Consider the following 72089-nt stretch of genomic DNA (forward strand, 5'->3'; position numbering starts at 1 on the left):
ATCTGACTGATGTTGAACTACATGGTTTGGTTAAAAGCCCGGAACTTGTGGAAAAACTGTGTCCAAAGTATCCTTGCCATACTCAGTCAGTTGAACGCACAGTAAAGCTGGTGACTGAAGCATCTGCAAAAGTTTATGGTTACAGAAATTGAGATGGGCATATAAGAAACATATTCAAATCAAGAAAAATTATGCCAGCATTCGAATCAAAGAAGGATTTCAAAGCAGAGTAAGTTCTGGCCCAGATTAATGGAAGGGTGGATGGGATGGGTGAGGTGTGGAACTCCATTTGCAGCCACCTCCTCGTGGTGAGTTCTGGATAGTGCAAGGTCACAGTGTGCTAGCTAAGGGCTGCATAAAGTGTCCGGCCGCCATCTCTTACTGCCATGATACTGATATAATATTTTGCAGCTCTCTTGCCTTTATATAGGAGCAAGTTTTATCCTTTATTATAAAAAGAAAACTGGACTTTAACTTGTTTTTTGGATATTTTGACCCGGTCTATTATATACAGTATAAATAAGTAAGTAAATAAATATATATATATATATATATATATATATCTATCTATAGATAGATAGATAGATAGATAGGTAGATAGACAGATATAGATATAGATAGATAGATACTATATATATATATGTATGTATATCTATATCTGTCTATTTATACTGTGTATCTCTCTCTCTTTCTCTATTTCTAACTATCTATCTATCCATCTATATTCTCTCTCTCTCTATCTATCTATCTATCTATCTATATATATATATGGAGCCTCTGGTACAGTGGTAAACTGTGCGTTTTCGTACACTGAAGAACAAGGGTTCGCGCCCCGCCAGGGTAATAAACTTTAGGAGCATTCTTCTGGCCACGTACTGCTTGGCGACCATCAGGGGTGCTGTGGTTGAACAAGTGTTGCATACTATAAAGTATGCTTGCACCCAGTCGGCTTGAGCGGGCCGATTACACTTGGTTCACAGACTACACACACATCCAAAGCCGCTACAACACTACAATTACAATTACAAGCACTTCTCACCGTACATACAATCTCTACCAGACAGCCTAAGCCACATGGTAGAGATACATTGGCTGTATCGTCTCCATTTCGGTAGGGATAGCGATAGGCCGGTCCTGTAGTGGACACTCAAACGGTTGATGAGATGATATATATATATATATATATATATATATATATATATATATATATATATATATATATATATATATATATATATATATATATATGTGTGTGTGTGTGTGTGCAAAGAACACGGAACCAAATTGTTGCGTCCAAGAAAAAACAAAAACAAGACAATAGAGACCCAAGTTCAAGATCTGTTCATTTTGAGATGCCTGGACACTGCGTTTACAAGACTGCAGTTGGTTGTGCTTACCTATATGAAATACAGACAGAGGAAGACAGTTCCAGAGCTGACCTGTTGCTTAAATGGAGGACTAGGAGTAATGGTTAACTCTCGCACAACAGAGCTGGACAGAAAATCGACGAGAGTTTGCTGCTAAATGGGTGCCGTGTGACCCCCATTGTGGTGGAGGAACGCAAGCAGGCAGTTCAGAGGAGCAGTGACTATTGAAGTAGCGATAAAAAAGAGATAAAGATGCAACAGTGCGGCGAAGAGATAGAGGTTGTTGGGGGCCAGTAAGACGACCCTTTGACTTGACCTTGATGAGAAGAGCTGTACTGTATGTCGGGAGCCTCCTCACACATGAGAATTGTACTCTACACTGGGGCGAATAATACCAGTGTATAAAGTCAAAAATTGTGCGGAGGTAAAGAAGGCATGGAGTCGGCATAGCATACCTAATCTCTTGGAAGCAGATTTTACAAGAGAGGTAATATGATATTTCCAAGATACATTTCGAGTGAACGAAACCCCATGTATCTTCAAAGATGATGAAGGATTAAGTTGGGTATTGTTAAAAATTAGAAGATACTCATGTGGTTGATTTAAACACATTGAAATATGTCATAACTAAGTTTTTGATAAAGAAAACACTTGAAGATTACTTTTGCCTCAATCAGAGATATTAGCCAAGTCAGAAATTAAGTGTGCCATTGTCTCATCCCTTGTTTGTTGAAGTAAACTCAGAGACGGACAGTGTGGGATGTGGATGGAAAGGTAAAAGGTGAAGTAATCAGCGTACGAGTGGACAGAGTTAGATATTCAGCTTAGAAGGTCATTGATGAAAAGAAAGAAACGAGTTAGTGACAGAACAGAGCCCTGAGGAAGACCATTACTGATAGCCCTAAGAGAAGAGCGGTCACCGTCAACTACAGGAGCTACAGAATGACCAGAAAGGAAGCTAGAGATGATGGCATAGATAATAGGACAGAAACCTTAAGATGCCAGCTAGGAAAATAAAATGCCACACTCGAGCAAAGGCCTCTGAGATGTCAAGTGCAATGGGAAAATTTCGCCAAAGTTCCGAAAGGAGGATGACCAGGAGTCTGAAAAAAAGGTGAGAAGATTGCCAGTGGGGCATCCCTGGCGGAACCCATACTGACGATTGGAAAAAAAGATTATGAGAGGAAAAGTGCTTGATTTTTCTTTAGGAATAAATTCGAAAGCTTTTAAAATTCAAGATGTTAAAGCAACTGGGTGATGCTTAGCGGGCTGCGAATGGCCACCCTTGTTTGGGATTGGCTGAATGAGAGCAAACTTCCAGCAAGAAGGAAAGGTACAAGTTGACAGACAAAGACGAGAAAGTTTACCTAGGCAGGGCGTAAACACAGAAGCACAGGTCTTGAGGACAATAGGAGGGACCCCATCAGGCACATATGCCTTGTTAGTACTGAAGCCAGTGATGGGAGCAAATACAACAGTTGAAGAAATTTTAATGTCAGCCATGGGGAAGTCAGAGGGGGGAATTGATGGAGTAACAGCACCGGAACTGTCTACAGTGGAATTAGAGTAAGTCTGAGCGATGAGTTTTGCTACATCAGTAGAAGAAACAGCTACAGGGTCATCAGAGCAGAAATAAGGATAAAAGAATTATGAAATAAAGTTGTTAGAAAGGTTTTTGGCAAGGTGACAAAAGGAGCGGGAAGAAACTGAGTTGGAGAGTTGAGAGCTTTAGTATGAACGAATCTTTTTTTTTTTTAGCAGAGTGAAAGACAGACTTAGCATGAATCAGGACAGAATCATAAATGAGATGAGATTCAGTGGGGGGTTGACCCTGATACTTTTTGAAGGCCCTCTCCTTGTTGTGGACAGCATTAGAAGAAGGATGAGTAAACCAAAGTTTTCATTTGTTTGCAGTAATCAGAGGATAAAAGAAAGGAATGTATGCTTCCATCCCCAAGAATGTAATCTCCCTAATGCATGAGGCACACTCAGATGGCTTTTGGCCATGGAAGGAAAAGTCATTCTTGGAAAATCAAAGAAGTACTGGCCGAGGGCCTACCAATCAGCAACTCCAAAGTGCCAAGGCTGCCCCTTCTTGGAAAGGCCCACAGGCCTCACTGCAGTGACAGGACAGGTTAAGGTGAAAAAACTGTGATCAGAGGAGCCCAATGGAGAGCAAAGATTAAGAGCATAAGCAGAAGGAATAATTGTTAGGAAAAGGTCAAGTATGCTGGAACTCTCTCCAAGGCGGTCAGGAATAAGTGCAGGGTGCGGTACAAGCAGCTGTATGTCATTAAGGATGGAAAAGATATTGCCTTGTTAAAATGGTGGTTCAGTGAATGGAGAGGAGAGCCAAAGTTGTTGGTGAACATTGATATCACCTGGAATGGAGATCTCATGGAAAGGAGAATTTGATAGCATGTGTTCCATTATACAAGTATAACAATAAATGAATTTACTGTATCATAGTCAGCAGAATTAGGAGATAAGTAAACAATGTTCACAGATATATTTAGTCAGACAATGATTGAATAGCCGAAGCCAGAGAGTAGAGAATTCAGAAAACTCAAGTTCACGAACACAGGAACAACATACGTTATCACATACATGTACACAATAGCCAATTTTGGCTTTGAGGCGAGTATGGAGAAAGTAGGAGGATACAGAAAAGAGACTGCTGTCAGTTGCTTCAGACAGCTAAGTCTTAGTAAGGAGGAGAAGGTGAGGTTTAGAGGAAGAGAGGTGGAATTCAACAGATCGTAAGTTAGGGGAAATCCGCGAATGTTGCAGAAATTAAGAAGTGAGTCGGATAGACGTTCCATGCATCTCTTTTGGCTGGCACAGGGAGATGGGCGGATGGGATATATATATATATATATATATATATATATATATATATATATATATATATATGAGTCCAGTCATTCGAGCGTGACTTCAAACGACCTCCAACCCGTGACCTTGAATATCCTCGGAGGTCAACCTCATATTGCCTATGTCCGAACTGGAGGTCATGTGAGTCTTCGCGTAACAAAATTAGCTGCTAGGTCAAGTCATTCGTCCATTACCGATGACCTCAAATGACCTCAGAGGTCAACCTCAAATAGCCTATGTCCGAACTGGAGGTCACGTGAATATCTATGCCACAAATTGACCTGTAGGGGCACCCGTTGTTGCCCGGGCCAAAAAGGCGATCACGCTACAGTTGACCTCAAATGGCCTAGATCTGAATTTTGACCCCCCTAAAACCATCCTTGGGTTGTCCTGATTCAGAATGTATATGGGTCTGGGGGGGGTCTCTCACCACTGGTTTTTGGGTGATTGAAAGACAAAAAAACAAACAACGAGGCTCGTGTGTGTGTGTGTGTGTGTGTGTGTGTGTGTGTGTGTGTGTGTGTGTGTGTGTGTGTGTGTGTGTGTGTGTGTGTGTGTGTGTCATTCTCTCTGCCACACCCACAATACAGAACCAAAACACATGACACACCCAGTCATACCCACACTACCCCTCAGATATATCACTCCACAGTCATACAACGCAAAATTCACATCACGCCACACTACACGAAACATGGTGCCAACGAAACATCATGCTACACTGGACTCCCTGCTACACCACACCATACCTCCAGCCACACCCACAATACAGCACAGCATAGTATATTACACCTCACGATACCTCCTGCAGCACCACACCATACAAAATCTCATACCCCACCATACTTCATCCATACCACGCCATACACCAAACCATATCACATCACACCGCATAATACCACGTAACACCCTACCACAGCTAGAATAAACACTCACCACAACACATTCACGCCACACCACAACCCACCACACCACATTACAGTACACCACATAACACCTCCGACCACAGACACAATACACCCTCATCACAACATCCACACCACACTACACCACTATCCACAGCCATACCACATCCACACCATACTACATCCACACCATACCACACTCCTGTCAAACACAAACCACACCATAGCACACGACACCACACTCCTGTCAAACACAAACTACACTATACCACAAATGCACACGACACTACGCTTCCTACTACATGCACAAAAACACACCACAACCACCAAAGCAGCATAGTATCTTTACTACACTACACCAAAACATGCCATATCATTGCCACACCACACTAGACCACACTCTTTGTGACACTACACGACACCACATTTTCTACCACACCCGCACGCCATACCAAACCACACCACAGGATGCCACATCACTCTACATCCTCTGACATATCCACTCCCCACCACAATGCACCATATCACAAGACATCTCACGAGCCCCCAAGCCACGCTAAGCTACACCACACCTCACCACATCACACAACACTTCACCATTACTCCAATCACACCCACGGTACAACACACCACACTACAATATAACTACCACATCCCCTATAACACCACACAAAACCCGCATTACAACACACCACACCACACCACACCTCAAGCCACAACGTACCCCCTGCCACGGCTACACCACACCCTCACCACAGCCGTATCACATCCAATCCTTACGACCCATGTAACGCTACACCACACCACACTCCCATACAACACCACGCGACACCACATTAAACCACACCATACCCACAGCCGTTATCATTCGCACTACATCCCAGCGAACCACGCCCATACGGCACGGCACCACTCCCTCTGCTTCACCTTCACCACACCAAGCCACACCACATCACACACTTTGCCACACCAAGACTACATCGTATTTCACCATACCACACCCAGACCATAGCATACCACATCACAACACTGACAGCTACAGCCACAAAATACCCCCAGCTCAATACATGCACACCATACCACCCTCCCACATCCACACCACACAGTACCCACACCACACTACACCACACACACCCATCATACCACACCACCCAGCTACTGCCATTAAATAGCCCCAGTTCAATACATGCACACCAAACCAACCTTCCACATCCATATCACACAGTACTCACACCACATTGCGCACACACACACACACACACACACACACACACACACACACACACACACAAGATTTACATCACACAATACCCGCTACCGCGGCCGCACTACACTACTTCACGCCAAGACACACAACACCACCATACAACACGACACCCTCACATACTACACTCTGCTCCTTTGACACCCTCTCCACAGTGAACTCATAACATGCCAGAGATCAACACACCTCCTCCTTTATCACACCAGCACCACACACCACACCACACTACACAAAACCTAGCCACGGCACTGTCATACGACACACCACATCCACAACTTATCACGGCACACGTACACATTACATCCACACGACACCTTTGACACATCCTCATCACACCATACCAAACTATACCACTCCCCTTCCACACATCATACCACATAGTATCCCTTGCTACGTCCCCCACACCACACCTTTAACCAAGCCACACCAAACCATACCATACCATACCATACCACGCTTACTTCCCCATCCAAACAACACTCCGCAACATCACACCCACAACATGCTACACCAATACCATACGACACCACATAACACATTTTAACTCACTAATACCACACCACACCTTACTTAACCACCACACCAAGCGACACCACCTACCACAATCACACCACACCACACTATACCATACCACACCCCTGCCACAACCACATAGCACCATACGCACAGTCGCACACCACACACATTATGTCACATTCTTTCTTCCAGCCGCACCATACAACACCAAATCTCCAGCACACGAAGCCACACCATGCCACACCTCAGGCACACCAACACCACACCACTTCACACCCTTTATCATACATACATCATCCTCCGTCACACCACACAATACCACACCACGCCACACCACATCACACCACACCTTCTGCCACACACCACCACAAACTTTACAGCACTACACACCTTGGCACATCATACCACACCGTTCCCTTTGCCAATGCCAAACGACTTTACACTCACAACACCATACCCACCGACAACACACCCCACCTATCCAAAGCACACAACACACTATCAAATCACACAAGGCTAGACCACATCACACTGAAACAAGCTACAGACTATATCATTGCACATCCTACGGCAGCCACAACACATCACACATCACAGCGTCACCTCCACACGCACCCCACCTCACCACAGCAAAACTGTTCCACACCGCACCACACCAGTTGCATACCCCATCACACCACAACAAATCCCTTGCTACACCCACAGTACACCCGAGCAACACCTAAACCACACTACACCACACCACATCTTATAAAACCACATTCATATCACACCACATCACACCAACACCACACTTCCTGTCGAACGCTCCACATCCACACTATACCCAGAGCACAGCTGCACCCTCTGACATATTTCAGAGAGAGAGAGAGAGAGAGAGAGAGAGAGAGAGAGAGACAGAGAGAGACAGAGAGAGAGAAAGTGTATTCATTAAGTATAGTTAAATTATGTAATAAGTCAATATACCAGATAATTATCATCAGGAATTATAATATATATATATATATATATATATATATATATATATATATATATATATATATATATATATAAGCCTCTGTGGTACAGTGATAAAGTGTGCATTTTCACACACTGGAGAGCGAGGGTTCGCGCCCGGCCAGGGTAAAAACTTTGAGAGCGTTCTTCTGGCCACGTACTGCTTGGCGGACATCAGGGGTGCTGTGGTTGAACCAGTGTCGTTTACTGTAAAAGTATTCTTGCACCCAGTCAGCTTGCGCAGGCCGATAACACTTGGTTCACAGACTACACACACATCCAAAGCCACTCCAACACAACTATTACACTTACAAACACTTCACACTCGACATACAGTTTCTACCAGACAGCCTAAGCCACTTGGTAGAGATACATTGGCTGTATCGTCCCTACTTCGGTTGGGATAGGCCAGTCCTGCAGTGGATACTCAGACGGCTGACGATGATGATGATGATGATGATGATGCTATATATATATATATATATATATATATATATATATATATATATATATATATATATATATATATATATATATATATATATATATATATATATATATGAACCAAGAATGAACCAAAGGCCAGGAGCCCGCAAATAGTTCCCTCCAATTAAAAAAAAAAACAATAACAGACAGCCAAATTCAAGATCCGTTCATTATGAGATGCCTGGACACAATGCGTTTGCAAGACTGGAGATCACAGGCAGTGGGAAATACAGACAGAGGGAGACAGTTCCAGAGTTGACTTGTTGCATACATGGAAGACTGAGAATAACGGTTACTTCTTGCATTAGAGAGTTGGACAGAAAACGGATGAGAGTTTGTTGCCAGAAGGGTGCCAAGCTCCCGCCGTAGTGGTGGAGGAATGTTAGCAGACAGTTCAGAGGAACAGTGACCATTGAAGTAGCGATAGAAGAGATGAAGAGGCACAATGCGGCGAAGAGACAGAGGTTAGAGGGAGTCTGTAAGAACAGGAGAGTTAATGAGACGAAAAGCCTTTGACTCTACCTTGTTTTAGACGAGCCGTATGTGGGGACCTCCCCACACATGAGAGTTCTACTTTGTTCAGGGGCGAAGAAAGCCCGTGTATAGAGTCAACAACTGTGCAGGGGTAAAGAAACCATGGAGTCCACTTAGAACACCTAATCTTTTGGAAGCAGATTATACAAGTGAGGTAATATATTCTTTCCAAGATAAATCACGAGAGAATAAAACGTCAAGTAAGTTTATAGATGATGCAGGATTGAGTTGAATATTGTTAAACATTAGAAGGTACTCCCGTGGAAGATTTTTTCGGGCTTATAGAAGTATTAACTGAGTTTATGATGCATTATAAACAACAAGATTAATTTTACCCCAATATGAGATATCAGCCAAATCAGACAATAGGTGTGCCATAGCGTCATCCCCTGTTTGTTAAGGTAACTGCTGAGATGGAAGCTGCGGGAAGCAAATGGAAAGGTGAAGGGTGTAGTCATCAGCGTATAGCTGTGCAGCGTATAAGGTCACTGATGAATAAAAGGAAGAGTTGGTGATAGGACAGAGCCCTGGGGAACACCGCTATTGACAGATCTAGGAAAAAAACGGTGGCCATTTACAACTACAACAGCAGCTACAGAACGACCAGAGTGGAAGCTAGAGATGAAGGCACAAATAGAAGCACAGAAACAGGGCAATTTGGAAATTAAAGACTTATGGCAGACTCGATGGAAAACCTTTGAGATATCAAGTGCAATAGCAAAGCTTTCGCCAAAGTCCCGAAAAGAGGATGACCAGGAGTGTGAAAGGTAGGTGAGAAGATCGCCAGTAGAGTGTCCCTGGAGGAACCCTACTGACGATCAGAAAGCAGGCTGTGATAGGAAAGATGCTTTAAAAAGTTTTTGATACGAATAGGTTGGAAAACTTTTGAATGTTAAAGCAATTGGGCGATAGTTAGAGGACTTGGAATTGTCAGGCTCAATGAGAGCAAACTTTCAGGCTGAATGAGAGCAAACTTTCAGTAAGAAGGAAAGGTGCAAGTTGGCAGACAAAGGCGAAAGAGTTTATCTAGGTATGGTGTAAGCACAGAAGCACGGTTCATCAGGACAACTGGAGGGACCCCATCAGAATCATATGCCTTGTTAGTACTGAGGCCAGATATGGAAGAAAATACATCAGTTGAAGAAATTTTAATGTCAGCCATTTGTCTATCTATATCTATATCAATCTATTTATCTATCTATCTATCAATCTATCTATAGCGATCGATTTATCTATCTGTCTATATAAATATAGATATAGATAGTTATATACTTTATTGTTTCTTAAGTGTTCGGTTCATGTATTAACTGTGACGACTGTAGTTAGCAGCTACAACTCTAGACTTAACTGATCGTCAACGCTGTGGACTGCGAGATGAAAACGTCCTCCTCTTGCAGTCCACCATCCTCCTTTTGGTGGGCAGGAAGGTATATGCGGGATATTCATATTGTACAATCGTTCAGGGTACCACCTCGTTTATCTCCGCGCCACCACATGAAGACATCCCTTTCCACCCAAGCGGTGACGATAAAACGCACAAGCAAACTGCCCCACAGTATAGTTGATTACACTAACAAATGTTAAATGTTAGCCCTTTCAGTACTTTGGAGTGATTTTTTTAATATATCATTCTTGTTATCAAACAGTTCTTTTCAGTTTAGGAGCAACTTTTTTTTTTTTTCACTTTTGCTGTTTTCAAATTTCTTCAGCTTGTGAAGAATCTATAAAACCTAAGTATTCAAGGCTACATAGAATCCTTCTGGTTTGAAAAATCTCTCCAACACTAATCGAAGTCACCGGAAGGCCACCGTTCTGAGGCTGACATTAGTAACAGTGGAAGCTGCTGTTGTACGAGTAGACCCAGTTGGACCTGAACGTGAACCCGGTGGACAGCTGACTAAAGCTGTTATCCAGTGGTCCGCTATCCCCCTTTCGGTGAATAGGGAAGGAGCTGGAGGACGTTAGTATCATTAGCCAGTTACACTGGTGTCACCGTGTGAAGGCATCCTTTTACAGCATCAGGCTGGATTTAGCTGAGTGAAATGTTTGATATCAGCAAAAAAAAAAAAAAAAAAAAAAAGGGGGGAGGGGGCACTACTGAACGAGTAAGCTAACTTACCTCTAACTTAACCCTTGCGTTACGAATTATATAGTAGCTACCGGTATGTTTCTTTATATCTTTGCCGATACCAGACGGCTTTGTTCAACTTTAACAAGTACAGTATTTGTAGAAGTGAGAGGGTTTGTGAAGACTATGATCTAGTCCATACAGTTCGAAAAATTTATCGGGTTAAGTAAAATTACTGGCTGTGTCAAGAATATAACCATGTCCTTGTTTTGAACCGGTTAATCCCTTGAATGCAGTGACGTCCTATATTTTATTCCTATTCCCTTATACGACTTTATTCTGCCACTGGGAGGCTTCTCGAACTGGCGGGGTTAGGTGCAGGCTTCTTTAACCCCAGCACTTCTAGGATGCTCTTTTGATTTGAAGACAAACGCCTAGTAGCAGTCCGAATAAAAGTTATTGGAAACGCGCGGTGTCTGTGACTTATTAGCACTTTAGCTGCGGATAGTGCAATTTTGATTTCATTCTTGCTTCCACCAGACGAGTTTCCTTAGCTAAGAAGAGCGGCAGTGTCACCTAGAAATATGTATAGACAGGACGCACTGACGCCATTAAGCTCCACCTCCAACATGCGCAGCCTCATGACGGTCCTGTGTTCATCCGATACACTAAAGGAAAGCACACTAAAAGTACACCTCTTGGTTTCAGAGTTTTCATTCGGATGTACACACTGACGATGGTATAAAATCATCGATGTTCTATGCTCATTGCCTTGCTAGCAGGAAATATGGCTCTACACATGAAAAATACAAAAGTATGGTATGTGAGGTAAGCGAGACCCTAAGGCAAAATTTTCAGGGTAAAGTCACATTCCCTGCCTAAGACTTTCCCTCATGTACTGCACATGGCGTTATTTTTAACTGATCTATCAGTTTTAAGGCGTCGTGAAATAAACCATGATAAAGCCAGTTACCAGGGAGAGAAAATGAGTTTTAACAATCGTTATCCCGCACGGTCTGCTGCAGACAGTGATACTTGATATCCAGTCTACAACAAATGGTAACTACAAGAGTTTACAGTAGCTGTGTTTTGGGAGGCACATTTTTGTTACCTGATGAAAGCTTGACAAAATATATATAATATCAATATTGTTGCACCAGGTAATTTAATTCAGCTTAATACAGATCTTAACTACCGAAAGGATTAATAGTAGTAGTAGTAGTAGTAGCAGTAGTATGGTAGGACAAATCTTAACTCGCGGCTAGGGTGGGGCACGAAGCTCTGCACAGTGGTGCCACGTTTTCCATACACGCGATGCCTCCCCCTCTCTCTCTCTCTCTCTCTCTCTCTCCTGAGGGAGATGTGCGTCACCCTGGGGAATTTTGTTTCTTTTATGAGTGACTTATAAACTTATGCTTTCACTTCTTTATTTTTTTTTATTATATCTAATTATATATTCCTTTATATGTGGAAAGGAAGAGAGAGGTGAAAAGATTAGTAAGAGAGAGTAAGAAGAGAGTGGATGAGGAATTTGGAAGGAATTTGAGTGTAAAGTGGAGGGACTGTAAGAAAATGTTCTGGAGAGAAGTGAAAAGAGTAAGACAGGGTGGAAGTGAAGTTAGCAGGGGAGTGAAAGATAAAAATGGTAGATTACTAGTGGAGAAGGGAGAAAAAGTGAGCAGATGGAGAGAACACTTTAAGGAATTGTTGAACGTAGAGGATGGAAGTAATGCGAGTATAAGTGGCTGGGGAATGGCTGGGAGAACTAGGGAGGTGAGAAGACAGGAAGAAATCAGTAGGATAGAAGTTGTGGAAGCAATGAAGAAAGTTAAATCGGGGAAAGCCCCAGGAATTGATGGAGTGTGTGGTGAAATGCTGAAGCATGGGGGAGAGATAGTAGTAGAATGGATGTGGAAGATGTGCAGATTGGCCTGGGAGGAAGGTAGAGTCCCGGAGGATTGGAAGTCAGGTATAATTATTCCCTTGTACAAAGGAAAAGGGGAAAAAGAAGTGTGTGGTAATCATAGGGGCATTTGTCTTCTTAGTATAATAGGAAAAGTGTATGGTAGGATACTTATAGACAGAGTTAGAGAAGGAACAGAGAAATTAGTTGGAGAAGAACAGGGAGGCTTTAGGAAGGGAAGAGGTTGTGTAGATCAGATATTCATTCTTAGATCTTTAGTGGAAAAGTTTCTAGAGAAGGGAAAGAAGTTGTATGCGGCTTTCATGGATTTGGAGAAAGCATATGACAGGGTGGATAGACAAGGATTGTGGAAAGTGTTAAGAATATATGGAGTAGATGGGAAGTTGTTGAATGCTGTGAAGAGTATGTACGATGGTGCGAAGGCTGCAGTGCGTGTGGATGGTGAACTAAGTGAATTTTTCTCTTTGAAAGTTGGTTTGAAACAGGGATGTGTCATGTCTCCATGGTTGTTCAATCTGTACATGGATGGGGTAATAAAAGAGGTACAAGGTAGGGTAGTGGATGTTGGAGTGGCCCTGGTGAGAGAGGATAGTGTTTGGAAACTCCCTGTACTGTTGTTTGCAGATGATACTGTGTTGTTGAGTGAAGACGAAGGGGAGCTGCAAGGCTTGGTGGATGAGTTTGGGAGAGTGTGTAAGAAACGGAACCTAAAGGTGAATGTAGGGAAGAGTAAAGTGATGGTCTTTGAGAGAGGTGAAGTCAGTGAATGTACAGCGAGGTTGGATGGTGAGGAATTGGAAAATGTGAGTACGTTTAAGTATTTGGGTAGTGTGATGAGTAAGGATGGAGGTTTGGAGGGTGAAGTGCTTGAAAGGGTACAGCAGGGAAGAAAGGTTGCTGGTTCCTTGAAAGCAGTGATAAGAAACAGGGAAGTGAGCATGGAAGTAAAAGTTACTACATGACAGTATTGTGATACCAACTCTAACATACGGAAGTGAAGCTTGGACATTGTTGGAAGGACACAAGTCAAGAGTGAGAGCAGTGGAAATGAGTTATTTAAGAGGAGCCTGTGGAGTCACGTGGAGAGACAGGCTGACGAATGAGGATATAAAGGAGCGTTGTGGTGTGGATGTGGATGTGATAGGAAGCGTTGTGAGGAACACACTGAGGTGGTTTGGCCATGTGGAGAGGATGGAGGGTGAAAGACTGACAAAGAGAGTGTATATGAGTAAGGTGGAGGGTGGAAGAGGGAGGGGGAGACCGAGGATGAGATGGAGGGATGGGGTGGAGAGGTATATGAGAGAGGGGGGTGTGAGCTGGGAGCAGGGCAGTGAAATGGCGGGGGACAGGGCGACTTGGAGGCGATTTGTTTGTGGCCACCCCAAACGGGATTGAGGCGTCTGGCAATAGATAGATAGATAGATATTTAAAATTATTGTTTTACGTATGTCGCCAGATGACCTCGCTGGTGCGGCGCCATGATTTTTCATTCAATCACTCTCACCCTCCTTCCTTCCCTCCCTTCCTCCATCCCTCAACACCTCCTCTGGCCTGCCTTCCTCCCCCCCCCTTCTCTCTCTCTCTCTCTCTCTCTCTCTCTCTCTCTCTCTCTCTCTCTCTCTCTCTCTCTCTCTCTCTCTCTCTCATCTATGGTATTTTAGGATACATTTTGGTTATTTTCTTTAACATTATATTGTACATATTGTAAATTACCAGGAGGTAAGGACACAAAGGAAAGTGACACCAGGAGGCTCTCGGGTTAGTCTGGGTCTGTGTGAGTGTTGCCGCTAACTAGGGTTTAATGTATTATTTTTTCTTTTACTAAAAAATTGGCATATTTTTACTTATATTCCTGCACATTATCTTATAATCATAACTATGACATTATTACCCACTCCAGAATTACGGTAAAGCCAATAAAAGTGACTACATTTTTTTTTTTAGCACCACTGTAAAATACTGATGCCACGCTTCTGTATTGCCGCATAAATATTTCATGCATAATAAGTTTACTGTTCTTTCATATATTATAATACACACGTTAACAATGTCTACATATGTGTTTATCGTATTTGTGATGCCTTTTACATATATAACAGCCGTTTCACATCGCGGGTTTGGGAAACATAGCACCACTGTACAGTGGATCGCGCAACACCATAGCCGCAAGTTTAGATTCATAGTAGTAGTAGTAGTAGTACTAAGAGTAAAAGTAGTAGTAGTAGTAGTAGTGGTGGAAGTTGTTGTTGTGGCCCCAGGTTCATCTGAAGCGTGAACTCAGTAAACTGAAAGCGAAGTTACCTTTCTCCGACAATCCACCACCCTTTCTTTTTTTTTCTTTTTTTAATTGAGGAACGTTTATATAACCATACAGCGGAACCATCCACATATGAAGGCGTCCCTACCCAGGACCAGTGAAGCCTATATCTAACTCCTCCAACAACAAAAGTCTACCCTATAGCAGTACAGACTTGTGCAAAAGCTTGAAGAATAACAGGACATTATGTTACAGAACTAAAGGGGATAAGCAGAATAAATTCGTCTGCAGGTAGCAGAAGCATTTTTGGTAAAATCCAGGGTGGCCAATGAATAGCGCTCCGTTAGAAACTCACGTGACAGAATCGTGCTAGTCTGTTCTTCGCTCTTCTAAAAATAGTTTCATTCGTACTAAATGCCCTGAACTCTTCACCTCAAATTCTCGCAGCTCATTCTAGCACCTTGCTAAAAACCTTTCTAACAACTTTACCTCATCATCCTTCCCTCCTCTTTTCCTTTCTGATGGCTCTGTAGCTATTTATTCCACTTATAAAGCAAAACTATCTGCCCAGACTTTCTCTTCCATTTCAACGTTAGACGATTCATGTGCTGTTCCTCCAACACTTTTCCCTCTGACTTCCTCATGGCTCACATTAAAATTTCTTTAGCTGATGTATTTCCAGCCATCACTGGCCTCGGTACTAACAAGGCATATGGTCCTGATGGGGTCCCTTCTGTTGTCCTCAAGAACTGTGCTTCTGTGCATACACCATACCTAGATAAACTTTTTCACCTTTTGTCTGCCAAGTTGTACCTTTCCTTCCTGCTGGAAGTTTGCTCTCATTCAGCCTGTCCCAAGGAAAGGTGACCATCCCAAGCCCTCTAACTATCGCCCGATTGCTTTAACATCCTGTACTTCAAAAGTTTTTGAGTCTCTTAAAAAAAAAATAATAATAAATTTAAAAAAAATAAAATAAAGCATCTACCCTATTGCAACCTTCTTTCAGATCGTCAGTATGGGTTCCGCTAGGGACGGTCCAGTGGCGACCTTCTCACCTACCTTTCAGACTCTTGGTCATCCTCGTTTCGGGACTTTGATGAATGCTTTGCCATTGCACTTGACATCTCAAAGGCTTTCGATCGAGTTTGGCATAAATCTTTAATTTCCAAACTGCCCTCTTACGGTTTCTATTCTTCTATCTGCGCCTTCATCTCTAGCTTCCTTCCTGGTCGTTCAGTAGCTTCTGTCATCTATGATCACCTTTCTTCCCCGTAGAGCTATCATTAGTGGGGTTCCCAAGGGCTCTGTACCATCACCAAAATCCCTTTCTTTTATTCATCAATGACCTTCTAAGCCGTACATCTAACCCTATCCACTCATACACTGATGACGCCACCCATCATCTTTTCATTCGCTTCTCACAGCGTCCATCTCAGCAGTTACTCAAAAAACAAGAGATGAGGCTGTGGCACACCTAATGTCTGGCTTGGCTCATATCTCTGACTGGGGTAAAAGTATCTTGTTTTTAATGCATCAAAAACTCAGTTCTTACACCTGTCAACCCGACAAAATCTTCCACAGGAGTATCCTCTAATTTTTAACAATCTCCAACTCAGTCCTTCATTATCTTTAAACTTATTTGGAGTTTTATTCTCACGGGATTTATCTGGGAAAGATCATATTACCTCTCTCACAAAATCTGCATCCAAGAGATTAGATGTGCTAACCAACTTCGTGCCATCTTTACCCCTGCACAGTTGTTGACTTTATACACAGGTTTTATCGACCCGTGTAGAGTACAACTCCCATGTGTTGGGAGGCTCTCCACATCCAGGTCTTCTCAGCAAGGCAGAGTCAAAGGCTTTTCGTCTTATTAAACCTCCTCCTCTTACTGGCTCCCTTCAACCTCTCTCTCTACGCCGAACTCTTGCATCTTTATCTCTCTCTATCGCTGCTTCAGTGGCCACTGTTCCTCTGAACTGACTGCTAACATCCCTCCACCATTATGACGGGTGCTTAGCACCCGTCTAGTAACTAACTCTCATCCTTTTTCCGTACGACTCTCTAATGCAAGAGTTAACGGTTACTCCCAGTCCTCTATGTATGCAACAGATCAACCTGGAACTCTCTCTCTCTCTGTCTGTATTTCCTACTGCATATTATGACCTACAGTCTTTCAAATGCAGTGTGTCAAGGCATCTCGAAAATGAACGGACCTTAAATTTGGTTCTCTGTTATCTTCTTTTTATTATTTCTTGAAGGGAAAAATCTTGCGGGTTCCTGGCCTTTGTTTCCTTCTTTCTTACATAAAAAAAAAAAAAGACCTGTATGTTTCTGGGACGCTCAGTCGGACTATATGGGCGTGGCTGTGGCAGTGGGAGTAGGACACGAATAAATGATGCGGGGTAGACTATAATACTAACTGACCCGTCCCCATAACTCATGAGAATTCGCCCGGCGAAGAGGAAGTGGCGCGTTATATAAGGGCCATCCTGTATAACTGACCTTAATGAAATATATATAAACATGAATCCGAGCAAACTCATGTACTGTCGTGATGGGTACAACCTTGGTGGGCAATTTTCCAGTGATTTATAAAGATGTGTGTGTGTGTGTGTGTGTGATACAATCTCTCTCTCTCTCTCTCTCTCTCCTCTCTCTCTGGCAGGCCTATTATACTTTAATAATACTATTGACTTAGGACAAAAGATGAGGTGTGGTATAACAGGTGTGGGTGTGGTGTGGCGTGGTGTGGAAATAGGTGGTGTGGTGTTTGTTGTACGTTGGTGCGATGTAGTATTAGATGATGTGGTGTTTGGTGTAGTTTGATGTGGTGTGGTGTGGTTGTGGTGTGTTGTGGTTATGGAATGGTGTCTGGGGTAGTGTGGTTTCGTGAGGTTTAGGTGTAGCGTAGTGTGGTGGGTTCTGGTGCAGTGTACTGGGGTGTGGGTGGTGTGCTGTGTGAGCATGGTGATGTGTTGATGTGTGTGTGTGTGTGTGTGTGTGTGTGTGTGTGTGTGTGTGTGTGTGTGTGTGTGTGTGTGTGTGTGTGTGTGTGTGTGTGTGTGTGTGTGTGTGTGTTGATAATTTTTGATATGGTAAGTTTACTTGTACAATGTGTGTGGTGTGTGCAGTGTTATGGGTGTGTGATGCGTGGAGGTGTATGACTGAGTATGGTGTAGCTACTGGTAATTTGTTCTGGTGTGAGTGTGTGTGTGTGTGTGTGTGTGTGTGTGTGTGTGTGTGTGTGTGTGTGTGTGTGTGTGTGTGTGTGTGTGTGTGTGTTGCTCACCTGCTGCGGCTTGTGTGTGGTGTGTTGTATCGTCCACACTGGCACTCTCATAACAAACAAGCCTCGTTCACAGCTAGTCCCTCTACACTTCCTACACACGTCCGGCACCTGCGTCACCACTATTGTTTTTTCACCTGGTGTTCTCCTTTTAAAAGGTATCATATACTGTTTAACCTCAATTCAAGCTTTGCCATTTTTTTTAAAACTGCCAAATGAGAGTAGGGATGGCGTAACACATCGTCTCTTAATAACAGAGGTTCTATTTGTTTTTTTGTGTCCCTTATGGAAATAATGAAATACTGTGCCCAGATTCGGAAAAGATGTTTATTGGCGAGATGCAATTGTTTTGGTCTGAACTGGATTTTCTTTTGATTCTAACTTGGACCAAAGACAAGATGCGCAAAGGAATGCAGGGCAAGTACAAAAGAATGGGAGCATATTGATCCGTAACTATCTGTCTGTCTATTGGTAGACGTCTTAATCCCGTAAGGGGTGGCCACAAAGAAATCGCCTCCATGTCGCCGTTCCCCACCTTTCACTGCCCTTCCCCCAGCTCACACTCCCCCTCTCTCATATACCTCTCCACTCCATCCCTCCATCTCATCCTCGCCCCCCCCTCCCTCTCTCACCCTCCACTTCACTCACATACACTCTCCTCGTTAGTCTCTCCCTCTCCGTCCCCTCCACATGGCCAAACCATATTTATTTCTCCTAACGCTTTCTATCACATCCACATCCACACCATAACGTTCCTTCAATTCCTCATTCGCCAATCTCTATCCATGACCCATAATGCATTTATCAGGTATAATAAAAATATTCGCCCATAAAGAAGCTGTCTTAGGATAAAACAATTTTCACTAAAGATGTATTTAATGTGTGTGAGAACAGTATACAAAAGAGGAAGTCTCTCCCCACCCACCACTCCTTTTATCGAAGTATCGGCAGGAAAAAAAAAAAAAAATAGAAATGCACCATGACTGTTGGAGGGTAAACATTAAGAAGATAGCAGAAGAAAAATTATCCACTGTGTTATATCTGATCTACTGATCTAAAGATGTAGAATGTAGAGTCATGGAGAGTTCTCCTACGTAATCGAATATCTCATCGTCCTCTGCATGCAAGACAATCTGGGAACAAGAAGCAGTGCCAAGGCACAGCAAACCAATCCCCGGCAGTCATTTAGTGCTGACGTAAAACACAACAAGATATCTAGTCAAAGATGTCACTTATCAAATATGGAGTAAATCAGGTCAAAACTGATAAGTTTATGTCCATTTGAAATTCTAGGCCCAACCCACCTGATATTGACCCCCCTACCGCTAACCAGGGGGTGACACCCCGATGTAATAAGGTATGTTACAAGATGCAGATCTGAAAGATGGGTTTGGTTTCATGTCGATATGAAGAATCTGAAAGGAGTTATGGCGAAAAAACGATTTTTACCCGTCCCCGTTTTTATACATTTTGGAGGCCTACACCCTGGGCCTTGGCTCATTTTGGCCCCCAATTTAATTAGGTGATCAGAAGGTCATAGCCCATCATCCCTGTAATTTTAGTCAAACCGCACCAGTAGTTTTTGCGTAAAGTTGTTAACAGACACAGACGGACAGACAGGCAGCCAGCCAGCCAGCCAGCCAGCCAGCCAGACAGACAGACAAACAGACAGAAAAACAAACAAACAAGTAAAAAAACAAACTGAGTGAAAACAATACCCGTCCCCGAGCCCCTCCTGGGCGGGGACGGGTAATAAGCAACGTTGAATTGGTTGTGACCCAGAGTCAAAATATTTATATAGGCGGATTTGAATGGATCTCTAGTTTTGTACAAACGTCTGTGGCTGGTAGCTTATTCCAGTGTACAACTGCACAAATATTCTTGTAGTTTTGCCTGGTGTTAGTATTACATTTCCTGCCTTTGAGTTTTTTCTCATTATTTATAGTAGTGGTTTCATTCTGCATTTCTGTTTTTTTTCTTTTTTCGGAACTGACATCTTCAAATTTCTAAAGAATGCTAATTACATGAATTAGATGTCTTAGTCGCTTTTTTTTAGAGGACTCTTGTTATATTTCTTCAGTACTTCCTCGCAAGGCAAACTTAGCAGTGACTGAGTTATTTTAGCGGCGCTTCCCTGCACCCTCTCACGTTATCTTTGCCCTTAATAAGATTCGGGGACCAGTTCCGAACACTATCTTAAATGTCGTCTGACTATCGGCACGTAAGGTCTGGAGATTACTTCAGGTGTTTTGTGATCATCGTTCTTGCAATGAAACCGAGCATCTTGCTTGCCTTATTACTCGCTCCTATACAAATTTTTCAGTATAATAGTTACTCAGTTTATTTCGTCCTTTACTTTCGTGATGGGAGAAGTAAAAGCACGAGTAATGGAGAGAGGTATGGCGTTGATACTGAATGGTGATGGACGGAATATCTCAAATCTGTTGTATGCTGATGATGCAGTACTACTTGCAAACACCGAACAAGAACTTGGTAGACTAGTGCAGAGTTTTGCTGATGTCTGTGAGCGTCGTCCATTGAGAGTAAATGTAGAAAAGATTAAAGTGACTGAGAGAGAAGGTGACTCCCAGTGCGATGTTACGGTGAATGGAGAGAAACTGTAATTGGCGATAGAGAGTTCAAATACCTGGGTACTGTGATAGAAAATAGAGGAAAATGTGCAAAAGAAGTGGAAAGTAGAGTGGCACAACGAAGGAAAGTAGGTGGTGCAATGAGGGCCTTGATAAGAAACAGAGGCTTGAGTGTTGCAGCAGCACGAGGCTTACATGAAGGAGTGTCAGTGCCAGCTTAACATATGGATGTGAGACTATGATGTGGCATGAAAATGAAAAGTCAGGAGTGAGATCAGTGGAGATGGGACTGCTGAGGAATGTATGTGCGGTACAGAGAGTGGATAGGATACGAAATAATGTGATTCGTGAAAGATGTGGAGTGAGGAAGTCTGTGAACACCAGAATCGAAGAGAGTGTACTGAGATGGTATGGTCATGTGGAGAGAATGGATAACAATAGAGTGGTGAAAAGGGTATATCTGAGCAAATTTGAAGGAGGGAGGAGGCGAGGTAGGCCAAGGATTAAGGCGAAGGGATATGGTGGATGAGTGTGTGTGGAAGAGAGGTTTGGAAGTCGATGAAGCTAGGGGCCTGACAAGAGATCGAGCTGGCTGGATGAATATTCTGAGGAGAAGCGCATGATCAGGGATTTGGCACCCCTTTTAATGTGAAAACGCCCTGATTGACTATCGGATACGTTTATGTGAAGTTACAGAACGTGGAGAATGTTTTTGGTGTATCAGGTAAAGCCAGGATTCCGGGGGCTTGAATGGTGAGTGAATGGAAGCGTGGCTCATTGGATTGGGCAAATCTGGGCTGTCTGGACACTTGTACTCCTCACGCTGCCCTAGGGTGGGAAAGGAGGTCCGGATGATGGATTTTGTCTGAGGAGTATTTAACTTTTGGGCGCTAACCATTCGCTCACTTGTCGTGCTACCTTCAGATGACTGTGGACTGAGTTGCAAGCCAATTTATTTATCGATTTATTTTTTGCTATGGAAACCACTTAGTACATTGGGTGATAACCATATAACTACTGTATTTAGGCGCTTGTTTGGTTTGCCTGTCGAATAAAACGCTCCAGCTGGATGTGGTCAGTAATGGTTCAGATTCAAGGGTTAGCTTTTTCTTGATCACATAATGCCGCCCAGGGTTAGGACACTGGTCACTCGCAATAGGTCAAAGGCCAAGGTCACATGATAAGATAAACTTTAACAGTTGCAGTCCACATCCGGCTAGTACTTTTGGAAGGATTCAGTATAAGACTTTCAGAAAATATTCACAGGCCAAGGTTACAAGGAAAGGTCAGAGGTTTTTGTCACATGGGAAAGTCAGCTTAAATAGGTTTGATATGACACAGGCCAGATTGGTAGAAGGACTGGGTGAAAAGCAATGACGAGGGGATTTCATTATAAGAACACTTAGTCAGTTAGCGTCACGAGACAGGGTCAACGTTCAACCATTGCTTAACTGTGTGAAGAAAAAGATTAAAACAGTTTTATCAGACTTGGACCAAATTTGCTGGAAGACATGAAGGTCAGCCACGGGACTGAATTATTAGTTTTAAGAAAAAAAAAAAAGTCAAAGATTAAGGTCACATGTCAAGGTCATCCAGAAGTTTTTATCTGATATATGCTAACTTTGTGGAAGAGTTTAGGGTAAAGTTAGGATGAAAGGATTTGATTTTTATAACAATTTGGCATAGGCCAAAGTCACAGGACAAACTCAAATGTTCAACCCAACAGCTCAAACAATTTTTATTCGATTTGGACCAAACTTTTTGAAAGAACTGTTGGTCAGTCATGGATGAGGAGATCTTGTGAGAACAGTAGCTCCATGTTCAAGGTCACAGAACATGATCAATTCAAATAAGTTCCATCCGATGTGCAGCATACAAAGTGGAATGGTTGAGAGTTAGGTAAGAGTGAAGTAATTCGATATGGTGAACGATCAGTCGAAAATTAAGGTTACATGACAACATCAAATATTAAATCCCTTTTGACCATTTGTAGGATGCGGGTGATACACTGTGTGAGTACTCCTTCTTTTTGCTTTGTAGGGTTTATATTCATCACTATCATCTGTTTTCTTAAATAAGAAGCTCTCCTCTTATGTCTGTATGTCATACCCAACACAATCCTGTCCATTCCTATCTGAGCAGTGCACTACTAAATGTATGCTCTAGCGATTTTGTTAGACCCCATGTATATGATCCATAGATTAAAACGGGAAGGACACTGATCAATGTGGCCGTCTCTTTGACATAAGGGTAGTTGCTAATCATTTACATATTTATTTAGTTTCCTAGTTGTCCTCCATCCCACTCCTATTCTTCATTCGAGTTCCAATTTTAGTTGTTATAAGGCTAGGTGGCAGGTGGTGGCAACCATCACTCACTCATTTGGTGTAGTGCTGCCTACTTCCTTAGGTGATTCTACAATGACTGACAAGCCAAATGATTTCCTGTACACCAGGAAACTTTACTATGCTGGGTGGTAACCATATAACCAAATTATGGCGCCTGGTGGTTTAGTGGGTAATTCAGGCGCTCCAATCGAATTGAGCCGGTGCAGGTTTACATCCAAGGGGTGGTTGAGGTTTATTGCTCACATAATGCCACTCAGGGATGAGTGAGGTCGGTCACACTCATCTTAAATGTCAGGACCAACTTGTTTAACCCCGGGCTCCTACGCCCCTCATGGGACGGCATAGGATTGGATGATGGATGGATAAAGCTAGAAATGACTGAACTGCCTTCCGTAATAACAGTAAATACATCCTTTAGCAGGTTCAAGGAAAGCACAAAGCTTAGTGAAGTTACAGAAATAGAATGGAGGTGAAGTAAAGTGGTACGGCATTACAGAGAGGACAGGGAAGTAAACTGAAGCTACATAGGTATAGTGAAGGCTAGGTCGCACAAAAAATGGCATGGTCACACACTGGCACAGCGAAGAAATAGTAACATCAAGAAGTAAACAAAGCACAGTGAAGATGCAGCCACAAAATTATAGAAGGAAACCAAACTAAAGATATGGAAGCTCGATGAAAATATAGATTAGAAACATGAACATTAAAAATGGAATAAGTGAACAGGGTACATTATTAAAAGTCAGGGAGACATAATAACACAGGAAAATAACCCATTCCTAAGGCCAAACAGCCAACGTACACACTTCACACCTTCTCACATCATCATCTGAAACCTAGCACCCACGGACAGCATTAAATACGTCCTAAGGTTTTCCCATCCAGAAGTGGTTTGACGGTATTAGCAAAGGCGTTTTTAAGATGGTGGGGGATCTTAGAGAAGAAGAGTAAACTATCTTTTCCCTCTCCTTATCAGAAAGTCAGAAGAAACACTATGTCCGGATGGCGCTGATATACCCACAAGTCTTAACAGTTATAATCCTTCATAACTCCCAAACGCGGAAGCACCAGTATTGAAGTTTTTAAGCATTTAGGCTTAATTCACATACTTATCTATACTTACAGATAACACGCTGTAAAACGCAACTGACAAAAATTCATATTTCTTCGAATTCTTGTTTCAACTCCTTTCTTTCTTAGAACCCTCTTTCTTTAAAATGGCACAGCCCATTACTCTTCTTGTTTTTTCACAGAAGCATTTTAATTTCGACTAGGTCGGGAGGACTCTAGATATTGCCTGAAAAACGTCAGCAATAGTCCGATAATAAACCAACTTTTATATTTTTAAAATCTGATTCAGCCAAAAACTGGCAGACGAATAAGGGGCGACCAAAGGGTGAACTGTTTCAATCCGGGGAACAATCTATCAAATTTTCAGGTCATATGAGGGGTTAGACTGTATCATCAGTCGATCAGGGCAGTACTCTCATGGAGGATAGAAGTTAAATACAGTGATAGCTGGAGCTCCCGTTTCATCAGCCCTTGGGACTAGTTTCTGACCATCCCCTTTTGCTAAACCTTTTCAGTGTTTCAGTAACAGACAGTAGGTCAGCATACTTTCCTATGCAAGTTCCTCGAAGTGTTAACACCAAACTACAAGAACATTACACATCGCACATCCTATTCAAATTTAAGAAATATGGCATCTGCTCACCCAGCCTAGGAGTCTCCAGGATTGTGGGGGGGAGGGCAAGGAACCATAAAAACCCCCCACCATCCACCTCTCTCCTGGTGACAGCCAAGCAAAGATGCATTGTACCACTGTCTGACTCACTCGATATTCAATTCTGAAACATTCGTGGCCTTTCTTCTAACTTTCTGTCTGTTAAACATCACCTCACTTCCTCTAAGCCTCACCTTCTCTTCCTCATTGGGACTCAGCTGTCTAAGGCAACTGATAGCAAATCCCTCTCTGTATCCTTCATTCTCTGTACTCACTTCCAAGCCGGAAGGGCTGTTGTGTATATGTACAACGTATCTTGCTCTCGTGTTCCTGAACTTGAATCTTCTGAATTCTCTATTCTCTGGCTTTGGCTATCCTGTCATTCTCTGACTGAGTATATCTGTGCTGTGTTCTTATCCCATATTTCTACAGACTATGAATACACCTTTACACCTATGGTGTCTCAAATAAACTGTGCAACATAACTAAGCCAATACACCTATGGTGTCTCAAATAAACTGTGCAACATAACTAAGCGTTTACACCTGTGGTGTCTCAAATAAACAAGTACATCAAATATGGCTGATTCGTGATATGAATGTATTGCTAAGATTGTATAAATTACCGTATATATATATATATATATATATATATATATATATATATATATATATATATATATATATATATATATATATATATATGTGTGTGTGTGTGTGTGTGTGTGTGTGTGTGTGTGTCAGTTCTATAGCTACAATGACCACACTTGTGATTTCTGCAATTATATTACAATTGCTGCGTTATGTAACTACAAATACTAGCATTACTGCAATTGTTACAGTTGCTGCAATTATGTAACTACAAACACTAGCATTACTGCAATTATGTTACAGTTGCTACAAATATGTAACTACAAACACTAGCATTACTGCAATTGTTACAGTTGCTGCAATTATGTAACTACAAACACTAGCATTGCTGGAATTTTGTTACAATTGCTACAGTTATGTAACTACAATTAGTTAAAACCACATTGTGTAACAGTTGCATTAACAAGATGTAACTACAATATGGCAAACACAGTTATGTAACAGTTGCATTACACAATGTTGTGTTACAGTCACACTTCCGTTTGATGGCAACTGTGCCAGAGCAACAGCCCAAAAGTCATTAGCATATAACTCTTATTTAAAATAAAAAACATCTGAATCACTCTCTCAATTTAAAATTGCTAGAAGTCATGCAAAAGCTGTATTAAATCTAGCTAAATCAAACTTTCTTCAAAAGCAAGCATCAAAACTACTTAACAACCCTAATGACAATAGAATATTCTGGTCAACTCTTAATTCTTCCAATAATAACTTTAACAAGTCATCTTCCATTCCCCCACTAAAATCTTCAGATGGCAACATTACAAATGACCCGTGTGGGAAAGCAGATATTTTTGCCAGTACATTTGCCAGAAACTCTACCATAGATGATACCAGCCAGAATGTCCCAGTGCTAGAACTTGACTCTCCCGAAATTCCCCCATTTAAAATACAGACAAGATACGTAAAATTCATCCTAGACAATTTACCTACCAACAAAGCTCCAGGCCCAGATGGAATTCCACCAATTGTTTAGACAAAGTGTTCCCCTGAACTTAACTCCGTTCTAGCTAAATTATTCAGACTATGCATACGTACTTTTTTATTCCCAAATTCATGGAAAGAAGCCAATATCCACCCAATTCCGAAGAAAGGAAGTTCCTCTGATCCCTCTGATTACAGACCAATAGCTGTCACATCTTCTCTTGGTAAGGTATTTGAAACTAATTCATAAGCACATTGTTAAACATATTGAATCCAACAACTTAATTAGTGACAGACAATATGGTTTTCGCCACGAAAGATCAACCATTGACATAATCTCCTAACTCATACCATCCATCAATCAGTTGATCTGCGTGGGGAGGCTCATGCAGTGGCTCTTGATATATCTAAAGCTATTGACAGAGTATGGCACCGTTCCCTGCTGTCCAAACTCTCTTGCTATAGACTAACGTCTTTTGTTTCTTTGTTTTCTTCATATCTTAGTGACAGGAAAATAAGAGTAAAAGTAGATGATGTATATTCCAATTTCCACTCAATTAATGCCGGCGTGCCGCAGGGGTCAGTTCTGGCGCCAACCCTGTTCCTGGTTCATGTTAATGATCTCTTATCTGTCACCCACAGTCACATCCATTCATACGTGGATGACTCAACACTGCATAGTTCATTCACACTCAGACACCCATTTACAAAGTATAATATCTCTACCTCTCAGCTCAGTACAGCCATCTCCATAAATCAAAACTTATCTACGATCAGTAAATGGGGACAAAGCAACTTTGTCTCTTTTAATGCTGGTAAAACTAAATATATACAATTTACTAATAGACAGATGTTGCCAGATTTGTATATTACCTTCAGTGCCACTAATATTTCCATCTCCAAGAGTATTGAAATTCTTGGCGTCTCACTTAACAATGCCCAGCTGGACCTATCATGTTAGATCACTTGCTAAAACCGCCTCAAAGAAACTTGGATTATTGTACAGAGTCCGTAACTTCTTCGCTGATGAACAGTTGGCTATGATTTATAAGAGTCATGTGCACTCTCAGCTTGAATATTGCTCACCCTTGTGGAATGGATGTGGAGAGGTTGCATTAAAACAACTAGATAAAATTCAGAACAAAGCTCTTAGAATTATTAACAACCCAGCCATTACAAATAAACTACCTCCCCTGGAAGTAAGAAGGAATGTTGCCTCCCTTGCTTTATTTTACAGATATTTTTTTGGCAAATGTTCAGACGAAGTTGCATCCATGGTGCCACCTCTCCATGCCTTCCCTCGTGCTACTCGGGCATCTGGTAGCGCTCATGACTGGAATGTCACTCAGCCATATTGCAGAACTTCTGCCTATCAGAATTCTTTCATTCCCCGAACTGCATCTCTCTGGAACTCGCTTCCCCACAGTTGTTTCCCTCCAAATTTCAACCCACAGCTGTTCAAGTCTGTTGCAAATATTTTATGAGCAGAGGACACCAGTAATCTGGTGTATGGATTATTATTATTATTTTTTTTCATTTGTTTTTCCTTCCTCCGTTCTGTTATTGAAAAAAAAAAAGTTGCATTTACACAAAGTAACTACAATAATTGCATTAACACGATGTAACTAATTATGATTTGTGGTAGGTGGGGGCACTCACCATCCACTCAATCGATGTAGTGCTGCTGTCGGGTGTCTGCCCTTTCCTCTCCTCCACCCTTCTTTCCTCCCATCCTCTTCTGTCTTCCTTTACTTCATTCTTTCCTTGTCCTTCTGCCTACGGGTAACTATACACTTCCTCTTCTGTCTTTCCTTCATTCTTTCCTCTTCCTTCTGCCTGTGGGTGACTCTACACTAAGTGACAAGCCAAATGGCTTCCTGTACACCAGGAAACCATTTACTATGCTGGGTGGTAACCAAATAACCAAATTTTGGCGCCTGGTGGTTTAGTGAGTAATTATTGCGCTCTAATCGGACTGAACCGGTGAAGGTTTCTATCTGTCACGGGGTTCTTATATTATCACGACATTTTGAAATAAATGCTTAAATATTATATAAATTGATAATAATATTCAAGAATATTGAAGAGCAGAGACAATGATTGTCTTGCTACATCAAGCAACGATTACTTTACGCTGGCTTGTGCACGATTCTCTAAGAACGAGAATTTATAAACTTTCTCAACAGTACACAGCAGAGACTAATTACTCACGAATGCTGAATTAGTACTGTTAGCCTCTGGAGAAAGTTACATCACCCCTGACAATAAATAACTAATAATAATAATAATAACATCAGGTTCTTGCTGATGCATTAACTCCTGGCACAACGGATTTTAAGTTAATACAACAAGACTGGTCTAAGTACCAGTTATGAAAGCAACGTTTATGCAAGCTAGGAGCTATATGGAAAATAAGCTTAATTATGGAGAAATGAAACAAGATTTTACTTTACATTGAGCTCAAGGAAAAGAACTGTTAAATTTATTAATCACAAAAAATAAATTTAACGTTACAATTCAAATCAAATTAAATGAGACGCACTCACTCACTCACACAAAAGCTAAATACTTAGGCCTAGGAAAAAACACCTTAACTAAACTCTTATGACTACAAAATACAAAAAGGAAATACTAGTCAATGAATGCTGCATATCACCCAAGCTGAACTAGGATGGAAGTACTGAAGAACTGTGGAGTTTGGGTACTAGCTGACCTCACACTGCTGGCACAGGACCTCTCTCCGTCGCAACAACAATTGGACTCAATTCAATACATTGTATGGGCAGGACACGAGGCGTGGCTAACGGTTGAGGGAAGCAGAGGCGAACGATAAAGAAACAATTGTATCGCTCAGTAGCGCACTTAGTGACGTGCATTAAATCGGTCACTTTTGAAAGTGACGAATGTTTTGAAAAGTATACTCCGAAAGGGAGGGAGAAACGGTTAGCTGAGCGATACACAGTGAGTTTTCCACTAATAGTTCTTGGCTTCTCACAAAAGGGAAATGTCGCGAATTGATTCGTGACATTACGCCCTTACAAAGTTAAATTTTGTCCTTGTGGGAAAAAATTTGTGGATATATATATATATGTACACATCCTAACTCAGTCACACAAGATTCATACTGTGGTGTGTGTGCTATCCTGCTACAGGAGAAAGTCACAGTCGCCAGTGAGCGAAAAAACCTCGTATTTACGTTAATAGAAGCAAGCTTGAGGGAAAAACTCCGTGACGACGGTGAAAATCCTGTACTCAGGTCAAACTGAGCGAAAATTCGCTACATTTACACTGACAACTAATTGTTGTGTAGCGTGGTGTATGTAATACACGGTGTAGGTGTGACAGCTGTAGTGTAACTGTACCTACGTGTAAAATGACAAAGTAAATAATATGGCGACGACGAAGGCAGAGGAGAAGAGGCGGCAGCGTGCGGCAGACGATCAGCTGGTCCGCACAGCAAAACTGCTACACCCATTGCTGAACCTGCAAAACCAATTGAGGTGGAGCATCAAAAGAGTCAATGAGACAAAATTTTATCATGTTACAATTACTCTCTCTGCCTAGCAGTCAGTGCTACGACGTACATTCGAGGTCGCCATTAATTATAGCACACGATTATGGTCGGCACAAGTTGAGAATCCCTGTGCAAACTCGGGTCTTCCATAGCCTCGAACTGCACACGGGTCCTCAACCTGTGCCTTAACCTACAGTACTTATATTAATATCGGGAAGCTGAGAATCCTTGTGCAAACTTGGGTCTTCCATAGCCTCAAGTCGCCTCTGCAGAGTTCTCACTTCCCCCTTAACCTACAATACAATACTTATATTAGTACCGGAAAGCTGAGAATCCTTGTGCAAACTTGGGTCTTCCATAGCCTCAAGTCGCCTCTGCGGAGTTCTCTCTCGAATTTCCCCCTTAACCTACAGTACAATACTTATAATAGTACCGGGAAGCCGAGAATCCTTGTGCAAACTTGGGTCTTCCATAGCCTCAAGTCGCCTCTGCGGAGTTCTCTCTCGAACTTCCCCCTTAACCTACAGTACAATACTTATATTAGTACCGGGAAGCTGAGAATCCTTGTGCAAACTTGGGTCTTCCATAGCCTCAAGTCGCCTCTGCGGAGTTCTCTCTCGAACTTCCCCCTTAACCTACAATACTTATATTAGTATTGGGAAGCTGAGAATCCTTGTGCAAACTTGGGTCTTCCATAGCCTCAAGTCACCTCGCGGAGTTCTCTCTCGAACTTCCCCCTTAACCTACAATACTTATATTAGTATCGGAAAGCTGAGAATCCTTGTGCAAACTTGGGTCTTCCATAGCCTCAAGTCGCCTCTGCGGGGTTCTCTCTCGAACTTCCCCCTTAACCTACAGTACTTATATTAGTATCGGGGAGCTGGGAATCCTTGTGCAAACTTGGGTCTTCCATAGCCTCAAGTCACCTCTGCGGAGTTCTCTCTTCCTCCTTAACCTACAGTACACGTGTATGTACAGGCCCTGGACATACTGTGTCCTGTGGGCCAACAAGTGAGACGTCAGGTCTACACTTTTGACTGGGAACCAGGCTAGTCCTTGGATTACTCAAATCTCTGAGGATGCCTATCATGGAACCCAGCATACAACAACTGCCCATGTTAGTCAGCAGTTAGTAGGCGAGACATCAGGTCTGCACCTACGTTATCACTTCCCTTGATGTATCTCACAACAAGGTTAAACTGCTGTAAATACAGTGTCCAGCGTGTCAATCTTGCATTAGCCGTCTTGGTCGTGCTAAGACTAGTGAGTGGCATATGGTCAGTTTCCAGAACAAATGATGCCCCAAATAAATAATAATAATAATTTCTAACACCATCAACCACAGCCAAGAGTTCCTTCTCAACAGTACTGTAATTCCTCTTGGCGGGTTTTAGCCTATGGCTGTGGTATGCCACTGGGAAGATTCCACCTTCTGATTCCTGCATCAATACAGCACCTACTCCATCTTGTGAAGCATCAGTGCACAGTATGAAAGGTTTGCTGGAATCAGGCAACTGCAAGATAGGCTCCTTGCACAACATATTCTTGAGGGTGGCAAAAGATCTCTCTTGCGCTTCTCCCCATTCAATGGTGTTTGGAGCATATTTCCGTAGCACTTCATACAACGGTTGGGCAATGAGAGCAAAGTTGGGGATAAAACTCCTATAATATCCCACTAGGCCAAGAAATGCCCTAACCTGTTTCTTGGTCACGGGTCTCGGGGCTTCTTTAACCTTCCTGATCTTGTCACCCTGACACCTGCAGTGGTTGTTGCCAACAATATGACCGAGGAACTCCACCTCACTGTGAGCAATCTTGCATTTGCTAGGCTTCACAGTCATGTTGAAACTCTGGAGTCTATTGAAGACAATTTCCAAGAGTCTGAGGTGCTCCTCCAATGTGGCGGAATGAACGAGGACATTGTCAACGAACATCTCTACTCCTACAATACCATGGAGCACTTGTCTCATGGCACGATTGAATACTGCTGGGGAATTGGTAAGTCCAAATGGGAGGACTTTATACTGGTACAACCCCCTAGGAGTAGCAAAGGCAGTGAACTGACGACTCTCAGGATGAAGGGGAATCTGGAAGAATCCCTTCGCTAGGTCGAGCTTCGTGAAATATCGTGACCCTGCCAGCTTGGAGAAGATGGCAATATGGTCACCCATTGGCTCAGCATTCACTTTGGTGATTGCATTGAGCCTTCTATAGTCGCCACAAATCCTGACTCCACCATCTTTCTTGCGGACTACTACCATCGGACTACAGTAAGGAGATAAGGACTTTTCGATAATGCCTGCAGTCTCCATGTCAGCAATTTCCTTATCTACTGCACCCTGTAGTCGCATGGGAATCGGATATGGCTTAACCTTTATAGGAACATTGCTGGTCAACTCAATTTTATGACACGCAACCTTTGCAAGTCTAGGTTGGTCTGAGAAGACATCAGCATACTGACAGAGCAGTGACCATAAGGCATTCTGGTCCCCTACTGCTAAGTCAGGGTTAAGTGAAACATCTCCGACAGTCTCTTCCTGATGGGACTGAGCGGTTAAGGGCTCGTCATCATGGTCATCAGCTGGGATCACCGCAGCTGCCCCGGTTTCTTCCAGTGGCTGGTCACTATCATCAGCTACTCGTAGGCCAGTCTCCTCGGGGTCTGACTCATGATAAGCCTTCAACATGTTAATGTGGAACCTTTTACGAAGATTCCCCATCTGTATTATGTAGTTGAGGTCTGAAATGCGCTCTACTACATCGAATGGACCCTTCCACTGCGCCAACAACTTGTTCTGGGCAGTGGGGAGTAATACCAAGCATTTATCGCCTGGACTAAACTTCCGAAGCTTTGCCTTCTTATCATAATAAGCCTTTTGAACTTCACGCGCCTTGATCAGTTCTTCCTTAGCTAACTCGCACGTCGACTGGAGGCGGTCAGCCAAATCAAGGACGTAGGTGTAGGTGGTCTTGACTTCAGGGTCGGGTTCTTCATCGTCCCATAACTCACGAAGGACTTGAAGTGGGCCCCGGACCGACCTCCCATACACCAGTTCAAAGGGTGAGAATTTCAATGAATGCTGTGGGGCTTCTCGATAAGCAATGAGAAGAGGAGCGATGAACCACGGCCATTCCTTTGGCTGTTCGGCGGTCATGCGCCTCAACATCTTCTTCAGAGTTCCAGTGAACCTCTCACACAACCCGTTACACATGGGATGATACGGCGTAGTTCGTAAGCCTCGGATGGACAGCAACCTGAACGTTTCGTTCATCATTGCCGAAGTGAACTGCGAACCCCGGTCGCTCAAGACCTCCTTAGGGATACCTACACGACAGAACACTTCAATTAATGCCTCAGCAACAGTGACGGCCTCTATATTCTTAAGGGCCACGGCTTCAGGCCACCGTGTGCTGAAATCAACTATAGTGAGGATATACTTTGATCCATCACTAGCCCTAGGAGAGATTGGCCCAACTATGTCAACTGCTACTCTCTCGAACGGGTCAGAGATTATGGGCATTGGCTTCAATGGCGCAGGACGGACACGTCCCCGGTCAGTGGTACGCTGACACACATCACAAGAACGTACGAGCCTCGTTATTTCCCGTCCCATTCCTGGCCAGAAAAAGTCAGCATGGATGCGGTCAGAGGTCTTCTTTTGACCCATATGACCTCCCATCGCTGAACAGTGACCTAATTCAAACACTGCTCGGCGATACTTTGCAGGAACGACAAACTGCAGTCGAACCTCACCCTGGGGTGTCTGTGACTCACGGTACAGCCGTCCTCGCTTACGAAGGAACCTGGCTTGTCCTCCCCGTGAATACTTGATCACTTTACCCTCCAGCTTCTTGCGCACTGAGGCAAGTGTCGAGTCAGTCTGTTTCTCTTGGACAACATCTTGACTACGAATCAGATCTTGCGGCGTTGCGACGGTCAACGGAGTGACGCGATCTGGAGCCTTGGCCATGGCTCGTGTTATCGCAGCAGCTGAAGTCTGAGTAGCAACATCTACGGCACAACTATTTTTGATGCCAGGTATGTTGCCTAAGATGAGGTCAAATAAAGGTTCTGGCATGACAACTGCAGCTGTCAAGCCAGTGAAAAATGGAGACGCCACCTGGATACGTGCCTCAGGGAACAATCTCACTGATCCATCAATAAGTCTAACTTGGATCTGTCGACCTGTATACTCATCAGGCCGAACTAAACTCTGCTTAACAGAGCAACCTGAGGAACCATTGTCCCTCAGGACATTTACAGAAACACCTCCCACAGACCCTGGCTGAACAAGAAAGGCAGTGTTGCTGGTGGAAGGGTCTGAGGAGGTAGCAGCCAGTCATTCATGAGACTGCGGAACAACCGATGCAGCAAACGTGGCGCCCTGGGAACTAGGTGTCTGAGGAGAGTTCATGGTCGGAGGGGGACTTGTAAAGTGTTGGGAAGTACCTGTACTGGTAGAGATGGCACCACCGGGTACTTGTGGAATGAAGGCTGCATTTGCCTCCTGCCTCCGATACACTAATTGACCTGACTGAGGGTTACGTGGCTTGTCCTTGTATTGCTGCTGATGCTTGGGAAACTGCTGCTGGTTGGGGTGCTTGTTGTACCGCTTCCACTCAGATTTCTGAGTGTTTTGCCCCTGGTCCTTCTGTGGTTTGCTTGGACCTTGACCATTACTCTGAGAACGGCCTTGGTGCTGGGATTCAGTCTGAGACGGCTTCCCAGACTTGGCAGTATCTTTTCTGCTCCAGGTGTTTTGCTTACGAGCTTGATACCCGTATGCAGTAAAGAATGCGTCAGCCTTTTCTGCCATTTGGCTGGCATCTTTCACCTGGCAGATCTTAAGCTGTGCTATGAGCTCAGCAGGCCACGACCTCTCTAGCTGTGTACGCAGCATAAGGTCAATTATCCCCTCACGCGTGGAAGGAGTTTCATCTTTCTCCATCCACTCATTTAAGTAAGCTGTGAGACGATCAAGGAACTGAACAGCTGTCTCCTTGTCTTGGAGACGAGCTCGCATGAACTGAACTTTGGCGTCGTCTACTGTGAGACCATACGCCTTAATGAGTGCAGCTTTCATCATCTCATATGTGAGATTGTCTCCACAAATTCTGTGGAGAATATCGAGGGCAGGGCCCTCAAATAGGCTAAGAAACTGAAGCTGCTTAGCTGCCTCATCCAGTTGATATAAGTCTGCCATGTCCTCAAAACGAGCTATGTACGGCTCGATTCGCTCGCTTTCCTTGTATGAAGGAAGCTTGATGCGTGGGGTCGCCAGGACATGTGCAGGGAGAACGCTCGTGGAGCTTGGACCAACTGCACCAGACATGTCTGAAGCCAAGGAATCTCGCTTGAGCTTCAGCACTTTAAGTTCATGTTCTCGTTCTTTGTCTCGTTGTTCACGCTCGTATTCGCGCTGTTCTCGCTCGTGTTCGCGCTGTTCTCGCTCTTTTTCTAACTCGAGCTCCCGTTGTTTCTGCTCGTGTTCGCGCTGTTCTCGCTCGTATTCGAGCTGAATCCTATGCTCTTCACGAGCATCTTTCTCACGTTCTTGCTCGTAATTGAACCGTGAGAGAACGTAACTCTGTATTTTCTCTGGGTCTGTGAGACCCATATCTTTGGCTTCCTGTACAAATACAGCGGTAGCCATGGCGCTAATTTATTAAGCAACCCGAAATTGAGCACTGACTGCTTAGCGACGAATACTAATAAACACAAGTAAAGAATACAGACACAAGCTAGTGGTGACCAGTCTTATCCAGTTAACTGGCAAAGAATAAATAAAAAATGTAAATGACTGTGAAGACTCAATAATAAACACAATGGGTACGGCGGCTACCCAGGAGCGAATAAAATCGTCTGGCGTTACCAAGAATAAACTAGAGTTAAGTACTCTATTGATTAATAAAGCAAAATTCACTTGCTAAATTAAGGGTAAACACCAGTAAGCTTGTGCCTATAAACTTTAATGATAAATACCTAAATATGAATGAGTGAGCACTATCTCGTGAATAGCTTTAGAGCTAGGAGTTAATATCCTGGAATGAGGTCGCCAATTGTCACGGGGTTCTTATATTATCACGACATTTTGAAATAAATGCTTAAATATTATATAAATTGATAATAATATTCAAGAATATTGAAGAGCAGAGACAATGATTGTCTTACTACATCAAGCAACGATTACTTTACGCTGGCTTGTGCACGATTCTCTAAGAACGAGAATTTATAAACTTTCTCAACAGTACACAGCAGAGACTAATTACTCACGAATGCTGAATTAGTACTGTTAGCCTCTGGAGAAAGTTACATCACCCCTGACAATAAATAACTAATACTAATAATAATAACATCAGGTTCTTGCTGATGCATTAACTCCTGGCACAACGGATTTTAAGTTAATACAACAAGACTGGTCTAAGTACCAGTTATGAAAGCAACGTTTATGCAAGCTAGGAGCTATATGGAAAATAAGCTTAATTATGGAGAAATGAAACAAGATTTTACTTTACATTGAGCTCAAGGAAAAGAACTGTTAAATTTATTAATCACAAAAAATAAATTTAACGTTACAATTCAAATCAAATTAAATGAGACGCACTCACTCACTCACACAAAAGCTAAATACTTACGCCTAGGAAAAAACACCTTAACTAAACTCTTATGACTACAAAATACAAAAAGGAAATACTAGTCAATGAATGCTGCGTATCACCCAAGCTGAACTAGGATGGAAGTACTGAAGAACTGTGGAGTTTGGGTACTAGCTGACCTCACACTGCTGGCACAGGACATCTCTCCGTCGCAACAACAATTGGACTCAATTCAAATACATTGTATGGGCAGGACGCAAGGCGTGGCTAACGGTTGAGGGAAGCAGAGGCGAACGATAAACAAACAATTGTATCGCTCAGTAGCGCACTTAGTGACGTGCATTAAATCGGTCACTTTTGAAAGTGACGAATGTTTTGAAAAGTATACTCCGAAAGGGAGGGAGAAACGGTTAGCTGAGCGATACACAGTGAGTTTTCCACTAATAGTTCGTGGCTTCTCACAAAAGGGAAATGTCGCGAATTGATTCGTGACACTATCCAAGGGATGGTTGGGGTTCACTGCTCATGTAATGCCACTCAGGGATGAGTGAGGCTGGTCACTCTCATCTTAAATGCCAGGACCAACTGCTTAGCCCCGGGCTCCTACGCTCCCCATGGGGCAATGTAGGATTGGATGATGGATAGATGTATGAACTAATTATGATACAATAATACTATCTATCTATCTATCTATTGCCAGACGCCTCAATCCCGTTTGGGGTGGCCACAAACAAATCGCCTCCAAGTCGCCCTGTCCCCCGCCATTTCACTGCCCTGCTCCCAACTCACACCCCTCTCTCTCATATACCTCTCCACCCCATCCCTCCATCTCATCCTTGGCCTCCCCCTCCCTCTTCCCCCCTCCACCTCACTCACATACACTCTCTTCGTCAGTCTTTCACCCTCCATCCTCTCCACATGGCCAAACCACCTCAGTGTGTTCCTCATAACGCTTCCTATCACATCCACATCAACATCACAACGCTCCTTTATATCCTCATTCGTCAGCCTGTCTCTCCATGTGACTCCACAGGCTCCTCTTAAATAACTCATTTCCACTGCTCTCACTCTTGACTTGTGTCCTTCCAACAACGTCCAAGCTTCACTTCCGTACGTTAGAGTTGGTATCACAATACTGTCATGTAGTAACTTTTTCACTTCCATGCTCACTTCCCTGTTTCTTATCACTGCTTGCAAAGAACCAGCAACCTTTCTCATCACACTCATCACACTACCCAAGTACTTAAACGTACTCATATTTTCCAATTCCTCACCATTCAACCTCGCTGTGCATTCACTGACTTCACCTCTCTCAAAGACCATCACTTTACTCTTCCCTACATTCACCTTTAGATTCCGTTTCTTACACACTCTCCCAAACTCATCCATCAAGCCTTGCAGCTCCCCTTCGTCTTCACTCAACAACACAGTATCATCTGCAAACAACAGTACAGGGAGTTTCCAAACACTATCCTCTCTCACCAGGGCAACTCCAACATCCACTACCCTACCTTGTACCTCTTTCATTACCCCCATCCATGTACAGATTGAACAACCATGGAGACATGACACATCCCTGTTTCAACCCAACTTTCAAAGAGAAAAATTCACTTAGTTCATCATCCACACGCACTGCAGCCTTCACACCATCGTACATACTCTTCACAGCATTCAACAACTTCCCATCTACTCCACATATTCTTAACACTTTTCACAATCCTTGTGTATCCACCCTGTCATATGCTTTCTCCAAATCCATGAAAGCCGCATACAACTTCTTTCCCTTCTCTAGAAACTTTTCCACTAAAGATCTAAGAATGAATATCTGATCTACACAACCTCTTCCCTTCTTAAAGCCTCCCTGTTCTTCTCCAACTAATTTCTCTGTTCTTTCTCTAACTCTGTCAATATGCATCCTACCATACACTTTTCCTAAAATACTAACAAGACAAATGCCCCTATGATTACCACACACTTCTTTTTCCCCTTTTCCTTTGTACAAGGGAATAATTATACCTGACTTCCAATCATCCGGGACTCTGCCTTCCTCCCAGGCCAATCTGCACATCTTCCACATCCATTCTACTACTATCTCTCCCCCATGCTTCAGCATTTCACCTCACACTCCATCAATTCCTGGGGCTTTCCCCGATTTAACTTTCTTCATTGCTTCCACAACTTCTATCCTACTGATTTCTTCCTGTCTTCTCACCTCCCTCCTTCTCCCAGCCATTCCCCAGCCACTTATACTCGCATTACTTCCATCCTCTACGTTCAACAATTCCTTAAAGTGTTCTCTCCATCTGCTCACTTTTTCTCCCTTCTCCACTAGTAATCTACAATTTTTATCTTTCACTCCCCTGCTAACTTCACTTCCACCCTGTCTTACTCTTTTCACCTCTTTCCAGAACATTTTCTTACAGTCCCTCCACTTCACACTCAAATTCCTTTCAAATTCCTCATCCACTCTCTTCTTACTCTCTCTTACTAATCTTTTCACCTCTCCCTTTCTTTCTACATATAACTCTCTCTTCCGCCTCTCAACTTCTTCCACGCCCCTATTTCTCATCCATTCATTGTATGCTTTCTTCTTTTGTGCCACAGCCTGTTTCACCTCTTCAGTCCACCACGCTGTTCCTTGCACCCCCCTCCGTCTTCTCTTCCTTCCATACACCACATCACATGCTGCACATATTTCTTCTGTAAATATCATACACACACTTTCCACGTCTCCCATCTGCTCCAATTCATATTTGCCCAATCGTTCCTCCACTTCTCTCTTATACTCTGCCTTTTTCTCATCCTCTTGTAACCTTTCCACTCTCCTTGCAACTACTCCTTCCTCTCGTCTTTCCCTTCTTCTATTCCTCCATCTTACTTGAATTCTAATTCTGGCCACCACCAAGTAGTGGTCAGAAAGTCCACTCCCCCAACCTCTATAAACTCTTGCATCCATTACACATCTTCGCATCCTTTCATCCACACACACATATTCAATCATTGCCTTCCTTTCATTCACTTCACCACCCACCCTTCTCATCACTCGCCATGTATACCTGTGGATCATTTTATGCCTGAAGAGGGTATTGGCTATCACCAACCCCCTCCCAGCACAAATGTCCACTAACGCACTCCCATTCTCATCTGTCTCAGCAGGCACACCCCACTCACCAACTATTCCATCCACCTTCACATTCCATACTTTACCATTCATATCACCAATCAAAAACACTCTCTCATTCCTTCCAAACTTTTCCATGCACACTTCTACATTTGTCCAGAACTCTTCTCTCACTCTTCTAGCACGATCTTGCGTTGGCGCATACACACACACAACCGCCCACATTTGTATTCCAACTTTCAACTTTACCCACACAATCCTTGACCCAACTGATCCATACTGTTTAATGCTCCTCTTCCATCTTTTATTCACAACTATACATACTCCTTCCTTTTCCCTCTCATTCTCACCTACTTCTGCACATATACCCCATCCATACTTCCATTCTCTCACACTTTCTCCTCTCTATTTTGTTTCAGTTATTCCACATACATCCACTTTCGCACCCTCAAGCACCTGGACAATCTCTCTCTTTCACTTCATCATTCGCTTCCCTTACATTCCACGTTCCGATAACCATGTCCTTTGTCCTAATATATACATATATATATATATATATATATATATATATATATATATATATATATATATATATATATATATATATATATAAATTATACATGTACAGTTGCGATCCAAAGAATGTACGTAGGCCCTGTCGATGGCGGGGACAGAAAAGCAAGAATGGACTGGTGTTCGGACGAAGCTGTAAACCCCCCCACCCCCTTTACTCCCCCTCCTCCTCCCCCAAGTACCACCACGACCTTTGATCGAGACGTTGCTCACTCCTTTGCTTCGCGGTTCGATCCAGCTCACGATGCGCACATCATGTGGTTTCCTTATAACGTAAAAACATTTGAAGAAATTCTGACTGGACAGTAACAGAACAAAAAACGTGATGCAAAAACGGATGAATGTTATGTTGGTTTCAAATATTAGTTACTGAAGTATTTCCCAAAACATTCAAGCTCTCCTGTAATTGTCTGGTAGAGAATCATGTTGTCGGATAGAAGTCATCTTCAGCGAGATGGACAGGCGACAGAAAATCTGACGGAAAGACAGGCATAGCAACGCCTTAGAAAGATTCATTAAAATTGTATTTTTTTTCTCTAAATATCACCAAACACATTCAATAAGCCAAGGTGAATATAAATCATTCGCGCAAGGAAAAGGAAACACAGAGACAGACACACACACCATTTGAGATTCAGGATGATTGCTATTTTACTCTTGCTAAAGACAAACGATTACATCCACCTTCGAAAAGAATACGCCTCCTACGCAAGACGGACAGGCAAAGACACTCTGAATTATCGACTCACGTTGACTTATTTTATTTTTGCCTCCACCAGATGACATGATTCAGATTAAACGATAACAGACCCTTGTAGACGTAGAGGATGACGTGAAAGGCACATGGGATAGACGGACAGAAGGAAAGCCAGAGTTGCAGTTATCAGTTCACATCGATTGGTATTCTGCTCCTGCTAAAGGCAGACGATTTTATTCAGCTTAAGTGAGACTAAACCCTTTCCGTAGAGGAAGACGTGAATGTTAAACAGGTAGAATAAAAAGAACGAAAGTGAGGCAGGCAGTTTCCGAATTATCGGATCACATTAATGGGAATTATCAGTTCATATTAACAGGTACTGTATTATTGTTGCTGCCAGGGAATTGTATTTAGCTTCAGTGGAAATACGACTATCCCGGAGAGGAAGACGTAAAACATATGCAGGCATACACACCAACAGACAGACACTCTCTAATTTATTCCTCAAGTAAACTGCTACGTTATTCCTGTTATTTTATTCCTGCTACTTTATTCCTGCTACTGGCTGACAGTTTTAGTTAGCTGAGGGTAGAACGAGCCTCACCCGTAACAGATATTCTGTGGCAACTTACTGAATTATATTATTTACACCCACACCCTCGGAGATAGATCGGATGCTGTGTTTTAAGTGGTGTGTGTGTGTGTGTGTGTGTGTGTGTGTGTGTGTGTGTGTGTGTGTGTGTGTTTTAACAGGACTGAGTGAAGTTCGTAATGACCCTTTTAACTTCCTTATTTTATCATATACATGTGTGTGTGTGTGTGTGTGTGTGTGTGTGTGTGTGTGTGTGTGTGTGGACAGAGAGAGAGAGAGAGAGAGAGAGAGAGAGAGAGAGAGAGAGAGAGGGGGGGGAAATACTCTGAAAAACATGTGTAATTACGAATTTTCAGCCCACACCCTGCCAGCATCAGGCACTTTAATAATCTCATATCGTCAGCATGACTAACAGTAAATATATAAAGATGCTATTTGCCTCTCTATCATCTTACTGTTTTTTCTTGGAGGGAACAATTTGTGGGCTTCTTCCCTTACGTTCCTTCTTCCTTGTGTATAAAAACGTATATCCAATCCCCATCTAGCTAAACCAAATCCTTCTCCCAGTTAATCGCTCAAAGAAAAATGTCAATAACCAGGCAGATTAGAGCCTTGTAAGTTATCATTGTCTACCCTGCATCACTTCCTACCCCCACTGCCACACCGCCCACTCCAGCAGACTGAGCAATCTCCTCAAGACGCAACAGCCACGGGAGCCTCTAACGAAGCTCTATTTACGAACCATCCCGTATATATAAACTGGCTCTGTAATTACCCGTATCAAGTTGCATCCTGATCACTAATTACCTCATGATATATTGCCTCTAACGAAGCGCTAAGTACGGACTGTTCTGTATATATAAAATTTCTTGTCAATTACCTGTATCAAATTGCACACTGACCGCTAATTACTGCAAAATATATTTACCAGTAATTGCCAGTTCATTTTAATTAAGCAATCGTGTGTGTCAGGTGTAATGACCGCTGTTGGATTTTGTTAGCCTTGTAACGAGACGACCCTCATTAACCCCTTCAGTCAGAGGGCGTAATTAGGACTTTGGCGCAATATTTAACATTCTCTCTCTCTCTCTCTCTCTCTCTCTCTCCATTTTCTCGGCTTGCTTTCTTGCTTTCTGTTCACTAGACCAGAATGGACTCTTTCTGAGGGGTTAAAGGTCTCTCTCTCTCTCTCTCTCTCTCTCTCTCTCTCTCTCTCTCTCACACACACACACACACACACACACACACACACACACACACACACACACACACACACACACACACACACACGTAAAACTGACTTAGTCATGTTAAAACACACATAGGTGTGTACACACACACACACACACACACACACACACACACACACACAGTGAGTAAGGTAATTTTTCGTAGTTTGAGAGAGAGAGAGAGAGAGAGAGAGAGAGAAAATGATTTGCGCGCGCGCACAAGCACACACGCACACACACACACACACACACACACACACACACACACACACACACACATGTGTATGATAAAATAAGGAAGTTAGAAGGGTCATTACGAACTTCACCCAGTCCTGTTAAAACACACACACACACACACACACACACACACACACACACACACACACACACACACACCACTTAAAACACAGCATCCGATCTATCTCCGAGGGTGTGGGTGTAAATAATATAATTCAGTAAGTTGCCACAGAATATCTGTTACGGGTGAGGCTCGTTCTACCCTCAGCTAACTAAAACTGTCAGCCAGTAGCAGGAATAAAGTAGCAGGAATAAAATAACAGGAATAACGTAGCAGTTTACTTGATGAATAAATTAGAGTGTGTCTGTCTGTTGGTGTGTATGCCTGCATATGTTTTACGTCTTCCTCTCCGGGATAGTCGTATTTCCACTGAAGCTAAATACAATTCCCTGGCAGCAACAATAATACAGTACCTGTTAATATGAACTGATAATTCCCATTAATGTGATCCGATAATTCGGAAACTGCCTGCCTCACTTTCGTTCTTTTTATTCTACCTGTTTAACTTTCACGTCGTCCTCTACGGAAAGGGTTTAGTCTCACTTAAGCTGAATAAAATCGTCTGCCTTTAGCAGGAGCAGAATACCAATCGATGTGAACTGATAATTGCAACTCTGGCTTTCCTTCTGTCCGTCTATCCCATGTGCCTTTCACGTCATCCTCTACGTCTACAAGGGTCTGTTATCGTTTAATCTGAATCATGTCATCTGGTGGAGGCAAAAATAAAATAAGTCAACGTGAGTCGATAATTCAGAGTGTCTTTGTCTGCCTGTCCGTCTTGCGTAGGAGGCGTATTCTTTTCGAAGGTGGATGTAATCGTTTGCCTTTAGCAAGAGTAAAATAGCAATCATCCTGAATCTCAAATGGTGTGTGTGTCTGTCTCTGTGTTTCCTTTTCCTTGCGCGAATGATTTATATTCACCTTGGCTTATTGAATGTGTTTGGTGATATTTAGAGAAAAAAATTACAATTTTGATTAATATTTCTCAGGCGTTGCTATGTCTGTCTTTCCTTCAGATATTCTGTCGCCTGTCCATCTCGCTGAAGATGACTTCTATCCGACAACATGATTCTCTACCAGACAATTACAGGAGAGCTTGAATGTTTTGGGAAATACTTCAGTAACTAATATTTGAAACCAACATAACATTCATCCGTTTTTGCATCACGTTTTTTGTTCTGTTACTGTCCAGTCAGAATTTCTTCAAATGTTTTTACGTTATAAGGAAACCACATGATGTGCGCATCGTGAGCTGGATCGAACCGCGAAGCAAAGGAGTGAGCAACGTCTCGATCAAAGGTCGTGGTGGTACTTGGGGGAGGAGGAGGGGGAGTAAAGGGGGAGGGGGGGGTTTATTGCTTTGTCCGAACACCAGACCATTCTTGCTTTCCTGTCCCCGGCATCGACAAGGCCTGGATACTTTCTTTGGATCGCGATTGTTCCCTTTTATTATGTTACAATTATTTTACTGCAGTGGCTACAATTATAATCACTACATTATCACAATTATGTAACTTCACAATATTATGTATTTCACTTAAATAACTTGCAAAATAATTGTAATGTGTTTATGTATGCATTAATAAATTATGACAATATTTACTGTTCGTTGGTACGACAGTTGGCGTGGCCGATTGATGTGTATGTATAACACAATACTATATGTAACTAAGGTATGTAACTATATAGCTATAGGTTACACTATGTAAAACAGGTAGTTATGTCTGGTTTCTCCAGGAAGAGACAACTACACATCCTCTAATCAAGAATGCCAAACACCCCTGATCATGTTCTGGAAACATGACCGACACACACACACACACACACACACACACACACACACACACACACACACACACGTATGCACACGTACGCCCATACACTTTAGCCGGAAGCTAGAGGACGATATAAGTCCGATATCACATGTATGAAAGTTAGTTAGACAAGGAGAGAACAAGAGAGAGAACATTAGTGAGTGGGAGAGATTCCCAGAGATCAATAGGGAGTAAGAGAGTGAGAGTAAAGTAGGAGGACAGCAGCTAGCACAAACTGCTACTAACCACAGGCTACGTAGGTCACGCCAAGCCCTTAACTTTATTCATATAACTGTCACAATAATATAACTGTCACAATAAACTCCATCAACCCAAATCTGCCTATTTCATCATCCCACTTAAAATACGAAGAGGATAATGGAACAGAGAAGGCCTACACTGACATCTACAACGCCTCACCATTACTGTCTCTCATGGTGCCATCGACGATATAACCAGACAACCTTCTCTATATAATTACACTCCTCGGATATGCCTACTTACATTGGTAGCAGCGGTGAACAACAGTAAACTAAGACAAACTATGTTCACTTACATGAAAAATTCTTTGACTATCTTACTTCTAAGATGGAACACATCCTGTCAATTTCTCCATTCTCTGAAACCTCCATTCAAGGTAATTTCAATGTTCACTATCACTTTTGGCCTTCCTCTCCTTTCACTGATCCACCCTGTGAACAAGGCTACATCTTTTCTATCCTTTATGACCTTGAGCAGCTTGTACAGCTCCCTTCCCATATCCCTGACCACCAGGAGAGAATTTCAATGTACAGTCGCCAAACTTTCCACCTGGGCCACCTAGCTGCGAGAGGTGGGTAACGGGTGCTGGCAACAGTGTATCTGTTTGTTCGTGTGTACGTGCTCGACGAAAGTTCGGATCATCAACTCTCTTCGTCCACAGTGAACCTCCGTCAGAGTCAGAGTTTATCCCATACATGCCTGGGTACGGAGTTCGGTGGGGAGAAAATTGTCTCAGGGGTTTTGCGGCTCTCCCGTCGGTTCAGTCTGTTGCATGAAACTGGTTGCACGGGAAATTGTTGTGTGCCACAGGTGCTGACCAAAGCCAAATGAATATGACTATATGAGTTTTATAATAAGATAATATATATAATATTACGATATAAATATATACTATTATATATAATACAATAACACCTATTATACTAATTTGACCTTGGTCCGTGCAACATGTGGCGACCGGTTTCCTGCAACTTGTCGAGCCGGTGGGAGAGTTGCTTAAGGGGGGAGCTTGGCATAGTAAAGGCTAGGGGAGGCGCCGGACGTGCGGAGGGGGGGGGGGGTTACGTTATTCACACCGTCAGTGATAATAATTGCCGAATTAGTTTTTGAGATCCAGTAGCATTCTACTAAATATTTGCATTCGAAACAGTACTAAACATTTAATTTTCTATGTTGTTTTTACATTGTTACGATAACATGTAAATGAACTATATACAGTAGTCGCTCCAAGCATTTCTCTCACTCTCTCCTTTTTATATCAGTAATTCCATTTCATAGGGTTATCACTTGATACCATTATCAGTATAGGTTGAAGAGGAATGCATTTACTTAACATCTGTCCAGTTACGAGTAAGATTACCTGCCATATTCACATCATCAATAACACTGACCAAATATTTAGATTATGTTTAGACACTGTTAACGGTTGCTTATTCCTCGTTGGTAAAACTTCAGGCAGATGTTTTTGTGTGTTCTGTGGTGCACCATGAAGAGGTAGGTTATAATACTGTCACCTCAACAGGCAAAGAGTTCATGCATACTATTATGTCAGGTATGATTATGACACCGTATCAACATTTCATATGACTATGGTCATTACAGCACACCTTTATAGTCCATTCATCTAACGAATGACTGAATTACACATTACAAGGAAAATTGCTTATTATTTGTGTCGCTTATCTGTGAGGTCACACATTTACCTCCGACATCTACAGTTCCTATATCTCTCCTACTTAGTTTAAATCAATATCAACCCAATGAGTAATCCTGTAACAAATAATGACCTAACTTATCTATTCATGTCTGGAATCAAGAATGGTATTTCAGTAGGTTTAATCGAGACCGGCCCAGGACTGACGAAATGCAAAACGATCAGACACCGGCATCTATTTTTCTATCGTAAGGGCCGGTCACACGACGGTTCGTCCCCCCAGTATTCAGTAGACACTTTTTAGCCATGGGTTTATCATGTAATACTGAAAAAGAATAGGTTGATAGTTATGTAATATTTGTAAATATGCCATCTTTTATATTATTTCACTTATTGTTAATATTATATTCCTTAATGTTTTCAATACTCGCATTATCTAATACTTTCAAGAAATTCTATCGACTAAAAATTATCGACTGAATATTGGGATGAACTCTGACTGAGGTTCACTACGGAAGACGAGAGTTGATGATCCGAACTTTCGTCGAGCATGTACACACGAACAAACAGATTCACTGTTGCCAGCACCCGTTACCCACCTCTCGCGGCTACCTGGCCCAGGTGGAAACTTTGGCGACTGTACATGTCCTCTTGCTTACAACTAATCCTTCTACTTACATTGTTTTCTCTCTCTCTTTCTCTCTCTCTCTCTCTCTCTCTCTCTCTCTCTCTCTCTCTCTCTCTCTCTCTCTCTATCTATCTATCTATCTCCATTGGACTCCTCTGATCGCAACCTTATCACCTTAACCTGTCCTATCACTCCAGTAAAGTCTGTGGACTTTCCCAAGAAGCAGCTAGTGTGGCACTTTGGTGCCGCTGACTGGAAGGTCCTCAGGCAGTATTTGTTTGACTTTCCAAGGAATGATTATTGCTTCCATGGTTGTGAGCCACCTGAGTGTGCCTTGTGCACAATGGAGGTTATTCTTTCAGACATGGAAGAATACATTCCTTTCTCTTATCCTGTATCTAATGAAAAGGAAAAAAGAAATCTTGGTTGAATCGTGCTTTGTCTAATGCTGTCCGCAACAACAAGGTCCACAAGAGGTACTGGAGCCAACGCACTCCTGACTCTCGTCTCTTTTATGTTTCTCCCCCCGTTTATGCTATGTCTGTTCTTTACTCAGCAAAAAATAATTTCATTCGTACTAAATGCTCCACACTTACCAACTCAAATGTTTCCTGATTCTTCCGCCACCTTGCCAAAAACTGTTCTGATAACTATCAACCTTCCCTCCTCTTTTCCGTTCTGATGGCTCTGTAGCTATTTCTTCTACTAATAAAGCAGAAACCTCCACTCAGACTTACTCCTCTAATCCACCTTAGACAGTTTTGGTGCTGTTACTCTCTCACTTCTCCCCTCTGACTTCCTCTGGATTGACATTAAAATTTCATCAATTAATGTGTTTTCTGCCATCACTGGCCCCAGTACTATCAAGGCATATTGGCCTGATGGGGTCCCTCCTTTTGCCCTCAAGAACTGTGCCTCTGTGCTTACAACCTGCCTAGGTGACATATATTGCCTTTGTCTGTCGGCTTGTACTTTTCCTTCTTCCTGGAAGTTTATTCTCACTCAGCCTGTTATAGACAGGGACGAGCATTCTCAGCCCTATAACTATCACCCAGTTGCTTTTAAATTCTGCATTTCTAGAGTTTCTGAATCTATTCTTAACAAATAATTTCACAGCACATTTCTTGTCACAATCTTCTTACATATTGTCAGTATGATGGATTCCACAAGGGAGGCTCCACTGCCGACTTTCTCAAATTTTCAGAGCCCTGATCATCGTCCTTTCGGGACTTTGGCAAAAGCTTTGCCATAGCACTTGACATCTCAAAGGCTTTCGATCGAGTCTGGCATAACTCTTAAAATCCAAACTCTCATCTTTCAGTTTTTCTTCTTTTTCCTATGCCTATGCCTTCATCTGTAGGTAAACTTCTGGTCGCTCTATAGTTGCTGTGGGAAATATTTTCCCCCAGAGCAGTTGCACTCCCTACTTTTAATAATAGTCATACCTGGTTAGAAGCGGAGGAAAACTAGAGACCGTTGTCACTTGTTCAAGCAGTTTTTATAACCCAGAAATTACGTTCTCTTTAATATTTCTTATTACTGATAAATTAAATGCTACTGCGTTTAACCCTTGTGGACAACTATATTGTAAAAACGTGTAATTATGTGGCAATTTCCACGGACCTAAACTGCATCTGTGCATTAGATGATGTGGCGAGGATGAAAAGGTCTTCATGTTATGTAGATGTGAATTTAAGATATTCACATAGTTAAAGGGAATATTTGGTTTAACTTTAGTTTAATTAAAACTAAGATTAATTTGTTAGAGTCACCCTGTACATATCATGATGTAATCTAACTGTATTTAGTACTGTAATATATTAATAGTCGGCACCCCTACAGTTCTATGAGGAACTAGGGTCTGCCATTTTCTTCACTCTGCTCCTAGACAAGGTTCAAGCAGCACGTTGTACATACGCACCTTAAGGACGCTTGATTGCTCAAGCAATTACAGAAAAGCAGCCTCATCGTCATCAGTTGTCCGACACTCCCTCTTCACTAGCTAAGTAACCTTTAAGAATTGGCCAAATCAAGGGGGGATTAGCTAGGAGATACAAGAGAAATAGTTACAGCAGGTGAGTTAAGGTTAAGTTACGGTTCATTTAACTCTATGAGACTTGTTTGAATTTACTTAACCCTAGATAGGTAATGTGGGATCTCAGAGACCCCAGTCCCCGAAATTTAATTTAAAAAAATATGAGCATAAGGCCTACAGATCTGTCCGTCTCATTACCTTCCTGCCTAGTGATGCTCTTCATGGGGATGATGGGGTCATAGCTGTATCTGGCTCTGATTTTGCTCTATAGAGCATTGGGGTCTGTTAGACCCCAGATTACCTATAATGTAACCTCAGTTGAGCCCTCTTGTGATTTTTTTATTTCAATTTGCTGTCTTTCTCCTTTTGTGTACAGAAAGTCCCAACATCGGTCTACTGCAGACCACCCAAGGAATCATGATATTACTTTTCAATTTTGCAAGATTTAATTTTAAAATTTTTATACCTAAAATTTAACCATTTTTGTATAAACTTCAAAAAATATATTTTTTTCGATTAAACTTTATATTTTCTGGCCCTATTTACAGATAAGGGGTTGAATTATTTGTGTAATGAAGCATTTTGAAATATCTCAAACGGAAGTTTTTTTTTTTTTTTTTCCGTGGGGTCTGTCAGACCCCACGTTACCTAATATAGTAACAAAATCAAGATTACCTTACAAGGGTTAAGGACAATTCTAGGGACGAGTAAGGACCTATGAGTTGTTTGTTAGAAAATACTAGAAATTTCTTACATTATGGTGCCCCGAGTGAGGATATTGAGTTATATTAGATTGAAAATTTTTCACATTTTAATGCCCCGAGTGAGGAAAGCCGATGTGTGTCAGAACGCTGAATGTGTTTAAAGTTGCTTTCGTTGGGCATAGCTTACTACCACGTCTGGTTGAAGTGGAGGATGTGGAAGTACGTACTGTACATACCGAGTTCAGGGAAAATCGATGTTTTCGAAATTGATGTTTAATAACCCTGGGGGATAGGTTGAAATTATAGACCTAATCCCTACACTCCTCAAAATTAAATCATTAGTTAGCAGAGCTGTAATTAATATTTGGAAGTTGAGAGGGGGGATAAATACAACCCTAAAGGTTGAATAACCGTGGGAGATAGTTTGCACAAAGAGGACCTAATCCCTACCCTCTTCAAAATTTAAAATAATCAGATAATTACTAAGCTGGGGGTAAATTTGTGGTTGAAACTCATAATTAAATCATTAAATTAGAAACCAGTCAACATGTCTTTTTCTTTATTGCAAAGATCTTCTAGTAGTAAAGCAGGATGGGTAACTAGAGCCATAAATGATTGTAAACAGTCATTGGACGAAATATCTCTGTCCAAGGAGAAATTAAATAGTCTCTTAAATATCCTGAGAAACCGATGGAACAAGTATGAAGAAAGTTATATAACTTTAGAAACAGCTATAGTAAAGGCTGATGATAAGTAACCCTTAGAGTCAGAAACTATGAAGTTTGAAGGTAAATTAGAAGAATACTTAACTGTAGTAAAGACATTAGAGTCAAAATTAGCTGAGACTGCCTTGGAAACACAAGTTGTGGAACAGCAGAGCAGAGCTGTGTTACCACAAATAAGGCTTCCGGAGTTTGATGGGGAGCAGAACTGGAAATCCTTCTGGGACCAGTTCAAATATTTAGTACACGATCGAACAGATCTCCCTAAAGTCAGTAAACTTACATATCTGTTACGACAGGCCAAAGGAACACCATATCAACTGATAAAAGAATTACCAGTAGAAAAAAATAATTATGAGGTGGTCTTGGCCATCCTTAGACAAAACTACGAAGACAGAGAGCAATTTATTACTCAATTATTGAAGGCTCTAATTGAATTACCCATACCTAGACACCATTTTGATTCCTTGCAAAACTTTAGAATTACAATAAGTTGTAACTGAAAGGCCTCAGGTACTTACGAAGATATTAAGACATCAGACTGGGTGCTTTCAAGGATTGTGTCCTTAAAGCTTCCACCGAAAACCAAGGATGCTATGTATGGCAGGTATCAAAAGGATAATTTCTCCTGTGAAGAGATTGAGGAAGGCTTGATGTAACTCTGTAAACATTTGCAAGGAACAGTAAAACCTACTGAGGTCAAACAGAAGACTGAAATAAAGAAAAAATCCACTAACTAATTGGTTGGGAAAGCTAAGTCAGAGGAGACTTAGTATGTACCTATATGTACCTAAAGAAGAGATAGGTACTTTCCTTAGTTCCTTAAAGGGTGAGGATAAAGTATAAATGACAAGGAACAGACAAGCTGGTGAAATTAAGGAAGCAAAACCTTCCATGGTAAAAGACAGGAAAGTTTGTGTATTTTGTTGTGAGCAACATTCCAGTACATCTTGTCAACAGAATCCTGATTATGCTTCTAGAGTAGGAAAGCTTCAGGAACTGGGGTGTTGTATTGATTAGTAAGAACTCCGAACATACTTCCGCGGACTGTAAGACTAAATTAAATCTTTGTTTTAACTGCGAAAAGGATCATCATCATAGTGCTTTATGCCCAAGGATAAAAACTGAGGTTCCTAAACCTGCAAAGGTCAATATGACAATTGCAAAAGGGAATGCTTCATTAGTAATGCCAGCTGCAGTTCCCATAGCCGATGTGAAGTTATTGTTTGAGAATAGAAACCTATTAGTATGTACCCTGTTTGATACGGGTGCTCAGAAAACCTTCATTTCTGCAGACATTGTGAAGGAATTAAAGTTACCTATTATTGGCAAGCTAAATCTAGCAATTACAGGATTCTTAACAACTAAGAAAGCTCAGTCTTTTGATTTAGTTAGACCTATAATACAATTATGCAGATATAAATGCCATATAACAGCAGCTGTGCTTGATAATATGGAGACAAGTGTATATATATATATATACAGTATAAATATATACATATATATATATATATATATATATATATATATATATATATATATATATATATATATACAGTATAAATATATACATATATATATATATATATATATATATATATATATATAAAGGGATTGAAGGAAACCTCTGATCATCTACAAAGCTCAGGGTTAAAGTTGGCTAAACGGAATATGGAATCAGATACCGTGGGTCCCACAGAAATGATAATTGGTTCCGATTATTGTGGAAGAGTCCTACACAGGAATAAGGTACAGTTGTTCAAGAGTCCAGGAGGTAACCTTATTATGGGTCAGTTGCCTTTTTCAAAACAAGTTAAAGGAGAGGCCAAACTAGTAGTCTCAGTCTTTGTTACCCCCACACAGTCATTGATGGTAGCTAGAATAGGTGCAGAATTAGAACCTACTCAGATAAATGACTTGTTGGATGAAAATATTGACCCTGTACACAAATTGTGGGACCTAGACAGTGTGGGAATACACTCTGAGGAACCAACCCCTGAAGATAAAATAACTTTGGGTTTGTATAATCAGTCTGTGAAATTGAGGATGGACAGTATTGGGTAGGATTACCATGGAAACTAAACCATTCGGAGTTACCAACAAATTACCAAGCAGCTAAGGCTCAGTTAGATTCTCATCTAAGGAAGTTGAGAGATAAACCAGAACATCTAACCATATATGATAATATTATAAAGGATCAATAAATTATAAATTTATAGAAAGGTAGAATTCCCTGTTAACTATAAAGAAGGACATTACTTACCACATCATGCTGTAGGCAAGGATTCAGTATCTACTCCCATAAGGACAGTATTCAATTGTAGTAGTAAAGCGTCCAAGAGATCAGCTAGCTTGAACGATTGCCAATACTCTGGACCTACACTAAAAGAGAAGCTAGGGAATGTGTTACTAAGATTTAGAGTGAAGCCTTATGCTTACACAGCAGACATTAGTAAGGCTTTTCTCAGAACAGGACTGAGAGAGGAGGATAGGAAATTTACAAAATTCCTCTGGTCTCATGATCCTCAAAATGAGGATAGTCCATTGAAGACTTATTGGTTCCGATCGGTGCTCTTTGGCTCTTGTGCTAGTCCTTTCCTACTTTGCAACACTTTAAAGCATCATTTTGAAAATGTCAAATGCCCAGAAATAGGGCAGGCTTTTTACATGGAGTTGCAATGTGTTGCTGATACAGAGTCGGAAGCATTGAAGGCTTATGAAGTAGCCAATTCCGAATGTGGGAAGGCAAGTTTGCCGTTAAAGAGCTGGAATACAAATTCACCGCTTTTGAGAAATAAAATACAAGAGGACTATCCAGATTCTGGCATTCGCAAAATTCAAAATGTGTTAGGTCTTAACTGGGATACAGCAGCTGATGTAATAAGCTTGAAACCAATTAAGTTCTCTGATGTCACTCTCAACCAAATAGTCCTTGTTAAGTCAGGACTCCATGTTATCTGACCCATTAGGGTTGGTCAGTCCTATAGTTATTAGGGGCAAATGTTTAGTACAGGAGGCTTGGCGAGGAAAGTTAAACTGGGACTCTGAACCAGGTGAGACATATGTGGAACAATGGGAACAGATTAGAAAGGAGTTTGAAACCACATCAAGCACATGTATTCCCTGGGAAATAAACAGTATTGAGAAGTCGCACTTACACATACTCTGTGATGCTTCTCAAAGGACCTATGGAGCAGTAGCTTATTGCGCAACAGGAGAGGATAGTAAGATTATTATGTCCAAAGCCAGAGTTGCGCCAATTAAAGGAAGAACCCTACCTCAAATGGAATTGGCTTCCATAGAAGTAGAAACTAAGTTGGCCAGGAATATAACCACTATTCTTGTTACTCAGTTTGAGGATATTTACATATGGACTGACAGTGAGATCTGTCTTTACTGGATAGGGAAGGAAGACAGTAAAATTCCTTTCGTCCGTAATAGAGTGAAGACTATTAAAGAGCTGTCTTCTAAATTTAATTTCATGCATGTATCCTCCAAACAAAACCCAGCTGACCTGCTCTCAAGAAGTTCGACCGTAAGGAGACTGATCAAAGATAAATTGTGGTTTAAAGGCCCTAAATGGTTACTCACTAAGGATTGGCCTGAGCAGAAACAGTACAGTATTGCTGAGGTTGCTGTAGTAAACTTGGATCCTGTAGTACCTGAGACAGAAGTGATTGACATCAGCCGATTCTCATCAATAAGACAACTTATAAACACTACTAAATTAGTTGTTGAATTTTTGAATAAGAAAGTGGGGTTTCAGAAGTCAGATCCCCTAGAATATTGGCTGAAAAGAATACAAAAGAATTATTACGGGGAAATATATAACCTTTCAGGCCAAGGCACTGGGAACAGAAATAAGCTGATAAAAGATTTAGGCTTGTTCTAAGATGGAAAAGGTCTGATTAGATGTCGGGGCTGATTTGCCCCTCCAAACCAAAAACCTCATTTTATTACCCAAGAGCGGATACTTTGTACAATAAATTATAAAGGAAGCCCATGATTCCACTTTCCATGGAGGTGTGCTGCAGACCTTGGCCCAGATGCGGGAAAGGTATTGGATTCCGAAGGGTAGACAGGTCATTAAAAAATATCTCAAAGACTGCATCATTTTTAGTAGGTATGAACAACGACCATATGACTATCCAGGACCACCGGCCTTACCAAGGGATAAGGTAAATGTATGTCGGCCTTTCCAAGTAACAGGAGTGGACTATACAAGGGCTATAACTGTTACAGGTGAGGGAACTTCTCGTAAAGTTTACATTTGTCTATTTATTTGTGCCTTCACAAGGGCAGTCCATCTGGAAACAGTGGAAGATCTGAGCTCAGAGACATTCCTCAATGTCTTTCGAAGATTTGCCGCTAGAAGGTCTTGCCCTGGCAAGTTAAAAAGCGACAATGGAACTAATTTCGTTGGAGCAGCACCTTTACTGTTGAACATAATGAATGACCCAAAGGTTAAGTCGGCGCTGGGAATCCGAAATTGTACCTGGCAGTTCACAGCTCCAAGAGCTCCATGGCAAGATGGATTTACCGAACAAATGATTGGTACTGTGGAGAACTGCGTGAAGAAAACGTTACACAGAACTAAGATCACGGGAGAAGAATTAAGAACAGTAATAACTGAAAGTGAAATCAGGATTAATAATAGACCCCTAACTTATCTGGATGACACTAGCATCTTGCTAGAGGCCTTGACACCGGATCATATGTTATATGGCAGGAAGCTCCATCTGACGCCTTGTGTGGATATACAGGAAGAAGTAGATGATCCTACCATAGAAGATAATGATTTAGGACAACATCTACGGGAGGGATATCAACATCTGAAAAGGGTGTTGGATATTTGGAATAGACATTGGAGCCAGGAATATCTTTTGAGCCTACAAGAAAGATTTTATGAAGCTCAGGCTGCCAGCAACAAAACTGTCATAAACATAGGGGATGTGGTCTTAGTGGAAACCGAACAACCAAGATCCCAGTGGCCATTAGCTAAAGTGATCTCCACGCACCCAGATTCAGAGTGGGTGCTGAGACTCGTAAAAATAAAATGTAGGGGACATATCAGTATAAAAACTATTGATAAGCTGGAACCCAGTGAGTTAGCGGCTACTCTGGATACAGGGGATGGTGAAGATCAAATGGGTCAGGATGCACGACCTAAAAGAGCCGCAGCACAAGGTTCTCAAGATCTATGGAGGGAACTCCTGACTAAGGGTCACATTACATGATACAGTGTTATTATTTTCCACCCGGCCCCAAAACTGTGGGAAATATTTTCTCCCAGAGCAGTTGTGCTCTCTAGTTTTTATAATAGTCATCCCTGGTTAGAAGCTGAGGAAAACTAGAGACCGTTGTCACTTGTTCAAGCGGTTTTTATAACCCAGAAATTACGTTCTCTTTAATAATTCTTATTATTGATAAATAAAATGCTACTGCGTTTAACCCTTGTGGACAACTATATTGTAAATACATGTAACTAAATGGAAATTTCCACGGACATAAACTGCGTCTGCGTGTTAGATGACGTGGCGAGGATGAAAAGGTCTTCATGTAAAGCAGGTGTGGATTTAAGATATTCACATAGTTAAAGGGAATATTTGGCTTAACTTTAGTTTAATTAAAACTAAGATTAATTTGTTAGGTTCACCCTGTATATATCATGATGTAATCTAACTGTATTTAGTATTGTAATTTATTAATAGTTGGCACCCCTACAATTCTATGAGGAACTAGGGTCTGGCATTTTCTTCACTCTGCTCCTAGACAAGGCTGAAGCAGCACGTTGTACATACGCACCTTAAGGACGCTTCATTGCTCAAGCTCTATGAGACTTGTTTAAATTTACTTAAGGACAGTTCTAGAGACGAGTAAGGATCTATGAATTGTTTACTAGAAAATACTAGAAATTTCTTACATCGTGGTGCCCCGAGTGAGGATACCGAGTTATATTAGATTTAAAAAATTTCACAGTTGCTGTTGTAGGCAGCCACCATTCTTTTCCTAGAGCTATCAATAGTGGTGTTCCTAAGGGCTCTGTCCCATCACCAACTCTTTTCCTTTAATTCATCATTGACCTTCTAAGCTGTACATCTAACCCTATCAACTTATATGCTGATAACTCCACCCTTCACCTTTCCATTCGCTTCTCACAACGGTCATCTCAGCAGTTACTTCTACAAACAAGGGATGAGGTTATGACACACATAATGTTTTACTTGGCTGATATCTCTGATTGGTATAAAAGTAATCTTGTTGCTTTTAATCCATGAAAAACTTAGTTCTTACACCATTCAACCTGTCAAAATCTTGCACAGGAGTATCCTCTAATTTTTATCAATATCCAACTCAGTCCTCCATCATCTTTGAACATACTCAAGGTTTCATTCTCTCGGGATTTATCTTGAAAAAAAAAAAATCATACTACCTTTCGAGTATAATCTGCTTCCAAGTGATTAGGTGTCCTATGCCAAATATGTTCCTTCTTTGCGTGTGCTTAGTTGTTGACCTTATACAGTAGTTTTATTCGTCCATGTGTAGAGTAAAACTCTCATGTGTGGGGAGATTCCACACACACAGTTCTTCTGAACAAGGTGTAGTCAAAGGCTCTTCATCTCATTAATTCTTCTCTTCTTATCAGTTCTCTTCACCCTGTCTCTTAATTAAATTGTTGCATCTTTATCTCTTTTCTATCGCCGCTTCAGTGTGTCACTAATTCATGAGATTGTGTATTCTACAAATTCGTGACATTTTACTTGGGTGAGAAAACCATGAACTCTAGTGGAATTCCCACTGTGTATCACTCAGTTTAACCGTCCTCGTAGGCACTTCGATTGGGATAGTTTTTCAGAATATTCATCACTGCTCCAAAAGTGACTTCTTATGCACGACATCAGTGCTTCACTGAGTCATTTTATTGCATGTGTATACTGTTCACCTTTCTCCATTGACCGTTGAAGTTAGGCCATGCCTACTTCCGGTGGCCATCTTTCACCCCCCTTTCCCAGTTTGGACTCAGTCAGTTTCGGACTGCCTCAGGAGTAGGAACTCGTTGTGCCCAGCATTGAGAGCAGCATCTCTGTTGTACAGTGATCCCCGCATCTCTCCACTGACTAGGTGATCGGAGTAGTGACTTTAGCACTGAGCAATGCCTGCCGTAGCAGAGACGCCGTTTTGTGTAGCATCAGCTCCATTCTCTCCACTGACCAGTATTTCTGTTTGTTTTCCTAGGCTTAAGTCAGATTAGCTCTTTGAACGAGTGAGTGTATTTCTTTTGATATTTGAATTCATTAGTCCTCCTGCGATAGTGAATTTCCCTCTTGAATTAGTTTTTGAAATTCATGTAACGTAAATTTATTTCACTGTAATTAATAAATTTACAGTTCTTTTCTTTGAGTTTAATGTAAATCGAGAATCGTGTTTCATTTCTCCACATTGAGCTTTAGTTTGCTACTCCCAGTTCACACAAACTTCTTATATTAATCACGACTGGTATTAAAGCCAGTTCTTTCATATTAGTTCTTAAATCCGTTGTGCCAGCCAGGAGTTAGCAGCAGCAAGAACCTGATCACTATTTTTATTATTATTTATTGATTATCAGGGGGTAAGGATCACACTTTCTCAGAGGCTAACAGTAGTAATGATACAGCATTCGTGAGTAGTCTCCCCTGTGTGCTGTTGAGAAAGTTTATAAAATTCTCGTCCATAGAAAATCGGCAAAGCAAGCCAGCATAAAGTAAAACTTACTACTTGATTTCACAAGTCAATTCCTTGTGTTTACTTTCGATCAATATTTACCATTCTTTTTTAAATTTTTACACCCCCCGTGACATCTGGTGACCTCATTCCATGATATTAACTCCTAGCTATAAAGTTATTAACGAAATAATACTCACTCATTCTTACCTAGGTACCAGAATTTGTTATCATTAAAGTCTATAGGCACGCTCTTACTATTTACGTAAGAGTTTTTCCAGCCCAGTTGCATTTTTTTTTTTCTTTACCAGTTTAACGAGATAAAACTGGTCACGATTCACTAGTCCGCCTGCGACAGTTAATCCTACCAGTTTCACGAGATAAAACGAGTCACGATTCACTAGTCCACCTGCAACAGTGAATCCTCCTCCACAGGAGATAAAACGAGTCACAATTCACTAGTCCGCTTGCGACAGTGAATCCTCCTCCACAGGAGATAAGACTGGTCACCACCAGCCTCTGCCTATATTTTTGACTTTCGATAATTGGCATTTCTCTGCGAAACAGCAGTCAGTACTCAGTCTTTAGTTCACTGAGTCTTAGTTGAGTTAGCATCATGGGTACTAATATATAACTGTACGGGAAGCCAAGGATATGGAGCTTACCGATCCCAAGAAAATTAACCCGCGGAGAGCGACGATCGTTCTGTAGGTACAGTACACTCGCCAACAAAAGCGCTGTCGCCTTGCCAAGCACTTCTTGAAGCTTGGGGTTCACAGTCTCGTGAATCGAAGCACCAGACACAAAAATATTTCCCTGCAGACATGTGGCAGCTCGGTTTGGGAAGGTAATGATGGGAACTGAGGTGATAAGGGTTATGACAATGGGGTGGAGAAGTTTACGATGCGACGATGTTCAATGATTATCTTCGATAACGTGGTGATAATGTTATTCATAGTGATAATAATTTTATATTAGTTGTCAGCCATACTACTCAGTCTATGTTATGTTAAAGAAATATCAGCATGGTTCCAAATATTTCTATCTTAGCCAATCAAATTGGTGTTATTTGAATAATTGTGGTTGAATAATGGATGTTACTTAATGAATGACGAGGGCCTCCCACGTTTGCAGAGGTTACAATTTTACAGGGGTAACAGGGACTGGGTGTCAACGCGAGGGACGGGGTAAAGGGAGGTATTGGCTGCTGTGGCTGCATGATGTCGTTGGTTAACCTAATTATATGGATGGATATTACTATCTGTTGCATTACTGTAACTAAGTTGATGAACCTATAGGCATGACATGACAATGTCAATGACTATGTCAGTTGTAATAACGTGTTCTGTAAATGTTATTGTATGACCGTGTCTGATGTGGTAGTGTAATAACTGTCTTCAGAAATATTAACCCATTAACTCCCAGGGTTCCTGTGTGAGGGAATTCGCTGGAAGGGTACGAAGCGTACTGCCCTCTGCCTATCTGCTCATTCTCGCGAAGCTCTTAAGTCTCTACTCCGGGGTTCCCTCCTGTATTAACTCCTGAAAATGCCCAGTTCCGTCCTATATTGAGGACGCTGGGCGCAATTGGGTTAATGTAAAATATGCCGGCGGTAGTACTGAGTGTTTTCATGATAAAGTATAAAGTTATTGTATATTTTCAGTGTCATATCAACCATCACTAATGGTGTCAGTGATAACGGCGAAGCCTCTGCCACAATTATGGAGACCACCACATATATGTTATCGTGATAATTATTTTGCTATCAACCACACAGTTCAAGGACGTGGTAAACCTCATATCCACACACTTTATTCTCCACGCTGTATTGCATTAGCCAGTCACAGCTTTGCCGTAAAAAAAAATGGGAGAAATGGAGTTCCCCCGAGTTAAGCCCTGTATTGGACTATATAGCCCCGCTAGGGTTACAGGAGGGAGCTACCCCTCCCGGCACGGCAGCCCGGGCGAGGCTCGAACTTGCAATCCCCCGATCACAAGTCCAGCGCGCTACCACTGTGCTACCGCTCCCCCAGCTTTGCCGTAAATCCCTGAGAAAAAGTCGGGTAGTTTCCCTGACTGACACAATGCAACTGCAATGTTTTACCCATTATTAAGTCATCACAGTTTGGTTTATTGGCATGATGTAACCAAAGTAACCTACTTTATACTGTAAGGCAATTTCATTATGCTGAAATATAAACACACACACACACACACACACACACACACACACCATATGCTGTACTGTATAATGATCTAGTTCCTAAAAAATGAAATGCTTTTTGCTGACTAACATATTTCGCGAACATTTTACAGTCAGCATCTGTGTGTGTGTGTGTGTGTGTGTGTGTGTGTGTGTGTGTGTGTGTGTGTGTGTGTGTGTGTGTGTGTGTGTAAACATATAAACCCCATCTGTGATAGCAAGACCCCTCCAAGGCTAACGGAGGTTTACGATTTCTGATGCGTCCCAAAATAAATACTGTATAATCAACCTTTGCTTTGCGTAAGACCCAACTTTCCACAAAATTGCAAGCAAATGCTACAGATAATTTTGTCACACACACACACACACACACACACACACACACACACACACACACACACACACACACACACACTCTGTACTGTCATTCTCTATCTATCTATCTATTGCCAGACGCCCAAATCCCGCACCTGATGGCCACAAACAAATCGCCTCCACGTCGCCCTGTCCTCCGCCATTTCACTGCCCCGCTCCGAACTCACACCCCCCTCCCTCATATACCTCTCCACTCCATCCCTCCATCTCATCCTCGGTCTCCCCCTCCCTCTCCCCCCCTCCACCTAACTCACATACATTCTCCTTGTCAGTCTCTCTCCCTCCATCCTCTCCACATACCCAAACTACCTCAGTGCGTTCCTCCTAACACTTCCTATCACATCCACATCCACACCACAACGCTCCTTTATATACTCATTTGTCAGTCTGTCTCTCCATGTGACTCCACAGGCTCCTCTTAAATAACTCATTTCCACTGCTCTCATTCTTGACTTGTGTCCTTCCAACAACGTCCAAACTTCACTTCCATACGTTAGAGTTGGTATCACAATACTGTCATATAGTGACTTTTTCACTTCCATGATCACTTCCCTATTTCTCATCACTGCATTCAAGGAACCAGCAACCTTTCTTCTTTGTTGCACCCTTTCAAGCACTTCACTCTCCAAACTTCCATCCTTACTCATCACACTCCCTAAGTACTTAAACGTACTCACATTTTCCATTTCCTCACCATCCAACCTCACTGTACTTTCACTGACTTCACCTCTCTCGAAGACCATCACTTTACTCTTCCCTACATTCACCCCTAGTTTCCGTTTCTTACACACTCTCCCAAACTCATCCACCAAGCCTTGCAGCTCCCCTTCGTCTTCACTTAACAACACAGTATCATCTGCAAACAACAGTACAGAGTGTTTCCAAACACTACCCTCTCTCATTAGGGCCACTCCAACATCCACTGCCCTACCTTGTATCTCTTTTATTACCCCATCCATGTAAAGATTGAACAACCATGGAGACATGATACATCCCTGTTTCAACCAAACCTTCAAAGAGAAAAATTCACTCAGTTCACCAACCGCACCTCTTATTTCGCACGCAGCTTTAATTAACAATATTCCTTTGTATATTGCAAGACGTGAAAAGAAGGAATAGAGGATGAGCTATTGAATATGAAGGGACATCGGTGCCCAGGAACCTTAGAGCTACACGTGAAAAAAAAAAAAAAAGTTACTGTTCCTGAGCGGTACTGCTATTTACATTACTCTAAAGAGAGTGGGTGCAGAGGGGCAGAGCCCTCTCCCTAATGTGGGGAGCCTTGGGGGGAGGTTAGGTTACGATTGCGCATGTTTGGTTTGGTAAGGTTACGTTAGCATCATTACGATAAACGGGGTATGCCAAGGTGTCAGCAATAGTTTTGGTTGTTTTGAAGGATTTTCCCTTCATATACAATCCATTATTAGCTGCGTTGTGGAGATCCCTATCTCTCAGAAGTTACTACCTATCGCTTAAAATGAACAAAAACCTCGTCCATATTACACCAAAACATCACGTGAAGTTTTATTTTATACTAACTTGAGTAGTGTGTGAAAATCTATGGATGAGATAGACAGATGTAATAGATAGATGGATGATTTAAATGCACTAAACAGTGAGCAGACCGTACGGAGCACTCCATAAATATGTCTGATATATTTTAACTATTCCAAATGGACATAATTTGAACAGAAAGAGGTGCCTTCCACCACTCGTTGTGAAGACTTACATCAGTCCTGAGTCACAAACGAAATGTCAAGGATGTAATGACGCAAAGCCTCCTTGTTTCCCTAACGGTAAAATCCAGTCAGAGTTGGGCACTGGCTGGAGTATATGGCTGACTTGTAGTCCTTCTTTAATACCATACTCTTTTTGTGCGAAATTAGCATGTGGGTGGGTTGGCGTCTGGACATCACCTGTGGGAAATATTTTCCCCCAGAGCAGTTGCGCTCGCTAAATTTATCATAGTTATCCCTGGTTAAAGGCAGAGGAAATATAGAGACTGTTGTTAATTGTTCAAGCGGTTTTAATAACCCAGAAATGACGTTCTCTTTAATAATTCTTGTTATTGATAAATTAAATGCTACTGCATTTAACCCCCGTGGACAACTATGCATTGTAAATACATGTAATTATGTGGTATTTTCCATTCACCTAAACTGCGTCTGCGCGATAGGTGACGTGGCAAGCAGGGAAAGATTCCCCTGTTAAGGCAGATGTGGAATTGAGATATTTACATAGTTAAAGGGAATATTTGGTCTAACTTTAGTTTAAGTGGAACTAAGATTAATTTGTTGGATTTGCCCTGTACATATCATGATGTAATATAACTGTATTTAGTACTGTAATTAAATAAGAGTTGGCAACCCACAATTTGATGAAGAGTTGGGGCTTGCTGCGTTCACTCACTCTGCTCCTAGATCTCGTGGAGTTAACACTCTGCTCCTGGCTCTCGTGGAGTTAGCACGGTTGTATATACACACCATTAGGACGCTTGCTTGCCCAAGCAACTATACCAGGCAGCCTCATCGTCATCGGTTAACGATCACTCCCTCTTCATTAGCTAAGTAACCTTTACGAATTGGCCAATTCAAGGGGGGATTAGCTATAAGATAGAAGATAGTATTGTAGGTGAGTTAAATTTAATTTACGTTTCACCTAACTCTATGAGACTTGTTTGATTTACTTAGACAACTTTAGGGAAGAGTAACGACCTACGAGTTGTGTACCGAGAAAATTCTTGCATAGCGGTGTCCCGGCAGGGATACCGACTTGGATACATTAAACATTTCTCACATTTTGGTGCCCAGAAAGAGGGCCCCGATTTGTTTACCAGAACTATTCAACATTTTTCACATTTTTGGTGCCCCGACCGAGTGAGGATAACCGATGTGTGCTGAGGCGCTGAATGTGTTTAAAGTTGCTTTTGCGGGGCACAGTTTACTACCACGTTCGGTTGAAGTGGAAGACGTGGACGTACGTGTCTATAGAGCTCCGGGAGGAACGGCAAGCGCTTTCTCTGAAGATGAAAGGCTGAATGCCGTATTAGACTGGGAGCATGACCATAAGGTCCTGTTCCTTGGAGGAAATGATATCCATGAGGACGTGGAGGTCAATGAAGTTGTGGAGAATATTTTAGCAGTGGTAGAAGCCATAGAGGGCTCTTGTAAATCCTCAGTAGCCATAACCCTCCTCGAGCCAAGGAACCTGCCATATGGCTCTCCAGTTTGTTATGGAACATATAAATTAATTAGCAGAGCTGTAAACCGAAAGTTGCAACGGGCCAGGAAGGGAAGGGATTTCATACATTTTAATGCCAAGCCCTTCCAAGCAATGCTGAAAGCTGATGGTATACATTGGAACCATCATGGTAGGGAAGCGGTTCTGCAGAAATTTATAAATTATTTAGAACATGAGAAAGGAGAGTTCTATGCTGTACAAGCTATGGGTGGGCCTATGGAGTATTGAGGTAATTAATTCTGAGCTCGGGGAATATGGGTGTTTTGGCAATTGAGTGTGGGGATGAAATAAAACCCTAGAGGTTTAATAACCCTGGGGAATAGGTTGAAATTATAGACCTAATCCCTACACTCCTCAAAATTAAATTAAATACTTAGCTGAGCTGTAATGAATATTACGAAATTGGGAGAGGGGATAATTTGCACAATGAGGACTTAATCCCTACCCTCTTCAAAATTTAAAATAATCAAATCATTACTAAGTTGAGGTAAAATTGTGGTTGGAATTCATAATTAAATTATTAAATTAGAACTCCGTCAACATGTCTGTTTCTTTATTGCAAAGATCTTCTAGTAGTAAGGCAGGATGGGTAACTAGAGCCGTAAATGATTGTAACCAGTTGCTGGACCAAATACCTCTGTCCAAGGAGAGAATAAATAGTCTCCTAATTATTCTGAAAGATCGATGGAGTAAGTACGAAGAGAGTTACTTAACTTTAGAAGCGGCTATAGTAAAGGCTGAGAATAAGGAACTCTTAGAGTCAGAAACTACGAAGTTTGAAGACAAATTAGAAGAATACTTAACTGTAGTAAAGACACTAGAGTCAGAATTAGCTGACACTGCCGCGGAAACACAAGTTGTGGCACAGCAGAGTAGAGCTGTGTTACCACAAATAACGCTTCCGGAATTTGATGGGGAGCAGAAATGGAAATCCTTCTGGGACCAGTTCAGCTATTTGGTACACGATAGAACAAATCTCCCTAAAGTCACCAATCTTACCTATTTGTTAGGACAGGTCAAAGGAACACCATATCAACTGATAAAAGAATTACCAGTAGAAGAAAATAACTATGAGGTGGCTTTGACCATCCTTAGACAAATTTACGAAGACAGGGAGCAAGTTATAAATCATTTATTAAAGGCTCTAATAGAATTACCCATGCCTAGGCACGATTTTGATTCCTTGCAGAAATTTAGAATTGCACTAAGTTGTAATTTAAAGGCCTTAGGTACTTACGAAGATATTAAGACATCAGATTAGGTGCTTTCAAGAATTGTGTCCTTAAAGCTACCACCGAAAACCAAGGATGCTTTGTATGGTAGGTACCAGAAGGATAATTTCTCCTGTGAAGAGATTGAGGAAGGCTTGATGCAACTCTGTAAACATTTGCAAGGAACATTAAACACTACTGAGGTCAAACAGAAGACTGAAGTAAAGAAAAAACCCACTAACCAACTGGTTGGGAAAGTTAAGTCAGAGAAGACTAAGTGTGTGCCTAAAGAAGAGATAGGTACTCTCCTTAGCTCCACAAAGGCCGAGGATAAAGTATTAAAGATTAGGAATAGACATGCTGAGGATATTAAGGAAATAAAACCTTCCATGGTAAAAGACAGGAAAGTTTGTGTCTTTTGTGGTCAGCAACATTCCAGTGTATTTTGTCAACACTACCCTGATTACGCTTCTAGAGTAGGGAAGCTTCAGGAACTGGGGTGTTGTATAATCTGTATGAACTCCGAACATACTGCCACGGACTGTAAGACTAAATTAAATCTTTGCTTTAAATGCAAAAAAAAGCATCATCATAGTGCTTTATGCCCTAGGATGAAAATTGAGGTTCCTAAACCTGCAAGCGTCAATATGACAATTGCAAAAGGGAATGCTCCATTAGTAATGCCAGCTGCAGTACCAATAGCAGATGTGAAGGTATTGTTTGAGAATAGAAACCAATTAGTATGTACCCTGTTTGATACGGGTGCTCAGAAAACTTTCATTTCTGCAGACATTGTGGAGAAATTTAAAGTTACCAGTTATCGGCAAGGTAAATCTAGCCATTACAGGATTCTTGACAACTAGGAAGGCTCAGTCTTTTGATTTAGTTAGACCTGTAATACAATTAGGCAGATATAAATGCCGTATAACAGCAACTGTGCTTGATACTATGGAGACAAGTATATACATAAAGGGATTGAAGGAAACCTCTGATCATCTACAAGGTTCAGGGATGAAGTTGGCTAAACGGAATGTGGAATCAGATACTGAGGGTCCCATAAAAATTATAATTGGTTCTGATTATTGTGGAAGATTCCTACATAGGACTTTCAAAAGGAATAAGGTACAGTTGTTCAAGAGTCCAGGAGGTAACCTTATTATGGGTCAGTTGCCTTTTCCAAAACAAGTTAAATGAGAAGCCAAACTAGTAGACTCAGTGTTTGTTACCCCCACACAGTCATTGATGGTAGCTAGAATAGGTGCAGAATTAGAACCTACTCAGATAAATGACTTGTTGGATGAAAATATTGAACCTGTAAACAAATTGTGTGACCTAGACAGTGTGGGAATACACTCTGAGGAACCAACCCCTGAACATAAAATAACATTGGACTTGTATAATCAGTCTGTGGAATTTAAGGATGGACAGTATTGGGTAGGATTACCATGGAAACTTAACCACTCAGAGTTACCAACAAATTACCAAGCAGCTAAAGCTCAGTTAAATTCTCTTCTAAGAAAGTTGAGAGATAAACCAGAACATCTGATCCTATATGATAATATTATAAGGGATCAATTGAAGAATAAATTTATAGAAGAGGTAGAATACCCTGTTAACCACAAAGAAGGACACTACTTACCACATCATGCTGTAAGCAACGATTCAGTAACTACTCCCATAAGGATAGTATTCAACTGTAGTAGTAAAGCGTCCAAGGGATCAGCTAGCTTGAACGATTGCCTATACTCTGGACCTACACTAACAGAGAAGTTAGGGAATGTGTTACTAAGGTTTAGAGTGAAGCCTTATGCTTACACAGCAGACATTAGTAAGGGTTTTCTCAGAATAGGACTGAGAGAGAAGGATAGGAAATTTACAAAATTCCTCTGGTCTCATGATCCTCAAAATGAGGATAGTCCATTGAAAACTTACTGTTTCCGATCGGTGCTCTTTGGCTCTTGTGCTAGTCCTTTCCTACTTTGCAACACTTTAAAGCATCATTTTGAAAATGTCAAATGTCCAGAAATAGGGCAGGCTTTTTATATGGATAATTTGCAAGGTGTTGCTGATACAGAGTCGGAAGCATTGAAGGCTTATGAAGTAGCCAATTCCGAATGTGGGAAGGCAAATTTGCCGTTACAGAGCTGGAATACAAATTCACCGCTTTTGAGGAATAAAATACATGAGGACTATCCAGATTCTGACATTCCCAAAATTCAAAATGTGTTAGGTCTTAACTGGGATACAACAGCTGATGTAATAAGTTTGAAACCAACTAAGTTCTCTGATGTCACTCTCACCAAGACGTCCTTGCTAAGTCAGGTTTCCAAGCTATTTGACCCATTAGGATTTGTCAGTTCTATAGTTATTAGGGGCAAATGTTTAGTACAGGAGGCTTGGCGAGAAAAGTTAGACTGGGACACTGAATTGGGTGAGACATATGTGGAGCAATGGGAACAGACTAGAAAGGAATTTGAAACTACATCAAGCATATGTATTCCCTGGGAAATAAACAGTAATGAGAAGTCGCACTTACACATACTTTGTGATGCTTCTCAAAGGACCTATGGAGCAGTAGCTTATTGCGCAACAGGAGAGGATAGTAAGATTATTATGTCCAAAGCCAGAGTTGCGCCAATTAAAGAAAGAACCCTACCTTAAAGGGAATTGACTTCCATTGAAGTAGGAACTAAATTGGCCAGGTATATAACCACAACTCTTGATGCTCAGTTTGAGGACATTTACATATGGACTGACAGTGAGATTTGTCTTTACTGGATAGGGAAGGAAGACAGTAAAATTCCTTTCGTCCGTAATAGAGTGAAGACTATTAAAGAGCTGTCTTCCAAATTTAATTTCATGCATGTGTCCTCCAAACAAAATCCAGCTGATCTGCTCTCGAGAGGTTCGACCGTAAGGAGACTGATCAAAGATAACTTGTTGTTTAAAGGTCCTAAATGGTTACTCACTAAGGATTGGCCTGAACAGAAACAGTACAGTATTGCTGAGATTAGTGCAGTGAACTTGGATCCTATTGTACCTAAGCCAGAAATAATTGACATCAGCCGATTCTCATAGATAAGACAACTTCTAAATACTACTAAATTGGTTGTTGAATTTTTGACTAAGAAGGTGGGGTTTCAGAAATTAGATCCCCTAGAATACTGGTTGAAAAGAGTACAAAGAAATTCTTACTGGGAAATATATAAACTTTTAGGCCACGACACTGGAAAAAGGAATAAGCTGATGAAGAATTTAGGCTTGTTCTTAGACGGAAAAGGTCTGATAAGATGTCGAGGCCGATTGGTAAAGGCTGACTTGCCCATCCAAACCAAACATCCCATTTTATTACCCAAGAGTGGATGCTTTGTACAACTTATTATAAAGGAAGCCCATGATTCTACTCTCCATAGAGGTGTACCGCAGACCTTAGCCCAAATTCGGGAAAGGTACTGGATTCCTAAGGGTAGACAGGTTATTAAAAAATATCTCAAAAACTGCATCATTTGTAGGAGGTATGAGCAGCGACCTTATATCTACCCAGGACCACCAGCCCTACCGAAGGATAGGGTGAACATAAGTCGGCCCTTCCATATAACAGGAGTGGACTACACAGGGGCTATAACTGTTACGGGTGAGGAAACTCCCCATAAAGTTTATATTTGTTTATTTACTTGTGCCTACACAAGGGCAGTCCATCTAGAATTAGTGGAAGACCTAAACTCAGAGACATTCCTCAATGTCTTTTGCAGATTTGCTGCTAGAAGGTCTTGTCCTGGGAAGTTAATAAGTGACAACAGAACTAATTTCGTTGGAGCATCACCTTTACTGTTGAACCTAATGAACAACCCAAAGGTTAAGTCAGCGCTGGGAATCCAAAATTGTATTTGGCAGTTCACAGCTCCAAGAGCTCCATGGTAAAATGGATTTACCGAAAGAATGATTGGTATTGTCAAGAACTGCCTGAGGAAAACATTACATAGAACTAAGATCACGAGAGAAGATTTAACCCCTTAACTGCGGGGCATCACTTTCGTGACGCTTGGGAGCAAGGGATCATACCGCGGGGCGTCGCTTTTGTGATTCTGTGTTATTTTGAATTCACCCGGGCTTCCAAGTGGTGGCTTGTATCATCTATCAGTACTGCCAATGTCCAACACTAGTCAGCACTCCTAATCTCATCTGTACTCCCATCCATTGTTGACAATTTAGCCATTTCTCCCCGTTCTTGACTCCCCTCCCTACCCCCCCTCCATTACCCTATTCTCTCGCCTGCCCGGCCGTGCTACGCTAAGTAAATCTTCCCTGGAATTTTTCACTGATTTCATCCATTGAAATAAGCCCTATGCCCTATTCTTATACCAAATAATATATACAAGAAAGAAATAAGGTAAGTGAGAGTGCCATACACCTGGAATTGGCTAATTATCACCTGACAACACCTCACGTGCACTCGTTCGCTAATTTTCGTTGTTTTTTTCCCCTTGAAATATGCCATATAATCTATTTTCGTAATAAATATACATATAAGGAGGGAAGGGAGAAGCCTAAGTGATATTTACATTCACCTGGAACTACCTAATTTATAATGTATTGTCTAGATTTCCTGCCAATCATTTCAGTGAAATACATAGCTGTTTCAAGAGCTACGTTGGTAGTACTGAATATCCCCTAAGTAGGCCTCTACCCGGGCCGGCCCTCCCTTATCAGTTCTCTCTCATCTTCCGAAGAGGAGGTACGGATGTTCCTCTTGCTGACTTCAGGGCCTTTTTCACCCTCATGCAAAGGGCTCTGTGACCTTTACCCCCTACTAAACCTCGTGTGGAAAGAGGTAAAGGGCTGACAATTGATAAAAGAGTGACTACGATCTTTCTATCGAGTAAAACAGTGCAAGTGGAATTGTAAATAATGTGTAAATAATGTGTAAACAGCAAGTGAAAGTAATGAATGTAAATATACGTGAACAATGGAAAATAGTTTTATAAGTTACTTCAAGTGACAGTGCATAACACAGTGTAAATAAAACAGAAATGTAAATAACGTAAATAAAATAGAGAACGTAAATAGAAATGTAAATGAGTAGTATTATAAGAATACGAGTATATACCCTAGGAGTAATGAAAGTGAAAGTTTCACTCTAGCGTGTCTGAATACTATGAGTTTTGAGAGTGAAGATGAAAGTGACATTCACTCTCAATGCTAGTATACAGGACAAGAAAGTGAATGCTACGTATTTTACTGAAAGAAATTGAATCCCTACAGTGACAATAAACTAATACTACTGAAGGAAACTTATGGATAAAGACTGTAGATATATATAAGTGTTATATAGTAATAGAAATATAAAGTGTGAGGGGTTTTATGAATAATAAATGACAGAGTACCAAGAGTGAACTAGCGCAAGTGCAGCGGTCAGACGCGCTCGTAATTTTCATTGCTTTCACAGTGGGTTTTTTTTTTGGAGTATGGATCCCAAACTACTTGAAAATCATAGAGTAGTGTTTATAGTGTTAATATCTGGCTGTGGTAATCATATTACGGGTTGTCGGGAAGTGTAAAGTGGAGACTTCGTTACCCAACTTCAGAGGTCTCCACAAGTCCTACGGTAGCTGACGAAGGCTCAACAAACATTCCAGGAGAAAGCTGAAGGTATGTGCCATAAGCATATATAATTTTAATATTCTAGGACTAATAACTGATTTTTGGGAAATATTTTTTGAGAGTCTGTCGGAGCCCGAATAACCCCGCGGCACACGCAAAACATCGGTAAACATGCCCGCGGTGTAGGGGTTAAGAACAGTAATAACTGAAATTGAAGCCAGGATTAATAATAGACCTCTAACTTATCAAGATGACACTAACGACTCGCTAGAGGCCTTAACACCGGCTCACATGTTATATGGCAGGAAGCTCCATCCGTTGCCTTGTGTGGATATCCAGGAAGAAGTTGATGATCCTAACATAGAAAATAATGATTTAGGACAACACCTTCGGGAGGGATATCAACGTCTGAAAAGGGTGCTGGATACATGGAACAGACATTGGAGCGAAGAGTATCTTTTGAGCCTACTCGAGAGGTTTTATGGAGCTCAAGCTGCCAGCAACAAATCAGTTATTAACATAGGAGATGTGGTCTTAGTGAAGACTGAACAGCCAAGATCCCAGTGGCCATTAGCTAAAGTGATCTCCACACACCCAGATTCT

This window comes from Coenobita brevimanus, chromosome 102 (assembly GCF_032717465.1).
Source record: "Coenobita brevimanus isolate Jiangsu-jjx chromosome 102, ASM3271746v2, whole genome shotgun sequence".
Taxonomy (NCBI): Eukaryota; Metazoa; Arthropoda; class Malacostraca; order Decapoda; family Coenobitidae; genus Coenobita; species Coenobita brevimanus.